Source organism: Lampris incognitus, chromosome 10 (genome assembly GCF_029633865.1).
Source record: "Lampris incognitus isolate fLamInc1 chromosome 10, fLamInc1.hap2, whole genome shotgun sequence".
NCBI lineage: Eukaryota > Metazoa > Chordata > Actinopteri > Lampriformes > Lampridae > Lampris > Lampris incognitus.
In genome coordinates this window covers 47,290,257-47,355,468 of record NC_079220.1, presented here as the reverse complement: position 1 = coordinate 47,355,468, position 65,212 = coordinate 47,290,257, and the positions used below count along the sequence as shown (strand labels likewise).

The following is a 65,212-nucleotide window of genomic DNA, read 5'->3' as shown; positions in this document are numbered from 1 at the left end:
GGAAAGCATTGTAATTTGGATGTCATTTTGATATTGCTCATAATTTCCAAACAAATTGATTTTACTCCTCACTACGGTAGTGTTGATGTTGGGAAAACTCAACTGAGCTTTGTTTTTCACTCTTTCATACTCTAGAGAAGTGTTAGAAATTCACCTCTGCTTGAAGTCACCATAGAGGATTCTGCTGGGGAAGCCCTTTCTGCAGATTCTAATACCCTCCAGCACACCATTACATCTGAGCTGGTGGATGACCAGGAAGTTCTCCATAAGACCTGAATATTTTCCAAATGTTGTTATTTAATGAGTATTTAATTAGCCATAGTGTATATTCTAAAATAAAAAACATTTAAAACCCTTGAACAAAACAAGCATACAAGAATACTAGACCTGGAGTCTTTGTCTCATTGGGAATCAGGCAACGGACAAAGTGTGGATGAGTGCTCCTTAAGTTGGTCATCAATTTGCCCAAATTTTCCTGTGTGGTGGGGTTTCATTATTTAAAAGAAACTGACTTGAACAAGTGAAACAGTCAGGCTAGGTTAAAATAGGCTGTGAAGATGCCACTAAATAGTAATAAAAACACAACATACTCTGAAAAGAGCAGACACGGTCTGGAAGGAACCTCCTTTCTTCTTTCCACCACCCTTCTTGCCACCACCTCCACTACCCTCTGTTTTCCAGAACATAGTATTTTACCATTGCTATTGCACAAATACCACAATATTCACTGGTCAGTTTTTTCTCCAAGTGAAAACTGCATTTTGACTGAACTGCATTTTGACATAAAATTAATCAGTTGCCATGCAGTATTTGGTAGTGTCTTACCCTCAGCTGAAGCATGGGTTGCATACAAGAAAGCAAGCAGTTTGTTAGAGGACTTCTGGTAGAGCTGGACGACTGAATCATTTAGGGGGTCCTTGTTCTTGTCCAGCCAGCCGGTGATGTTGTAATCCACTGTACCAGCATAGTGAACCAGGGAGAAGTGAGCCTCAGCTTTGCCCTTTGCTGGCTTTGGCTTCTCAAAGGCTTTAGTCTTGCCAAGATGCTGATCATGCAGCTTGTTCTTGAAAGAAGTGTCTGAGGCCTTGGGGAACATACACTCCTCTTCAAGGATGGAGAAGATGCCCATTGGCTGATGGAAAAAAAGGTTATATGGAAAAGAGTGAGAAACTTCACATTTTTAGGAAACACAAACTTGGATGCCAGAGTCTTTACTTACCTTCTCAATAAGCTCAATGCAGGCAGCCAAGTCCATACCAAAATCAATGAACTCCCACTGAATACCCTCTTTCTTATATTCCTCTTGCTCCAGGACAAACATGTGGTGGTTGAAGAACTGTTGCAGTTTCTCATTGGTGAAGTTAATGCAGAGCTGCTCCAAGCTGTTGAACTACATTAGTAGACATAACATGAACTAAACCAGTAAATGATCCCACTGTGCAATTCAACTCAAATGTTTCACATGTACTCACATCAAAGATCTCAAATCCAGCGATGTCCAACACACCAATGAAGAACTGTCTTGGCTGCTTGGTGTCTAACATCTCATTGATACGGACGACCATCCACAAGAACATTTTCTCATAGACAGACTTGCACAGAGCCATGACTGAATTGTTGACCTAGAGACAAGCACAATTTCAAATGTCTTCCATTTTACAGCATAAATATTTTCCATTGATCGATATTTCCTTATGCTTTCTTTTAATACCTGTGGCACAGTCTGACCCTTGGTCACATACTCATTTCCGACCTTGACTCTTGGGTAGCACAGAGCTTTGAGCATGTCAGCTGAGTTCAGGCCCATGAGGTAGGCGATTTTATCAGCCTCTGATGGTGACACAAACATTTAGCATTCTACATATTTAAAGAGAACCTGCTGTGTAATTTGGAAATATGTATATACAGTTACCCTCAGTGCCATCAGGTTCAGCCTGCTCCTCACGCTGCTTCTGCTTAAACTTCATGTTACCATGATGCATCACAGCACCAGTCAGCTTGTAGATGCCAAACTTTTCCTCAGCGGTAAAGCCCAAGATGTCAATGGCAGTCTACAATGTGCAAGAAATTAGATGTTTTAAAACAGGTTTTGTTAAATATTCTATGTATTTTGGAATATCTAAGTGAGGCTTTGTGGACTTACATCTGTTGCAATGAATTCTTCCACATCATTGATGCTTTTGACAGCAATTTCACCCTGACTGATCATATGGTAGTCATAGGGGTTGGTGGTGATCAGAAGAGCCTCTGTAAAAGATTAAAGGAAATAGATGAGATATTTGTATTACCTTCTAAACTGTGGATTAATTTCTCATGCTCTGTTTTCATACCCAGGAGCTCTGGTTTGTGACCAGTCATTAGCTGGTAAAAGATATGGTAGCTCCTTTCAGCAGACAACTGGAAGGTGACTCTGGACTTCTCCAGAAGATCTGTAGATTACATACCAAGGCCACATCATGTTTCATGAATAAATATCAAACGGTATAGCAGTGACAATGACTCGCTTACATAAATCATTCTCCAAGATCTGTAAATTATATGTTAGAGATAAAGATTGGTAGGGAGCACATAGAAGAGCATAATTATGGTGAGGTATTTCATTTTTAAAGTAGACACGGTCCCACCAACAAGTGTAATGGACAGGTGACTCTTCACACTTACAATCAAAAAGACTTACATGTTTCAATATCAGCTGAAGCCAGCTTTCCAGTAGAGCCAAAATGAATTCTAATGAATTTACCCTAAAAATTCAGAACAAAATTAGTGTGACTCGGCATCACAAAAGTAAAATAAATTTTTTTCCTGCTAACTGTAATCTTTAATTTTAGTACTTACAAATCGAGAGGAATTGTCATTCCTAACTGTCTTGGCATTACCATAGGCCTCCAGCAGAGGGTTGGCTGCAATGATTTGATCTTCCAGCGAACCCTGTTAAGAGGACATTATATAGTTTAATGTTCCATTCAAATGGGCATCCCAGTGAAAAAAAAGTAAACTTTTTTTTCCGGGGGGTCTCCCCCCCCCCTTTTCTCCCCAATTGTACCCGGCCAATTACACCACTCTTCCGAGCCATCCCGGTTGTTGCTCCACCCCCCTTTGCCGATCCTGGGAACGTTGCAGACTATCACATGCCTCCTCCGATACATGTGGAGTCCCCAGCCGCTTCTTTTCACCTGACAGTGAGGAGTAGCATGTGGGAGGATCACACTATTCCCCCCAGTTCCCCCACCCCCCTGAACAGGTGCCCCGACCGAACAGAGGAGGTGTTTGTGCAGTGACCAGGACACATACCCACATCCGGCTTCCCACCCGCTGACACAGCCAATTATGTCTGTAGGGACGCCCGACCAAGCTGAAGGTAACACGGGGATTCAAACCAGCAATCCCCATTTTGGTAGACAACGGAATAGACTGCTACACTACCCGGACACCAGACCAATAATTTTTTGCAGTTACTCTTACTTGCATCTTTCCAGAAGCCTCTGCCTTCTTGGATCCACCTGCCACTGCGATTGTCGCAAAGTACTGGATGACACGCTTGGTGTTGACAGTCTTTCCAGCACCAGATTCTCCACTGGGGATGACAAAAGAAATTCGTTTCCAATTCTTACAATCTCCATAAACACTGGTGTAGTAATTTGTATGAATACTTACGTGATGAGGATAGACTGATTCTCACGATCTGAAATAAACATACTTCCAAATTAAATGCGTCATTTAGAATTATTTTTGGTGTATGGTTACACACCCCTCCCAACAACTGCATGATCTTACCAGTGAGCATGAACTGATAGGCATTATCAGAGATGGAGAAGATGTGGGGTGGAGCCTCAATCCTCTTCTTGCCTCTGTATCCGGCTACGACCTGTGTATCATACACAGGGAGCCACTTGTAGGGGTTCACGACGACGCAGAAGAGCCCAGAGTAGGTCTGTAATAGTGGAGAGAGAATGTGTATGTTGTGATGGGCAAACAGTAAACCAATATAAAGGCACATTATATTCAAAACTGAAAACTCACGTAGATCATCCATGATGCAAAACGCTCTTTGAGGTTATACAACACAGCAGGCTCGTTGAGGTGGGTCATCATGGCCATGTCTTCAATCTTATCAAACTTTGGAGGATTCATTGGGTGGATATCATCCTCTTTAACAGTGATTGTCTGAAACACAAATCAAGGGAAAAAATGAGTTCAAGTTTAAAAGTCTATTGAATAAATCATTATAGATTCACTCACCTTTCCACAAAGAGTCTCCACAGTGGCTTTACCACCCTCTCTTTTGACGAGTTTACCCTTGAGGTACATCTCTTCAGGTTCAACCACAAAGTAGGCGGTTTTAGCATCAAATGGAGTGTTCTGAGCCTCAAGCCTCTCCTTCTCTGGTTTTCGGAGGTAGATGGCCGCGGGGCCATAGGCCTCCATCTCTGCGTCCGTGCTCATGGTGGCACTTTAGTTGGGACTGAAAACAGTAGGAAAGCGTACAAATATACATAATTCATTTAGAGAATTTTTTTTTAATGAAAGTAAATAAGAGGAGACTATTACTTTTTCACATTTTCACATTTCTTTACCTCTGTCCGTCCAGCAGAGAAGGAATGCAGGCAGGTCTACTCTTCTGAATGTGTTATGAATGCAAAAAAGAAAAAGAAAAAGCATCACGAGTTAAAAAAACAAAACAAAAAACAACCATCTTATCAACATCGAAATTAATTAAAGTTACAGCCTTTCACAGCATCTAAGTATAACATATCCAAAAATTGAGGAAGTGATAACCATAAAAACTCAAGTTCCTGATTCTAAAGGATACACAGTAGCCACCAATTAATGTCACTGTACATACCTGTGTTGGAAGCCTTTCAGTTCCTGGCACAGTGCTTAGTTGTCTCTTTTATAGAGGCCGGGTCTGCATTCTCAGTAGGAGTGTCCTGCTCGATTTGGTCATGTATTCTTGTCGTGTTGCTGTTGAGCTGGTGACATTGACATTTACAGTGTCAATAATGCCTCCTCAGTGTGATTCTATAAGGACATATGTTGTTGATTCCAGTGTGTGAGGGGACAAATAAGTGGAAATGTTAAACAATGGAAAGACTGAGAGTCGGTTAAACTACATTAAAACACAATGCATTCTTATTCATTGTGATACCTACTAAATCCTCGGCGCAGATGTGACCTGCAATTTTGTTTTTTGTTTGTTTGTTTTTTTGAAAGGTTGCTTTTTCCAGCTGATTTTGTTTTATTTGATAGGGTAGTCAAGCTAAATAGAAAAGAGAACAGATGAAATGCAACAAAGTTTATTCAAATAATGACATTGGGTTAAGGTCAAAGCCTATATGTAGCATTTCCCAATTTGATGAGCTGACACGATGCCCTAAAAAACAACACTAACCTCGAAAAACCAGACAGATTCTTTTTTCTCTCATAATCCATTCAACAAAAATAATTTTTAGTGAAAATGGTTTGGCTTCATTGTCAGTATAGCAACATGTGTAATTCACTGAAAGTGTAGAAAAGTGTCATTTGTTTGTTTGAGGAATGCATCCCCTTAATGAAAGTTGTAGACTGGACAGACAACACAGCTCTCACAATTTATCACATTGTGTTGTTGGGTCTTGTTAATTAATTTGGTGTCTGCAGAAATGAGGCTTGAGTTTTGGGGGAGCAGCCAAATGTCACTGGTGTGTAGTTGCAGGATATTCACACATATCAGATTTCCATAGTCTAACAAAACTCAGGGTCAAAGTCATTTAACTAAATGACTGATCCACATGGAATTCATGTCATATGATGATCCGCACTTCATTTTCCTTTTCACCCAACAGCACATAATACTCTGATCAATTTGTTGCATTTCATTTACAGTAGAATTGTATCACATTACATTGCATTACAGTTATATTTAACATAATACACTACATTAGTAGGTTAACACAATAAGTCAATATTTTCTTATTTGTTAAGGACACTTCAAGCATACTTTCTTTTTTTTTTTTAAACTTGCTTGTAAAGACACGGCATGTTTGATTGCCTGTAAACCCAGAATATAACATGAACTACACGCCTAACATGCACAGGCTGCTTTGTGTATCCTTCATTCACAAACTGAAGTTATGGTTTGAAAATATATTAAATCAGTACTGTTTAATTAGTCCTTCCCTTGAGGGTATCACTGGTAGGCGTAGACGCTGGTCTTGGAGAAGCAACTAAATGTCACTGGCATACAGTTGCAGAGCGACTGCACATCTCGGATATCTAAAATAAAATTGAGGCTGAGCGCCATTCCATAAAAGCTGAAGTGGTATTACATATCACCTTGGAAAAGGACTTGACGAACAGTTGCCATACCGGCTGGGATAAGACCCAAAATAAATTATGTGCCGATAAACAAGATGTTCGTGATGTTGGTGCTGCAGTGGAAGCCTTAATGTAACATGGTTCCAGAGTTATTAAGCCAATAGTTGAAACACAAATGAATGGTCAGGAAGGGCACATGCAGTTTGAGTATTTCTACTCGTTCCAGTTAACCTCCCTTATGCCGGATGAGATTTTTGAGTGACAAAAAAAACCATTTTGAGTGTCTTTTTCACCTGCCTAACAATACTTCCAACTGTAAAATAAGTAAATTATGTGTGTGTGTGGGGGGGGGGGCTTCTTTTTATAGGTAGGCCATTCATGGTTATACACAAATGATTCAACTGCATGACAATGAAGATGTCAGTGCACTTAAATGTGTTAGTTAGATGCAGAGACTTTCATTATGTTAGGTGCCATGTGAATAAAACGAAACAAAAGCAGTGGGAGAGAATGTAGGATTATTTATCAGCAGGAAGATATACTTCCATTGGCTTTATTGTATGTGTCTTGGATTTTACAGTCAGCACTTCTGCAGAAAATAGAAAGATTTTACTATGTTGGATGTTTCGTTTATTGTTCAGGAAAAAAAAAACAATGTTGGAAAGGTATAATGGGTTGACGGACTGGACTTACTTATTGCCAAGCCTGTCATTCCTCAGTTGTTACAGAATTTCAGAAGGTGTCCTTGACACAGTGTCCTTCCACAACGTCTTGAAATAGCTAGTGATCCACCACCTCCTCACATCACCACCCACCACGTCAGGTTTTTAAAGCAGGGCATGTAGAAGGAATTTTAAAGGTCAAGCAAAGATCCCTCCATCACGTTGAAATGCTTGAGTGTTAAGGAATGACTTTACATTTTTTATGTGATCTTGAAAGTAGGCTTCAGTATAAAGTTGGGCCCACAAGATGTCTATTTTTAGCTTGTATGTTCTCCATTTAAAAGTAAAATGTCTTTTAAGCGAACGAGCCTGCTTCTTTATTCTCCCTCTTGAGGTCAGGCGTACCTCACAATGGAATGAATTATCTGTTCGCAGGTATTTACTCGACTATTGGTATGTATTGCTTCTAAATGCGGGACATTCTTGGACTGTCTTTAAACGCAGTTGCTCAAGCTGTAGGTGGTCAGCTCAAGTGGTAACGTCCAAAAGTAAAGACAGAACATCTTGTTATCTTTCTTCTTCTTTATTGTCAAGTGGGTGGAATAGAAAGGGCGATACGTGTGAACATCTTGAACAACTGGGACTTGTTTCTGAAAACAAAAAGATATCTATTGTGCAGACGCTGAATCGATCACACATGCTGTTGAAAAAAAGTCTATGTCACAAAAGAACTGAAAGCCTCTACTGCGAAACTACTGCCTTACAAGTACATTTATACTTAGCAACAAAAAATGTCAGATTTCAACTCCCATTTTCAAAACCAATCTCTATTTTATTACATCTGTCCCGAGATACAGAGACTGAGAATAGGAAGACAGTTTTGCCACATGTACTGTCAGTAAGTCAAACTTTGAACCTGCTTGTGAAATTTATACTCAATTGTATCTGCTTACCATGTTTTAAATCCACTAATACACCAGAGCTTGGATTAAAATGTCTGATGCAAAATATGCAGTATGCACATTTGAAGTGATCAAATGGAAATTTAAACTTGAACTATGGAAAAATAGTAAGCTAAAGTAAAAACTCATATTTTATCGCCACTTATATTCTAATCTTACATCTCTGATTGTGAATTGCATGGACTAATGCAAACACTTGAAGTGTGTTTGTGTTGTATGTGCCAACCTGGGGTTGAGTTGGTCCGGAGGCAGACAGAAATGGGGGGCCCTGATCAAGGAAACCCGGTTCACCGCCTTCAAGTTACTCCTCCCCCTTTTTTATGTCCTTGCTTCAGTCGGTATTATTGGATGAGTGCCTGTGAACTGAAATGCACTTTGCCAAAAAAGCCTGCAGAGTAAGCAGCCTGTCATGTTGGAAGACACAGTTGGACTTTTCCACAAAAGGGCGATAATACCGAGAGAGGGACTGTGATGCACATTTGGTGTTGTGTGTGTGTGTGTAGTTTGATCAGAACAAACCACAGACAAGCCAACCGGAGGGGTATCTCCAGTTTCCCTCTCAGCAGCTGTTGAGTTATTACAATATACTTGTCGGCTACAAGTAAGTAAGCCTAATTTGTTAGGAGAAAAGAAAAAAGGGAATAAAAGGGAAATTGGAGAGGACAACATTAATGGCAGAGATTGTAAATCTCTGCATTAAATGGGACTTCAGTGGTGTTATATTGTCAAACAGGCTTTGCACTAAATTTGTAGATCAAGCCTCATTATAATTGTGACCAACTTTGAGGTGATAACTTAATTCTTGAGCTTTTCACCACAGTTTGGTTTTCATTAGCTTGTATCTGAAAAGTTTGGTATGGACTGGGATATTCTAGGCACTTGTTAACAAGTGTGGTGTTGATTTACTGTGTAGCATATGCCAGTACATCCTTTGTTAAAGCTAGGTCCGGCATAACAATGTGTAACCCAGACTTATACTATAAGTATGGCATGGAATTGGAGCCTTCCTTTCCAGATCACAGAGGAATGAAAGTTGAAAGAGGGGCTTATTTCAGTGTTAAACAGAGGCCCAGTATGCTCTGTGGGGATCATCAGCATAGCCCATGCATATTTTCTTTGCATCTGTAACCTTGATACATATTTGGATATCGCCTGGTAATTGCCCGAAATTGGATGTGTATGCTAACTGGTAAGACAATACAAATGTGACCTCTGCTTTTCGCTGACTTTTGACCTGTTATGATATTGTTCTGATTATTCCTTCTCTCGGTGATGTAGATCACGGAGGATGGACAGAGTGAGTTTTGGACTCATGATGGACAGTGCCGTCCCTCCTATTCTAAAAACGACACCAAGGCGGGAACAAAAACACTGGATAAAGAAGAGTAACCTAATCTGAGTAACGCAAAACACAGCCTCCTCATATGAAACATGAACACATTGTGAGGACCGCGGTGTGATTAGTCAACTTCCACTTATCCGAAGTCTGTAACCTACTGGTCTTCTAAGCAAAACAGAGTTGGGTAAATAAACCTGGGTTTCAAATGTTAGTGCTGAAAAGGAAGTGGTTGTTTCATGTCGAAATAAATTTAAGCCCCAAAATATGTCTGATGTAAAATTATTAATATTTGTTTATGTCATCAAACATATCCTGTTCATGCTTGATGTCACGAGTTGCTTAACTCAGTATATACTGCAGACTTGGAAAAAAAAAACCCAACCTTAAAACAACATCCCTTTTTTGACTCAAAGTATTATGTCCAATCACGTGTTGTGATGGGTGGGAGTAATAGGTAACAAAAAAGGAAAATTGACCTCGGATTCCTGTACTGATTCCTCAAGTGACGAGCTAGCGGGAATGCTTTTTGTGTTTTCAAATGTTGACAATCATTATTTTTCACATTTGGGAGGTGTCATGGTGAGAGGAAGTGCTGTGTGTCGCTTCTGCATGGAAGTCATACCATATTGCCACTATAATCTGAATTGTCTATATTGTTGCACTCCACATGGAGGCCAGCTAGCATAGCCTGTGTGAGTTCCCTTAGCCAGAAATCAGTGATTTCTTTGTTTCTGTTTTTCATTGAAAATTTTAAGTGTACTGCAAGACAGGACTCTTGGTTTTGACTCATTATGAAAAATTAAGGATACGTACAGCCAACCTGCTCAGTATGGACAACCACACAAGGAAGAGAAGTCTTAGCATTAGCATCTCTGCTAACGACAGAAATATCTGTTAAGTTTTTATTCATTAAAATATAAAATTCAAGCTTAAAAAATCTGCAAAAAGCAAATGCTATGTTTCTGGTGTGAAGGCTACTGTTATGGCCCTAGTTGATCTCATAAAGGCCTGAGGACAGAGCCTGTCGGACTCATTACATGAAACAGTATCATGAGTTCTCCTGTCCAAGCAGAATTCGCAATAGCTTTGGTGCTAACTGCCAGCTGATGTCAAGAAATAATACTGGTGAAGAATACATCAATATATTTACAAGTTTTTTCAAGAGGTAAAGTCAGTTAGTGGGGGAGGTCTGCGAACAAGCTTATGTGGCGGCAGCTCCTCAGCTGAAACATATCGTAAAAGTCATTATCACATCATCCTGACCTCTATAGCTGAATATGAAACAATAATGATAATAATAAACTTTATTTATATAGAAATTTTCTAAACAAGATTACAAAGTGCTTCACAGAACAGGATGAGATTGTTAAAAATGACACAAATAAGGTGTCCAGGTAGCATAGCGGTCTATCTCGTTGCCTACCGACACAGGGATCTCTGGTTCGAATCCCCGTGTTACCTCCAGCTTGGTCGGGCACCCCTACAGACACAATCGGCTTTGTGCATAACTGTAGTCCACTGACTTCCGGTTTCTATTGCAGCGGTCATAACAGTTTCCTGTTTGTTGGCGTGTGCCTGCAAGATTTACCATGGATAAATGTCAACGACATGCACAGAATTGGCGACAAACAATTATGAGGATCCTCATAATTATGGACGTAGTTTGATATGTGCAACTTGAAACGTTTCCCCCGTTTGCTGGTAAGGTGCAGGTGAAAGGTTGTTGACAATTCTGTTATGTCCTGCTCTACCAGTTTCTTTATCTCCTCGGAGACTGCTTCTCGTACAGAGAATGGTAACCTACGCAGTTTCTGCTGTACTGGCTTAACGTCCTGGCGTACCTTAACGCGGTGAGTGAACTCTTCAGCACACCCGTGTATTAAAAATGTTTTTTTTTTTTTTACATGTTCAACAGTAGCATCCGTCTGGCTGCACGGAGCAGAAGTGACATAACCATCTAGTAGTTGCATGTGTAACGCAGAGAACAGTCTCTCACGGCTGAACCTTGTTTCACAACGTAAAGCTCTGTGTCAGTGTAACGGTCACCAAATGCTACGTTTGCTTTTAAGCATGGGAATTGTATTTCCCCCGTAGCTAACAAGTCTAAGCTTTGGTTCAGTAAGAGAGCCGCCAGGGAAGAGTCGCGAGTAAGTCGTTCTGGGTAGGATCGATACAGCTGAGCCAGCATGAATTCAACATCTTGCCCCTCCCCCTCTTTTGTGCAAACTTGGAACTGTACACATTATCTTGTTAGCATCACGGGTAGCATCAACCTTCGTCACAGTATTGTCTACCGTCCCCACAGTATAATCAACTTGCAGCACAGTAACTTCAGGAGCAGTTATTTCACTCACATGCTTAGAGCCCCTACATACTTTTGCGAAATGTCCCTTTTTTTTGCACTTGTTGCATGACGCATCTCTTGCAGGGCACCCCTCGAAGTTGGCAGTGTGCTGAGGAGAGCCACATCTGTAGCGTGTCTGTCCTTTCGTTGACTGGGAAGGCACGGGCTGCGGGGGTGTAGCGTTACCCCGGCCTCGCTTGACCTTGTGCTGGCGCGGTCTCGTAGGCTGGACCGCTCGAACAGCACTCTCTGCTGGTCCCCGGAACTTGACGTTAGCCTCGGTCACCGCGGTTTCAATCTGGCCGGCGATCGTCATGGCTCTGGTCAGGGTCTGTTGAGATATGACACCAGTGTATTTGTATGACTATGTGTTACTGTGTACTATTATTTTGTTTACGACTTTGTCCACAAGTGGGCGGTGTTGCGCTTGCATGCGCGGATTGAGTACGTCACTGAGACGCTGTTCATTTTCTTCTCCCAAAACGACCGTATAAACGGAGGCTGCATTTTTCCCTCCAGCAGAAGTTCGGTAGTCAGTACGATTCTTTATAACGGTTTAATAATCCACTTCATCTGCGCAGAGATAGACATAAAGTATTAGTCTAGTCTTCTAACAGGTTATGGGCCCAGATAACGTTGGATTATTTAGTAGTTTGATAAAAGAAGTACACGAAGTGTGATAACCTCGGATGGCGGGATGCGCGCAGGTTAGCACGGAGTAGCAAGTTAGCAAGTGTGAAGCTAGTTAGCATCGAGAGAGGCTATCGGGAAGCTAGCGGAACGCTAAGCTAAGCTAACGCTACCTAGGGAGATGGAGCGGAAGAAGAGCAGGTGGCCCACATTCAACGGACAGGCCGATGAGTATGACTGTGGGAAGAGCGAATGCTCTGTTGCATGCATGGTGTGGGGCTGAAAACCACCATTCTTACCGAGCCCGTGGGACCTTTGACAGCGGAAGAGCAGGCCCTAGACGAGGAGCGGAACGCGGACGCCTACTGCGCATTGGCGCCTTTATTGGACAACACAAGCTTGGGACTGATCTTCAGAGAAACGAAGAACAAAGGTAGAGAGAGTCTACGGGTGTTGCGGGAACATTACATTACAACATTACATTGTAAGGGCAGACCCCGGATTGTCACTCTGTATGTAACATTGACTGGGCTAAAGAAAGCTGATAATGAGACGATAACTGAATACATTATCCGAGCTGAACAAATCATTACGGCTCTCAAAGGGGCGGGAGAAGCACCGAGTGAGGGACTAATGATGGCCATGGTGATGAGGGGGTTACCCGAGAGATATAAGCCATTCACTCTAATGGTGACACATGGCGACAGTGAGTTGACATTGGGACAATTTAAGGCCAAATTGAGAAACTTTGAGGCGGCTGAAGATGTAGCTAATGCTACAGCATCGGACGAGACGTCCGAGAGGGTGATGAAGGCCCACGCAACGCCTAAGAAAAAGCCAGTGAAACGCTGTGAGGGAGATGATGAACAAACGGTGTGCTGGCGATGCGGTGACAAAGGCCATCGGAAATCGGACTGTTCACGCAGCGTGTGGTGCAGCTTCTGCCGGGTCAAGGGTCACACGGACAAAGTGTGCAAGAAGAAGAACCGCGCTGATGGAGCCAGGTGTGCACGCGAGCAAGGTGGCGGCGGCGGTGGTGGTCACGGAGCAGGTCGAGGTCAGGGACCGGGGAATGCTGCGGAAGAAGAGGACTACATCTTCAGAGTGCAGGCTGGAGAGACCAGCTCAGCAGGACCAGGACGACGGCAACAGTTCAAACCAGGATTGATTGTGGACTGTGGGGCTTCTTCCCACATAGTCAATGATAAGAAGAATTTCAAGAGCTTTGACAGCTCGTTCGAGCCAGAGAAACACTGCATGGAGCTGGCGGACGGTAAGCGCACCTTTGGTGTGGTGCAGGGCAGGGGAGATGCTACGGTATGTCTGCTCGACAGTGAGGGGCGACGGTGTAGAGTGACACTGCGGAATGCACTATATATTCCATCGTACCCCCAAGAGCTCTTCTCTGTGAAGTCTGCGACAGCACACGGAGCCAGTGTGTTCTTCGAAGAGGGCAGAGATGCCCTGATGTCACCGGATGGTACCAGGTTTGACATTTTTGTACAGGGGAAAATGTACTATTTGCAAACTGAATGTGTTGTTGAAAAGTGCCATGTGAGCCATGATATAGAAACTTGGCATGAGATAATGGGCCACTGCAACTATGACGATATCATAAAGCTACAGGATATCACTGATGGTATGCATATAAAGGGTAAAGTGTGTAAACCTGACAAAGAGTGTGCAGTATGCATAGAAGGGAAGTTTACCCAAAACAGGAACAGGAAATCTATAGACAAAGCCAAGACACCACTGGAGTTGGTAAACACTGATTTAGCCGGTCCTGTGGCAAACGAGTCCATTAATGGTTTTTTATTTCTTAAAAACAAAGAGTGACACAGTGCAAGCGACCGAGAAATTCCTGGCAGATGTAGCTCCCTATGGGACAGTGAAATGCATAAGGTCGGATAATGGAACTGAGTTTACAGGCAAGGAGTTTCAAACCCTGTTGAGACGGGACAAAATAAGACATGAGACGTCCTGCCCATACTCTCCCCATCAAAATGGCGTTGCAGAGAGAGAAGGACGCACACTATTCGAGATGGCAAGGTGTATGCTAATAGATAGTGGTCTACCAAAGAGCCTCTGGCATTATGCTGTACAGGAGGCAGCCCACACCAGAAACAGATGCTTCAGCAAGCACACAGGCACTACGCCATACACGGCAATGACAGGAAAAAAGTGCAACATGGCTAGAATGCAAAAGTTCGGGACAGAATGCTATGCTTACCAGCAGGACAAGGGAAAGTTAGATTCTAGATGTGAGAGGGGGCGTTTTGTAGGACACGACAAGAACAGCCCGGCCTACCTAGTCTACTACCCTGACCAAGAGAAAGTACAGAAACACAGACTAGTTAAATTTGTACACAAGGCAACTAGTGAAAATGAGGCTCAGACACCAGGTCTGCACCCAGAAGACTAGGAAAGAGAGAGAAAGTCTGTTGAGACAGCTGCAACTCAGCCTAGAGTACAGAAAAATGTACAGACTGACGGTACACAGTCAGCACCCGAGGATGATGACGAGGAGCACCCAAGGGTGACGTCACAAGCCTCAGCCAGTGGGAGGTGCCCCCAAAGGGAACGCAACCCTCCGAGATACCTGATTGACTATAGTCAGGGCGACAGTGATGACAGCTCACTCACTGCTATAGATTATGCATACAGGGCAGTGTGCGGTGTCCCTCTGACCTTTAAAGAGGCCATGGAATCGCCAGAATCAGAAAAGTGGTCCAGGGCAATGGACGAGGAAATGGAGTCTCTAAGAGACAACAAAACATTCACCCTTAGGAAATTGCCAGAGGGCAAGAAAACAGTGGGAGGAAGGTGGGTGTATGCGATAAAGAATGATGTAGACGGACACGACAAGTACAAGGCTAGATTTGTAGCAAAGGGATATGGCCAGAGAGCTGGGGTGGATTATGGGGAGACATTTTCGCCGACAGCCAACCTAACAAGTGTTCGAGTGCTTCTACAGAAGGCAGCTCAGTATGACTTGATTTTACATCAGATGGATGTAAAGACGGCCTATCTTCATGCCCCCATAGACTACGACATATACATGGAACAACCTGAGGGTTATATTGAGAAGGGAGAAAAACTAGTGTGTGAACTAGAGAAGTCTATCTACGGCCTCAAGCAGTCTGGCCGCAATTGGAACTTACTGTTACACGAGTGTTTGACAGGTGATGGTTTTACACAAAACCAGTCAGACCATTGTGTGTACTCCAAGGAGTCAAAGGAAATGATGTAATTGGTGTATTGCCCTACAGACGAAATGGTTGCGGATGTAATGACAAAGCCCACATCCAAGGTAAAACTGAAGACATTTGCTAAGGCAATGTTTGGTGTGTGAAATGTGAGTGGTATGGGTTATACCAAGTTTTTTTTTGTTTTTTGTTTTGTTCTGTGAATATGAAAAGGTATACATTAAGCTCATGATTCATAAGTGGGAGTGTTGAGATATGACACCAGTGTATTTGTATGACTATGTGTTACTGTGTACTATTATTTTGTTTACGACTTTGTCCACAAGTGGGCGGTGTTGCGCTTGCATGCGCGGATTGAGTACGTCACTGAGACGCTGTTCATTTTCTTCTTCTCCCAAAACGACCGTATAAACGGAGGCTGCATTTTTCCTTCCAGCAGAAGTTCGGTAGTCAGTACGATTCTTAATAACGGTTTAATAATCCACTTCATCTGCGCAGAGATAGACATAAAGTATTAGTCTAGTCTTCTAACAGGGTCAGTGGAACTTCCAATAGTAGCCGTTCCCTGATGCGTGCCGAGTTCGTTTTCTGGACCACCTGGTCCCGAATCATCTCTTCCTCCATAGACCCGAACTCGCACGTTGCTGCAAGCTCCCTCAGACGGGCAACGTACTGGTCTGTACTCTCACCAGTACTCTGGCCACGTTGACGAAAACGATAGCGCTTGGCGACCACATTCACGTTTGGTGCGAAAAAATTCTGAACAGCTGCTAAAACCGTCTCGTATTTATCGTCTTCAACCGTCATTGTATAGAAAAGTCTTTGACCTTCTGCACCCAAGCAATGGATGAGCAGAGCGCGCTTTCTTGCATCTGGCAGCTCCTCGTCAGACATTGCTAGCAGGTAGCTTTCAAACGTACGGATCCATGTCTTGAACGGAACAGCAGGATCTCGTTTTGTAGAAACGGTGCGGGTTTGCTCAGGTTCAAAGTCGACATCATCGTCGCCAATATGTTGTATTGTGATAAGAGGACGGCTGTAGCATTCGTAGGTTTATTCACTTTCTTTTCCAAGTCTTTCCTTCTTCGAGTACTTCCGGTAAGACCCAGTATTACCGCGCAACAGCATTTTATAACATGACGCGCCACTTGGCGGTATAATCCGGAATTGTGCAGAACATTACAAACCTACAAAAAGACTCACTGACTGATTGCCAGGAAGTCGGTTCTTTTCAGTCGAGCGGTTAGCGATGTCGCCCCGTGGTGTGGTGCAGTACAACACCAGATCGAATCTCGCAGCGGGTTGAAAGTTTAACGGGTGTTTACTGTCTAATACACATACAAAAGAAAACAAACAATTGTAAGAGAATAAAATAAAAAACACGAAAAAAGATGTATTTATAAATCTCAACACAATAAGTTGATACAGAATGTTAAGACAGTCAGGGACTGCGTTAACCAAGAATTCCCCGTTCATTTGCCAAATTTTAAAAGAGTTGATGGTTAATTTTAAACACCATTTGCCATTTTGGTGGAATCTGTTGAAGGACTTGGGTGTCTGACTTTCTGTCTAGAGAATATTACATTGGGTTTGTTGGCTTTTTTGAGAAAACTGACTTATTCGTGTCAATTACAGTGTGGATACACTTGAGTGGAGCAGAGAGAATATTGGAAGACGAAGTTTATATTTACAATTCAAAAGGTTATACAAGTAGACGTCTTTGCTAAAGTATTGTAACAATCACGGAAGAATAGGATCGCTTAGCTCTTGGCTAATGAGTCGGACCCTTTAGTCGAGCAGTTAGCGATGTCGCCTGCGGTGCGGGAGATACGGGTTCGCGTCCCGGCTGCGGCAGTTCCTGTGGTTACCCCCCCGAATTTGCTATATTGGTGTCAGAAATTAGATACGCGCTTCCCGAAGGAGAGTGGGGTAGTGTAACGTGCATGGATAAGTAGACATGTTAGCCCTTGGTTAACGCGTCGGACCCTTTAGTTGACTGGTTAACGTTGTCACTCGCGGTGCGGGAGCCCCAGGTTTGCGTCCTGGCTATGGCGAATCCCGAAGGAAGGGGACAATGTAACGATCACGGGTGAATAGGCTCGCTTAGGCCTTGACTAACGGGTCAGATCCTTTAGTCGAGCGGATAGCGATGTCGCCCACGGTGCGGGAGATACTGGTTCTCGTCGCGATTGCCCCCCGAATTCGTTACAGTATTACCAAAATGTAGCTTACATGGCAGACAGTTGTTTGGCTGTCTGTAAAGTAGGCTACTAACATTAAAAAAAAAACGCTATCTGTATTGATGTGTGCATGTGTGGTTTTCAGTATGAATAAATCCCCACTAAATCAAATTCCCATCAAAAAACTGTCTTTGTCTCATTCTACGTAAAAGATGATTTTTTTTAAATTGGTGAAACAGCTCTCCTCTAGATTGCAACGTATTGTAGCGAATTCGGGGGGCAACCAAAGGAACCGCCGCAGCCGGAACGCGAACCCGTATAGCCCGCACCCCAGGAGACATCGCTAACCGCTCGACTAAAGGGTCCGACCCCTTAACCAACGTGTCTACTTATCCATGGACGTTACACTACCCCCGTCCTTCGGGAAAGCGCGTATCCCACTTCTGACACAATGTAGGGAATTCGGGGGGCAATCACGGGAACTGCCGCGAACCCGTATCTCCCGCCCCGCGGGAGACATCGCTAACCACTCAACGTGCATGGATAAGTAGACAAGTTGGCCCTTGGCTTGGACCCTTTAGTCGAGCGGTTAGCGATGTCTCCCGCGGTGCAGGACATACCGGTCCGTGTCCCAGCTGCGGCAGTTCCTGTGGTTGCCCCCCGAATTCGCTACAGTATGGTACATGTTACTGTGTGGTGAAAGAGTGTTTTGCAGGCATCTGGGTTGCGTAGCAGTCTATTCCGTTGCCTACCGGTGTCCCTACAGACACAATTGGCCGTGTCTGCGGCCAATTGTAATAATCTAGATACTTCACTAAGGAACAGTTATAGGCCCATATCAAACCTCACTTTTCTTAGTAAAATAATTGAAAAGGCTGTTTTCCAGCAGCTCAACGACTTTTTGGCTCTAAACAAGTTTCGATGTCTTCCAGTCAGGATTTTGACCACACCCCAGCACTGAGACTGCTCTTGTTAAGGTCTTTAATGACCTCTGCTTAAACACAGACAGTGGCAAAATCTCAGTCCTGGTATTATTGGATCTCAGTGCTGCATTTGACACAGTTGACGACAACATATTACTGGAAAGCTGGATGGGACTTTCTGGGTGGGACTCTCTGGCACAGCACTAAACTAGTTTGAATCCTACTTAAAGGATAGGGACTACTTGTGTTATAGGTCATTACAAATCTGAGCGTACAAAAATGACCTGTGGAATTCCCCAAGGCTCCATTCTGGGGCCACTTCTATTTAACATCTATATGCTCCCACTAGTCCAGATTGTGGAAAACAACAAAATATGTTTCTATAATTATGCAGATGACATTCAGATTTATATAACCATATTACCAGGGGACTACAATCCCATACAAGCACTGACTAAATGCATTGAACAAATCAAAGATTGGCTATCTCAGAATGTTCTTCAGTTGGCACCCAGGTAGCGTAGCGGTCTATTCTGTTGCGTACCAACACTGGGGTCACCAGTTATGGACCACATATCTGGAACACACTCCCTGAAAACTGCAGGTCTGCAACAACTCTCAGTTCTTTTAAATCTAGGCTGAAGACTTTCCTCTTTGCCACTGCCTTTTATTGAATGAAGCTTGATGCTTTTGATTTTCATCTTGCACTGCCCTGTAACTTTAACGCTCTTTTTATTGGTTTTTGGATTTTTGTTTTTTGCCTTATATTGCTTCTCTTGATGCCTTTTTGTGTGGAGCACTTTGAATTGCCTTGTTGCGGAGATGTGCTATATGGATAAATTTGTCTTGCCTTGGTGAGGGGCACAGACAGGAGTGTTGGCCCTAACATGAATGTCTTTTGATGTCTTTTTAGCTACTATGCAAAAAATAGCTGGAATAAACTTCCAGAAGATTTGAGACTTGCTCCAACACTGATTACTTTTAAGTCCATATTAAAAACATTTATGGTTACCATTGCTTTCTGCTAAACTGCAAACCTTGCACTTTGACTTTTGCAAAGTTGTAAACCTTGCATTACATTTTGATTTTATTCTTTTATTCTATCATTTAAACGTCTTTTTATGAATTATTTATTAAATCTTTTTTATTGCGTTTTTTATAATTTTCATTTTTTTATGTGAAGCGCATTGAGTTTGCCTTGTGTATAAAATGTGCTATATAAATAAAGTTTCCTTGCCTTGCCTATAAATAGAAATGTTAGATATAAATGTAAATGTGAATTGTAAACGTTAAACTTGGCTTTTCTTCCTTCCAGGGGAAAACACAGATTTACCATCAGCCCCCTGAATTGCCCCCTGAATATGGTCACATCAGAGACACCAAGACCCATGTGATGTAGGCGCCAAATGTGGGATCGAGAGCATAAGACAAATAAAATATGAGCCGAGTAGAAAGACGACGCATCAGCAAATAAACTCTCTATGTGGGCTTGTGAGCAGTTGGGTTGTGGTGCTCCACTACAGCACTACCACCTTTAGTCTAACCCACACCTCCACCATCACTGTGCTTTTGCTGTGAGTAGGTGGAGACAAGCCAAAAATGACTGCGTTCTTTTGAAGTTCTTTAGCATTCTGATGGAACAATATCAGCATACACAGATTAATTTGTTTTTTAATTTAAGTTTTTATTGAGTTTCTTTAAGGTTAATACAAATGAACAAGTACAAAAGACCAAAAAAAAATGTGAACAAGAACTAAAACAGCAATGACTTAACAAAAGCACAGTCCGTCGGTTCATCATCAGTCCTTGAACGAGTCACCAAGTGACCCATTCTGCAACTCAAAACCTGAAACGGAAAAAAAAAGTTCTTGTGGCATAAACAAAGCAAATTAGGAAATCTTGGGTAAACGTGACCTGTCAAAGATGCATTTTTTATTATTATTTTTTACTTTATAGCCATCATACATAAATGAATAATCATGGTACAAACAGCTACACATCCAGGATTGCTTTCATATTTTGATGTTTTGCTTTGGGACAACAATGCATCCACACAGAATCCACGACACACCTTCATCAAGCTGTTCTGACACATTAGAAAAATGTGAATATTATTTTCCAGGTTCATTTAGGAAAGCATTTTTGGGAATGTCTTCGCTCTATATGCAGATGCTTTTTTATCCCCTTTTTATACTTATATAAAAAAAAACAAAGGGAAAAATTATGTACAGGGAGGGAGTGATCTTTTTTTTACACCATAATCACTGATTTGTGAAAATAAAATCAGGCCTATGGGGTGCTATGTCGTTAAACAATTTTTTTTCCCAGTGTAGGGTAAATTTTACCAATTTATGATTGACAGATGCTGTTATCCTCTCCATTTTATAAATGTCCATTGTAATTTCCATCCATGCATTTAAAGTTGGGCTCTCCTGTGATAACCGTTTCCTGATAAGAGTCTTTTTACCAGCCACCAGTAGTATATTCATTAAATATTTATCTTTTTTCAACCATTCTTGAGGTATATACCCAAAATATATGGTCTTACTTTCTAGGGAAATTTCAAATTTAAAGATGTGTCACAGCCTCTCGCCCTTGACATCAAAGCGATCGCCCTTGACACCTGCTATGCCAGCTGACACCTGCTGACCCCCCCCTTCACCCCGGCAATCGCCCTCACCCTTAAAAGGCCTCCACTATGGACCAGTCTTCGCTGGAACGTCGCCATTCATGGACTTCTGCCTACCTGCCTACCTGCCACAGAGCCACCTCCTGCTCAACCCCCGAGATCGGTCACTTCAATAAAAACTGGATTCTTCCCTTACCTGGTTGTCCCGTTTGCTTTTGGGTTCTTTCCCGATACGTGACAGTACGTTCCAGCCACTATGGACCCAGCAGACCATTCCACCACAGACCTGGCCACGGTCTGCCAGGCTGTAGCCAACCAGGAATCGGTCCTCGGCTAGCACAGCCAGGTGCTACAGGGGATGGCTGACGCCCTCCGTGGGCTCAGCTCAAAGATCTCCGGAATCCAGACCCAACTTAGTGCCTCCGCTAGCCCGGGATCCGCCCCTCCAGCTCCACCACCCCCAGCGCCATCAACTTCGGCTAAGGAACCATGGTTTGCCCCGCCCGATAAGTATGATGGTGTGGTGACCCACATCTATATATCGAGAGACATTCACCTAAGAGGACAGTGTACCTTTAAGGGAAGAGGCGAGGGGTCAGATAATGCACTTCCGCTTCCGGTTCACAGTCAGTTCAGTGTCGTTGTCGAACGTATGACATGAAAAGTTGGAGCTAGTAAACTACCTCGACTACGTCTACTCTCACGTCTCCTGTCTCGTTGTTTTCTAACTCCACATTGGTGACCCCGACGTGATCTAACTACTAATACGAGTATGTCTGACAACGACGACGCCGGTGCTAACAACATGGCTATTGCTAACGCTAGCATTTACACCGCTACTGTGAAGCTACCCGACTTTTGGCAGCATAATCCACGGCCGTGGTTTCAACATGTGGAAGCCCAGTTCCAGCTGAGAGGGATAACGCAGGATGCAACGCAGTACTTCCACGTAGTGGCGGCGTTAGACGCATCGACAACGGCGCGAGCAATGACGCTGTTGGAAGCTCCGCCAGCTGCTGGCAAGTACGATGCTATAAAGACATTCCTCCTGAAACTATTTGAACTGTCGGAGCTGGAGAAGGCAGACCGTTTACTGTCCCCGAATGGCCTCGGCGACGGCAATCCGTCTGAGTTAATGGAAAAAATGCTGTCTGTGCTGGGATCGGCTGATCCGGCCTTTCTTTTCACACACATTTTTCTGAGGCAGCTCCCCGCACCTGTACGCACAGCACTGGCCAGTTCTCCTCTCGCCGCCTCCAAGGACTACCGTTCTCTGGCTGCTGAAGCAGACAGGGTTTTCCTGGCCAACCGGCAACAGTTTGTGCATGCCCTGCTACCCCACCAGACCGCCCCACCACCACCTGTGTACGACTATATGGACACCGCGGCTGCGGTGACAGCCCGCCGCCAACCTGACGACGGGTTCTGTTATTACCATGCCAGGTTTGGGGCAAAAGCAAAACGGTGTCGCAAACCCTGCAATTACAGGGTTCAGGGAAACGCCAAGGCCGGCGCTCGTTAACGGCTATGGGCGCCGGCCGTGACTGCAAGCTGTTGTTCATCAGAGACTCCTTGTCGGGCCGACGGCTGCTGGTTGACTCTGGCGCTCAACGCAGCATACTACCAGCACAAGCTGTGGACACGATGACCGACAGTCACGGCCCCCAGATGGACGCCGCCAACGGCACGTCCATTCGGACGTACGGTATCAGACATGTGGACGTGTGTTTTGGCGGCCGACGTTTCGGCTGGGACTTTGTGATGGCTGCTGTATCCACCCCGCTCCTAGGTGCGGATTTCCTCTGTGCTTTCAACCTGCTGGTGGATGTTAAAAACTGTCGCGTGATTGATGCCGTCTCTTTTGCGTCATACCCCTGCACGCTTGGGGGCGCTGGAGCGCTGTGCCTCGCTAACACACTCTCCACCGGGGATCCATACCAACACCTGCTCGCAAATTTCCCCGAGCTCACCACACCCACCTTCTCCTCGGCGGTGGCCAAGCACGGCGTGGAACATCATATCACCACAGTGGGCCCCCCAGTTTACGCCTGGGCCCGACGCCTCGACTCGGCCAAGCTCGCAATAGCCAGGGAGGAGTTTTCGACTATGGAGCGCCTCGGCATTGTCCGCCGTTCTGCCAGCCCGTGGGCTTCCCCTCTTCACATGGTTACTAAGGCCGACGGGGGTTGGCGCCCGTGCGGGGACTACCGTCGCCTAAACAATGCCACGACCCCCGACTGGTACCCCATACCGCACATACAAGATTTCTCTACCCATCTGGCGGGCGCTGCCATCTATTCCAAAATCGACTTAGTGCGGGGGTATCACCAAGTGCCGGTCCACCCACTGGATGTCCCAAAAACGGCTGTCATCACACCCTTTGGGCTCTTTGAGTTTTTACGTATGCCTTTCGGCCTTAAAGGGGCGGCGCAGACGTTTCAGCGCCTTATGGATTCTGTGCTCCGCGACATGCCATTTTTGTTTGTGTACTTAGACGACATCCTCGTGGCCAGCGCGTCGGCGGAGGAACACATGACGCACCTCACACAGCTGTTCGACAGGCTCAGCGAACACGGCCTCATCATCAACCCAGCTAAGTGTCAGTTCGGGGAGTCGTCCATCACCTTCCTCGGGCACCACATCACTCCACAGGGGGCCGTTCCCCTCCCTGCCAGGGTTGAGGCTGTCACCATGTTCCCCCGCCCCCGCACTGTACAGTCGCTGCAGGAATTCCTGGGCATGGTGAACTTTTATAACCGTTTCCTGCCCCGTGCCGCCCACATCATGCGTCCCCTGTATGAGGCCCTGCGGGGTAAGAAGTCTAAGGACGAGCTGGACTGGTCTTCGGGGATGGACGAGGCTTTTGTGGCCGCCAAGACCGCGCTGGCCAACGCTGCGCTGCTAGCTCACCCGTCGCCTGCCGCCCCCATAGCCCTTACAACGGATGCCTCCGACTACGCCGTGGGGGCCGTGTGTGAGCAGTGGGTGGAGGGGGGCTGGCAGCCGTTGGCGTTCTTCAGTAAACAACTCCGTGAGAGCGAGCGCAAATACAGCACCTTTGATAGGGAACTACTGGGTCTCTTCCTCGCAACCAGACACTTTAGGTTCCTATTGGAGGGCCGACAGTTCACCGCTTTCGTGGACCACAAACCGCTGACGTTCTGTATGGCCAAAACCTCAGAACCGTGGTCTGGGCGTCAGCAGCGCCATCTCGCGGCGGTTTCCGAGTTTACCACGGACATACAACACGTGTCGGGCAAGGATAACTTCGTCGCCGACTGCCTTTCACGGGCAGTTGTTAACGCCGTTCACTTGGGACTCGACTACGCCGCTATGGCAGCGGACCAAGCCAAGGACGCGACCGTTCAAGACTACCGGTCGACCCCTACGGCGCTACGGCTGGAGGAAGTGACGTTCGACGCGGCCAACACCACCCTCCTCTGTGACATCTCCACCGGTCAACCGCGCCCCCTGGTGCCTACTTCCTGGCGGCGCCGAGTTTTCGACACCGTCCATGGCCTTTCCCACCCGGGAGTGAAGGCCTCGACCAAGCTGGTGAGCGTCAAGTTCGTTTGGCCTGGGCTCCGTAAGGATGTTAGAGCCTGGGCCGGCTCGTGTGTGGCGTGCCAACGCGCCAAGGTGCACCGCCATACCAAGGCCCCTTTGGCGCCGTTTGTGGTTCCAGAGAGGCGGTTTGACCACGTCAATGTTGACCTGGTGGGTCCCCTGCCCCCCTCCCGTGGTTATACGTTCCTCCTCACTATTGTGGACAGGGCCACCAGGTGGCCAGAGGCTATTCCCTTGTCCTCCACGACGGCAGCAGAGGTAGCGCGGGCGTTCATCGGCTGCTGGGTGGCCCGTTTCGGCACGCCTGGTGACATCACGAGCGACCAGGGCTCCCAGTTTACCTCGGAGCTCTGGACGGCGGTCGCTGAGCACCTGGGGATGAAGATCCACCGCACTACGGCGTACAACCCGCAGAGCAACGGACTTTGTGAGCGGTTCCATCGGGACATGAAAGCCGCTCTGCGGGCAAGCCTCACTGGCTGCGACTGGATGGACCGGCTCCCGTGGGTCATGCTCGGCCTGCGTTCGGCCCCGAAGGAAGACCTCCAGACCTCCTACGCTGAGCTGGTGTATGGCCAGCCCCTGCGGGTTCCGGGGGAGTTTCTTCCGGATGCTACGGCTCCCTGGTCGGCCGCCTCTCACCTCAGTGCGTCCCGGAGCGCTGCCGGTGCCTTCGCTCCCGTTCCGATGCCCTAACACTGCCTCCCCCGGTCCTACGTCCCCAAGGATCTGCCATCAGCGAGGTATGTCTTCATTAGGCACGACAGCCATCGGTCCCCGCTGCAGCCCCCATACGACGGGCCCTTCCGCGTCCTGGAGGCGGGGGATAAGAACTTTGTGGTGGACATGGGGGGCAGGCCGGAGCGGGTCGCTATAGACCGTCTCAAGCCCGCTCACTTGGACATTGGGGAGCCAATGCAATTGGCCCTACCCCCGCGGCGGGGGCGCCCTCCTAGGTCGACCCCGGCACCTGCCTCTGTTCCTGCTTCGGCCCCGCCTATGGCCCGGGTTTCGGCCCCATCTGTTTCCCCTCCTGTGAAGCTCAGCCATTATGGCCGCAGGGTCCGCCCTCCGACTCGTCACCTGTTTTCCCTGTGACTTTGCACTATGTCATTGACTGTTCTGTTGTAGAGTCTATTTTTATGTTCATGACTTGCACTTTTGCTGTTTTGCATTGTTTTGTTTAGGTGAATTCTGGGGGGGCCTGTGTGGTGACCCACATCTATATATCGAGAGACATTCACCTAAGAGGACGGTGTACCTTTAAGGGAAGAGGCGAGGGGTCAGATAATGCACTTCCGCTTCCGGTTCACAGTCAGTTCAGTGTCGTTGTCGAACGTATGACATGAAAAGTTGGAGCTAGTAAACTACCTCGACTACGTCTACTCTCACGTCTCCTGTCTCGTTGTTTTCTAACTCCACAATGGAGATTTTGGACTTTGTCGCCCTTTTTTGATGCAGTGTGAGATTGTGTTTAACCAGCAACCCCAGTCATATTCCACGGATGGAGCCAAAGTCGCTTACATCATGGGTCTTCTCCGGGGAAGCGCCCTGGATTGGGCTACAGCGGTGTGGGAGATGCGGGCCTCCACTTCCTCATCCTACGCTGAGTTCACTACTGCTTTTCGCCAGGTTTTTGATCATCCCGTGCGGGGAAAGGATGCGTCAAAAAGACTGATCTCTCTCTCCGCCAGGGTTCCCGCAGCGTCGCTGACTACTCAGTTGAGTTCCGTACGCTATCAGCGGAGAGCGGATGGAACAACGAGTCCCTCCAGGCCGGCTTTTCCAACGGTCTCAGCGAATCTATAAAGGACGAATTGGTTTCCTACCCCGAGCCTGGAGGGTTGGAGGAATTGGTTACCCTGGCCATTCGTGTGGACAACCGTCTCCGGGAGCGGAGGCGAGAGAGGACGCGCCGCTTTCCTGGTCACAACAACTTACCACGGGCCACACCTCCAAACTCTGGGGGCCGAGCTCGCTCGACTGAGGTTGCCGTCCCCCGAGAAAGCCCGAGGCGTGACTCTTCCCCAGCTTCGGAGCCGATGCAACTCGGCGCTACCGGCTCAACCCGGAGGAGCGTCAACGCCGCATCACCGAGAACAGCTGCTTGTATTGTGGTCAGCCTGGTCACTTTCTCGCCTCCTGCCCTCACCGTCCGTCAAACTAGCAGACTCACGAGGGAGGGGGAGGATCCTCGTGAGCCCAACTGTCTGCCCTCTGTCTCCTCGTCCACGTACCCAGTTGCAAGCTACCATCAGTTTTAAAGGTCAGTCCACTAAACTTTTGGCTTTAATTGACTCTTGAGCTGATGAAAGCTTTTTGGATGCAAGTGTTATGAAGCAGCTAGGTCTTGCCACTGTGAGTCTGGACGAGCCTCTTGAAGCTAATGCCCTGGATGGACGTCTCCTGGCCCGGATAACCTCTAAGACCGAGCCTGTGCGCCTCCTGTTGTCGGGAAACCATCAAGAGGAGTTAAGTTTTTTCGTTATCAATTCTCCCTTTGTTCCCATTATACTTGGTCATCCCTGGCTGGTTAAGCATAGTCCCCATATTGATTGGTCATCAGCCAGAATTTCAAGTTGGAGTCCCGTCTGTCATGCTATAAACCTCCAGTCTGCTCTGCCTCAGTCTGTCCCCTGTCAGGTGTCAAGCTCTGAGACCTCTGACCTGTCACTGGTGCCTCCGGAGTACCATGACCTCCAAGCCGTGTTCAACAAGCAGCAAGCTCTCTCCCTGCCTCCTCATCCGCCCTATGATTGTGCTATTGACCTGCTCCCGGGCGCTCCCCTCCCCAGCAGCCGCCTATATAGCCTCTCCAAGCCTGAGCGGGAGTCCATGGAGAGGTACATCAAGGACTCCTTGGCTGCTGGTCTTATTCGCCTGTCATCATCACCCCTTGGTGCGGGGTTCTTTTTTGTGGCCAAGAAGGACAAGACCCTCCGGCCGTGTATTGACTATAGATGCCTCAATAGCATCACAGTCAAGAATAAGTACCCTCTGCCCCTCATGACTTCCGCTTTTGATTCTCTCCAGGGAGCCACAGTTTTCACTAAACTAGACCTCCGCAATGCTTACCACCTGGTCCGGGTTCGAGACGGAGATGAATGGAAGACTGCCTTCAACACCCCCCTGGGGCATTTTGAATATCTGGTGATGCCGTTTGGTCTCACTAATGCCCCAGCTGTCTTCCAGAGTCTGGTCAATGACGTCCTACGTGACATGTTGGATCGTTTCGTTTTTGTTTACCTGGATGATATCCTGATTTTTTCCAGAGACCTGTCAGAGCATGTCATGCACGTCCGCCAAGTCCTTCAACGGCTTCTGGAGAACCGCCTTTTCATAAAAGCAGAGAAGTGCGAATTCCATGCCCCTTCAGTCACCTTCCTGGGCTACATCGTGGCCGATGGGCAGGTGAGAATGGACCCCGCCAAGGTCAGAGCGGTTCTTGAGTGGCCAAGCCCGACCAGCCGTAAGCAGCTTCAGAGGTTCCTCGGGTTTGCCAACTTCTACAGACGGTTCATCCGCAACTACAGCCACGTTGCGGCCCCACTAACCACTCTTACCTCCACTTCCAGACCGTTCCTGTGGACCCCTGTAGCAGAGGCAACTTTCCAAGCCCTCAAGCACTGCTTCACCACAGCTCCTATCCTCATCCAGCCAGACCCAACCAAGCAGTTCGTTGTAGAAGTGGACGCCTCTGAGATTGGGGTGGGGGCGGTCCTTGCTCAGCGCTCCAGTGGGGATGGCAGGACACACCCCTGTGCCTTCCTGTCTCGCCGTCTCTCCCCAGCTGAAAGGAACTATGATGTGGGGAATCGTGAGCTCCTGGCGGTGAAATTGGCACTGGAGGAATTGCGACATTTTCTGGAGGGGTCTGAGCTTCCTTTTATAGTGTGGACTGACCATAAGAACCTGGAATACATCAAGTCAGCAAAGCGGCTCACCACGCGCCAAGCCAGGTGGGCGCTCTTTTTTGGTCGTTTTAATTTTTCTTTGATGTACAGACCTGGCTCCAGGAATGCCAAGCCCGATGCTCTGTCTCGTGTGCATAGGGAGGAGTCTGAGCCCAAGCTCCAGCCTGACACCATCGTTCCCTCTACCTGTGTGGTTGCGGCTGCGGCTGTCACCTGGAACATTGAAAGGGAGGTCATTGCAGCACAACAGACTCAGCCTGACCCAGGTAACGGTCCCCCTGGGTGCTTGTTTGTTCCAGACGGTGTTAGATCTAGCGTGTTGCAGTGGGCTCACTCTTCCAAACTTACCTGCCATCCTGGAGTAACCCGTACCCTAGCCTTCCTCCGCAGGCGGTTCTGGTGGCCTTCCATGACGGAGGATACTGGGTCTTTTGTTTCTGCCTGTCCTGTTTGTGCCCAGAATAAGCCCTCCACTCGGGCCAGTGCCGGTCTGCTGCGCCCCCTGCCTGTTCCACACCGTCCCTGGTCGCATCTGTCCTTGGATTTCATCTCTGGTCTGCCCGCCTCCGACGGTAACACCGTTGTACTGACTGTCGTTGATCGCTTCAGTAAATTTGCTCACTTTTTGCCCTTGTCTAAACTGCCTTCGGCCCGAGAGACTGCGGATCTGCTGGTCAGGGAGGTTTTCCAGGTCCACGGTCTTCCCCATGATATAGTGTCTGACCGTGGCCCCCAGTTCACTTCTGCTGTCTGGAAGGCTTTCTGCTCTGCCATCAGTGCCACCGTCAGCCTGTCATCGGGGTTCCATCCTCAGACCAACGGCCAGGCCGAGAGGGCCAACCAGGCATTGGCGACTGTCCTCCGCTGTCGGGTGTCTACCAACCCATCCTCTTGGTCCTCACAACTTCCCTGGGTAGAATATGCCCATAACACCTTGCCATCGTCTGCTACTGGGTTGTCCCCTTTTCAATGCCTTTACGGCTATCAGCCCCCCCTTTTTCCTTCTCAAGAGGTAGACATTCCGGTTCCGTCTGTCCAAGCCCATGTCTGTCGGTGCCGTCGGACGGCTGCGCTGCTCAGGGCCTCCGGCCATTACCAGCGCTTGGCGGATCGTCATCGCACCCCTGCTCCGGACTACTCCCCTGGTGACCAGGTATGGCTCTCTACCAAGGATCTACCCTTGAGATTGGACACTAAAAAACTGTCCCCCAGGTATATTGTCCCTTTCCCATTGTCAAAGTCATTAACCCCTCTGTGGTCCGTCTGAAGCTGCCCCGCACTCTCCGGGTTCACCCTTCCTTCCATGTGTCCTGCTTCAAACCTGTCTCTACCAGCCCTCTAGTTCCTCCGGCCCCCCCGCCCCCACCTCCTCATATGATCAACGATCATCCGGCTTACACCGTTTGTCGTCTCCTGGACTCTCGTCGCCGCGGTTGCGGCCTGCAGTATCTCATGGACTGGGAGGGATATGGCCCAGAGGAGAGGTGTTGGGTCCCTCGTCGCCTTGTCCTGGACGCGAACCTCATCCGGGACTTCCACAGGACGCACCCTGACGGGCCTGGTAGGTCGCCCGGTGGCGCTCCTCGGAGGGGGGGGTACTGTCACAGCCTCTCGCCCTTGACATCAAAGCGATCGCCCTTGACACCTGCTACCCCAGCTGAAACCTGCTACACCAGCTGACACCTGCTACGCCAGCTGACACCTGCTACACCAGCTGACACCTGCTGACCCCCCCTTCACCCCGGCAATCGCCCTCACCCTTAAAAGGCCTCCACTATGGACCAGTCTTCGCTGGAACGTCACCATTCATGGACTTCTGCCTGCCTGCCTACCTGCCACAGAGCCACCTCCTGCTCAACCCCCGAGATCGGTCACTTCAATAAAAACTGGATTCTTCCCTTACCTGGTTGTCCCGTCTGCTTTTAGGTTCTTTCCAGATACGTGACAAGATGTCTGTATGGCATTGTGTATCACGCTCCAATAGTCTTTGATAATGGGGCAATTCCAGAAAATATGGCAGTGGTTCGCATTTTGGATGCCACAGTTTCTCCAGCAAACAGGGAGGTTACTATCATAATGGGGTTTCTGAGAGGGTGTCATTAAATACTGTATCAGGTTGTTCCAACCATACTCCCTTCATTTCTGAGTACACTTCCATTGATACCGCCATATTGTTGTCCATTCTTCCTCAGATATACTTTTTTTTTAAATGTATTTCTGATTTTTCCCTTTTTTCTCCCCATTTAGTGGCCAATCGATCCCTATTTTAGTTCAAACACCCACCCTCGTACTGCATGCGTTCGCCAACTGCATCTCTCCGGCTGGCAGTCTCGAAGGAGACGCCTCCCCACTTTCGTGACAAGGCGACTCCAGGCCGAACCACTGCTTTTTCCAACACACACAGAGATGCATTCTTGTGACGAACACAAGCCAACTCCGCCCCCCTCTCAAAGACAGCATCGCCAATTGTTGCTGCTTCACCGAGTCCGGCCATAGTCGGATCTGACGAGACCGAGGCGCGAACCCCAGTCCCCAGTGGGCAACTGCATCGACACAAAGCCGATGCTTAGACCGCTATTCCTCAGATACTATACTTGTCCCTCCTTCCTTTCCCCATTCTATTTTAAAGTATGAGGTCGAATGTGTTTAAAGATTGAACAGACATGGATGAAATTATTCTACTATCCATCCATTCATCCATTGTCTTAACCGCTTATCCTGCTCTCAGGGTCGCGGGGATGCTGGAGCCTATTCCAGCAGTCATTGGGCGGCAGGCGGGGACACACCCTGGACAGGCCGCCAGGCCATCACATCTTCGTATTAACGTAATTTCACATCTGCAGATACCGATAGAAGTCTTGTTTTTCTAATAAGTGTTTCTCTTTAAGCATTTCAAAACTGAGCAGTGTTTCCTCTTTCATTATATTGCATAGAACTGTTGTGCCTTTAGCTGTCCAGTCCTTAAATCTAGTATCTAGCTTATTCGGTTTAAAATCTGAATCATATGCACACCATTGAAGCATTACAAAATCTCCCTCTAGTTTATAGATATATATATATTACAATAGTTTTCTATATTTTAAGAAGGTACAATTTTTACAGGTGATGTTTGTGATGTAGAGTGTTTCATTTGTATAACCAGTAGAGGATGAGGATATGATGATCTCCTTGGGGCCTTTCAGCATCTCAAGTCAGTGCCAAGACCTTGTTGGGAGGACCAGAAAATGGTCTTTCCCCTACAACTACTATGTTTGTGTGACTTACATTCCATTCCTTTGTGCCTCTCTACTCTTCTGAAAGAAACTTGTTCTGAAGGAAGGACAAACACACCATTAAAAATGCTTTAGTACACTCACTGTTTTAAAAAGCTTTGGCAAATGCAATTGCTAGCAAAGAAAAAATAAAAAAAGGGGGGGGCTGAGGTATATAGTGAAAACAGAATTTTATTCAATAATTGCAAAAGACAAAAGGTAAGGCAAGGCAAGTTTATTTGTATAGCACCTTATCATCACAGAGGTCATTCAAAGTGCTTTACAGGCAAAAGATAAGAAAAAAGCACAACATAAAAAGTACAGACAAATTTTACAAAGGTACAGACAAGTTTAAAATGTGAGTTATTAAAATAAATAAAAGTGCCATAAAACTGATTAACAACAATTGGAGCAGAATATATAAAATATACAAAACACACACACACACACACACAAAGAGCTTAGCTGTAGGCTGTTTTGAAAAGTAAGGTTTTTAACCTGCTTTTAAATGTGTCCAGTGTGGGGGGCCTCTCTCAGGTCCTCAGGCAGGGCGTTTATACTTGAAGCATACAATTTTAAAAAATGCAGCTTCCCCTGCTCTCGACCTAGCACGAGGGATGGTTGAAATACCACTGCCGTTGGACCTGAGAGTTTTTGCTGGTTTGTAAGTATTTAACATGTCTTTTATATAGTGTGGTGCAAGGCCATTTATCGCTTTGTATACAATTAATAGAATTTTAAAATCGATTCTAGTGGTCAGGTGGTCACTATTTTATGAACTCTGTCCAAAGTTTCAAATGGGTGTCTGTTCTCTTTGCAGCCTCCGAATCAAAGCAAGACAAACAAAATTAGCACAACCATTTTGTTGTTTCTCATCAAATTCTAACTTGCGTCCATAAGACATGTCATAGGATAAGTCACGCAAAACTGGGAAGCAACAAAGTCTACTCTGCAAACAATGATATATGTCATTGATGTCACCAATTTGTTGAGGTCAGCCAGTCAACCTTTTAATAGTTTTTTTGAATTGGCGCTCCTGGCAGGAGAGCCTAGTCTGACTTGGACTGGCTGTAAATTCAAAGCGGCATCAGAATTCCTTGGCTATTTGTCTATTCAGAGTGTCACCCTGTTGTAGCATTAAGAACACACTCCAGGCACTCGGTCCATTCTGCCCACTCTGGCAAAGAGGCAACTGCATTAGAGTATTTGGATTCTTATAGTTTGAGTGACATGGCATCAAGCTAATTGGCTCAGCATGTGAGGATACTGCAGTAGCTGTCATTCTGAATTGGTCACTACCTAATCTCAGGTGACAGCTTGCTATTGCCTTTGTTCAACACTTGAACATGATCACGGCTCAGTTGTGGTCCTGCTATTTGTTCCCATTGCTTTTCAGTCTCGTTTCTTGCCTGACACTTAAATTGTCAATAGTCTGCCCTGACGTATTTCACAACCATAATGTTTTTAAGCAGTTTGTCAGATCATTTACATTCACGCCTAAAATACTGACGGCAAAACAAGCTATTCTTGACCTCTGTACTAAATGATAAAGACCCCCTAAGTTAGTGTGGGTTATTACTTTTGACAATCCTGATGTTATTATGTCTGCTAAATGAAATTGTAAAATTATTACTAAAACCAGAGTGGTACAGGTACATTTTCAGTGTCATGGCTCTTGGCTCTCAGCTTATTGACCTGGGACTCGGCAATCTCAGCACGCTCCCGAGCTTCCTCTAACTCATGCTGCAGCTTCATGAACTTGGTGGGTATTGGCCTCTAAGATGTCAGAGTTTAACTACTGTAGTGAAAATAAAGTAGATAAAGACAATGTTGACTGATGATAGATTAATATTTTCTAAAACAATGTTTCTGGTTTACGGTCTCCTCAGCCTGTCTCTTGCAGGCCTTTTCTTTGAGATGGAAGTTGTTCATCAGATCCTACATTCTGGCTTAATTTTTCTTCTCCTCCTCAGTCTATTTTGATTTAGAGGTGCGATAGAAGTAAGAAAAAAAGGTTTGTTCGGCTGAATTAAAAAAAATAAATAAAAAATCAGTAGTTTTTCTAGTAAGATAAGAACATACAGTTTGTCATAGGTCCAGCATATCCCACAGATGCTCAATTGGATTGAGATCTGGAGAATTTGTAGGCCAGGGCAACACCTTGAACACTTCATGTTCCTCAAACCATTCCCGAACAACGTGTGCAGTGTGGCAGGGCGCATTATCCTGGTGAAAGAAGCCACCGCCATCAGGGAATACCATTGCCATGGAGCAGTGTACCTGGTCTCAATGATGTGTAAGTAGGTGGCACGTGTCAAATGTTCTACATGAATGGCCGGACCAAGGGTTTTCCAGCAGAACGTTGCCCAGAGCATCACACTCCCTCCACCGGCTTGTCGTCTTCCCACACTGCATCCTGGTGCCATCCCTTCTCCTGGTAAATGGTGCACACGTACACAGCCATCCACGTGCTCGACATTCTGACGTTCGTGTGCCCATTGTAGATGCTTTCGATGGTGGACACCCTGTCGCCGATTTGTGGTTTGTCCCTCCTTGGACCACTGTCGGTAGGTACTCACCACTGGTGACCGGGAGCACGAACACCCCACAAGCCTTGCCGTTTCAGAGATGCTCTGACCCAGTCATCTGGCCATAACAATTTGGCCCTTGTCAAAGTCGCTCGGGTCTTTACTCCTGCCCATTTCTCCTGCATCCAACACGAGAACTGATTGTTTGCTTACCATCTGATCTACCCAGACCATGATATGTGCCCCTGTTCGGAGATTATCAACATTATTCGATTCACCTGCGTGTGGTCATAATGTTTTGGCTCAGCTAAGCTGTTTTGCTACTGTGGCCTTGTTCTCCTAATGGCCTCCTCCAGCTGATCAAGAGCCTCCTCATAAGAGTCCTTCATCTTGAACTGTTCAGTGCTGAGAGCCTCATTTTGGGCTTCTTCCAGCTTTGCCTGGCCCTCCTCATGTTTCTGCTTCCATTCTGCCAGCGTTTAATATACAAAAATCATGTTATAAAAGGCATTAACAGTCATAAAACAGCCAATCAAATGTAAAATAAAATGTTACAAAAAGCAAAAGAAAATTCATGTGAGTTGTGACAAAGTGGGTGAGAACACACCATTTGTCACATCATCAATCTCAATTGTTACCAGGTGTTGGCTCTCCCTGCCACAGTAGTGCAGCCTAAACTCAGGCGATCAACTCCAAGGGAGGATTTGCTTTGGCGTTGTTAGGGGGTAGGATGTCAGGGTGTAGATGTGTGCATGTGCTGTTAATTTAAGTTCTGTTATTATGAGTTGAGTTTTGTTGAGTTATGTCAAGTTAACTGTTAATTTGTTTCCTTTGTACATATTTTTTTGTTGTTTCACATGTAGCTACACCCTGTAAATAAATCACACTGGTTAAATGGAAACAGTTCTGAGTCTGCCTCCTACATTTAGCCACTCAGGCGAGGCATCCGCCCAGTTGGTGGCAGGGGTGGGATATCCCATAGCTGAGGTAGCGATCCAGGTCGAAGGTCAATACTACCTGCTTTCAGTAGGGGTATTTGGAGAACTGCCCTGTTAGGCTGTGTTCTCCCTATCCTTGCTGAGTTGATAGTCAAGCAGTCTCGTAAGGCTAGGGCTAGCTGCATCAGTGAAAGTCTGCTAGCTGTCACAAGGTCCAGAAATAAGCAGGAACATGCTAGTTCAGTAGCGGGGTGGGAGGATTTACCTTTTGCTAATGAGGATGAGCCTAGTGTTGAGCACATCAGATAGCCTAAGAAAAGGAAAGGCGAGAGGCAGAGGAGACAGGACAGAGCAAGGGGAATAAAAGTGGTTGAGCATGTTACTAAGCCTTTAGATCCTGACCTTTTAGCCCTCTAGTGATGTTGCTACGCTTCAGAGAGAGGACCCACACTTTTGTTTTCTAAATGTGTGCCCGAGTCAACCCAAGTGACAGGTAGAGGACAGGAAGCATTTGTGGTCAAGAGAGACAGGTTGTATTGCCGTAGCCAGAATGGTTCCCCATTTCTATTCACCCCATCAGTATGCTGACACAGTGAAATATTGCCAGTCCTGTCCCCAGTGTCAGTTGCAGCTCCTGGCAAGAAAGGAGGTAGGGCTCCCCTCATTATCATGCCCATCATCGACACATCCTTTTCATGCATTTCAGTGGATATTGTAGGCCCTCTAAAAAGGAGTAGTGCAGGCAACAAGTGCATACTGTTAATTTGCGATTATGCCACAAGATATCCTGAAGTCTTACCCTTGAAGATGAAAGCCTGCCAGATTGTCAATGGCTTCATTCAGCTGAAAGAGATGCAGCTTGGTGGGAATCCAAGTTGTGAAGACCAGTCCTTACCATCCGCAAACAGATGGTCTTATTGAGCATTTTAACAAGACCCTAAAGTCCATGTTGAGGAAGTTTGTCAGTGACTCAGGATCAGACTGGGACCAATGGCTTCCATTCCTGTTGTTTGCATACAGAGAAGTCCCACAAGCATCAACTGGGTTTTCACCTTTCCAGCTGCTGTATAGACATTCAGTGAGGGGCCCAATGGACATCTTGAAGGAGGCCTGGGAGGGTCCCAAGCTGCAACAGCAGTGCAGTGAGCTCTCATATGTCCTGAAAATGAGGGACAAACTGGAGTGGTTTCAGGAGCTAGCTGATGGCAATCTGGCTCAAACACAGCTGCGACAGAAGCAGAGTTATGACAAGGCTTCTAGAAGGAGGGTTTTTCAGGAGGGCCAGAAAATCCCCCTACTGCTGCCAACGTCTGACAGTGCTCTCCTTGCCAAGTGGCAGGGGCCATATAAGATAAAAAGGAAGACCGACCCAGCCACAAATGAACTCTTTTTGCCAAACCGCCGGAAGTAGTATCAAGACTTCCATATAAATCTTCTGAAAGAATGGGTAAACCAACCAGAGCAGTCTACAACCCTGTGGGCATGCACAGTTGTTGATGAGGAAAAGCTTGAGGAGAGCATTATTTTCCCTCTTCAACTGAGACTCCAGTGTTTCCAGATCTAAGTCATCTCACAACAGGTAAACGCCTTGAGCTGGACGTCCACATGACGCCAGAGCTCTTCAGTCTTAAGCCAGGTTGTACACACCTCATTGAGCATCAGATTAATCTGCATTCATTAGAACAACAGCCAATCAGGGACATCACCTGCCGCATTCTAGCCAGACTTGTTCCTGAACTGAAGCAAGAAGTGGAGGACATGCTGGCTACAGGGATTATTGAGCCTTCTCGCAGTGAGTGGTATAGCCCTGTGGTGCTGGTTCCAAAGAAGGATGACCCTAAACTGAGATTCTGTGTCAATTTTTCAAAGTTGGATGATGTGTCTGCCTTTGATCTCTATCCAATGCCTAGGATTGATGAACTGGTCGTCCACTTGGGAAATGCCAGCTTCCTGATGACCCTTGACCTCTGCAAAGGGTATTGGCAGATGCCCTTAGCAGAATCTTCAAGAGACTTAACGACATTCAGAGTTCCAAGTGGCCTGTTCAGATTCAGTATGATGCCCTTTGGTTTGCACGGAGCACCAGCAACATTTCAGATTTTGGTGGATGAAGTCTTGAGAGGAGCAGAGGACTATGCAGCAGCATACATAGATGACATTGTAATCTTCAGCTGGACCTGGCAGGAGCATGTGCAACATCTTGCTGGTGTTTTTCAATGTATCAAGGGTGCTGGTCTGGTCATCAATGCAAAGAAGTGTCACATTGCCAAGTCTGAGGTCCAGTACCATGGCTATGTGATTGGAGGTGGAGGCATCCGACCTCAGGTAGGAAATGTAGAGGCGATTGCAGCTACACCACTACCTAACACCAATAGGAGGCTAAAGTCATTGTTGGGGTTAGTAGGTTGGTATTGCAGTTTTATCCCTAACTTTTCATCAAGATTTGCGACGATAATGAACATGATTCACAAATCCAGCTCAGTAAAGGTTAAATGGACTCAGGAAAGTGAGAGTGCTTTCAAAGACTTGAAAAGCTGTCTGTGTCAAGAACCTGTTTTGCAGTGTCCAGATTTCTCTCTCCCCTTTACCATGCAGACAGATGTCTCTGGAGTAGGTCTCGGAGCTGTGTTGCTGCAAGGGGAGGATGGAAACCAGTTCCCTGTGCAGTACATCAGCCGAAAACTCTTCCCAAGGGAAATGCGGTATTCAACAGTTGAGAAGGAAGCAAGCTCTAGCTATAAAATGGGCTTTAGATACCTTGAAATGTTACCTCACTGGCAAAGAATTTGTTCTTGAGACTGACCATCGTGCATTGAAGTGGATCCACAATATGAGAGACACTAATGCTAGAGTTACCAGATCATATTTGTCTCTCCAGCTCTATCGTTTTCAGGTCTGGTTCAGATCGGGACACGGGAATGTCATTGCTGACTTCCTGTCCCGTGAATCTGAGGAGTAATGATCTTGGGGTGGAGGGTTGACAAAGTGGGCGAGAACACACCATTTGTCACATCATCAATCTCAATTCACCCTTCGCTAAGCCACGCCCCCGAAACGCAGACTGGCCAGTCACATCGAAGCATAGGACAGGCTCCGACAGAGGTCTGACACTTTCATGGCGGCGCTCCGTTGACGCCGATGCAAAAGTTTCAGATTTTCTTCATTTTCGAGCTGGTTTTGTGGACTTTTAGCTAGTTATGGTTAAACGTTATGCCTGGAGCACTTGTAACAGTGACACTTGTTACCCGGAGAGGTTGGAAGGAGATGGACGTTTTTTTTCCCTTTCCAAAACCAAATTCAAACCCTGAAATCCCTCAAAGATCAACAAGCACAGCTTTCTCTGCTCCAAGGTAAGTAATTACTTTTATTAACCGTAAAATAACGTTAAAGCTTGACGGACTTAGCAACAGTAACTAAGGGGGGCGGGCCTTAGCGGAGGGTGAATTGTTACCAGGTGTTGGCTATCCCTGCCACAGTGGTGCAGCCTAAACTCAGGTGCTGCTGATCAACTCCAAGGGTGGAGTTAAGCAGTACTGTTTGAGTTATTAGGGGGTAGGACGTCAGGGTGTAGATGTGTGCATGTGCTGTTAATTTAAGTTCTATTATTATGAGTTGAGTTTTGTTGAGTTAAGTCGAGTTAACTGTTAAGTTGTTTCACATGTAGCTACACCCTGTAAATAAATCACGCTGGTTGAAGGGAAACAGTTCCGAGTCTGCCTCCTACATTTTAGCCACTCAGGCTAGGCTTTCCCACATTAGTCCTTATTAAATATAGGATTTAAATGATTTTACTGGTTTGAGGCCCTCAAGCAGGGTGTTCCAAAGCCCAGCTGGATGGTAATGTGAGTCTTCAGCAGGTCATTGAATTACAAATCAAACATTGACCATTATTTAGTGAAGCTCATCCAAAAATAAAAGGTAACTGACTTACAACAATGTAACACCATTCATATATAAATAGCGGAAATCTGAGCACAGATGAAATAACCCACGAGTCTTAAAAAAAAAGAAAAGTTTTCTAGTTTGACATCTCTAACACAATGTATATTTAACACAACAAACATTCATGGGCAATTAAAAAAAAGGATCATAGTTAAAATTTTCACCCATGTTTATTAGGTAAATACTGGTGATTTGGGAGAATATTAAGGAAAAAAATGAGTATACCAGCAATGTCCACACTTATGTCCATGATGATAAATCCATTCAATGGGATTTATTCAGCCAAAAAATGCATGATATGGTTTATGACCTATTGTGCCAATAAATTAAGTTTGAATTTAAGTTGGCCTGTTTAATGGTAGGTGGTTTGGTTAATTTTGATATTTCAGCCAGTGACTGGCCTCAACTTTGGAGGAGTACTCAGATGTCACTGGTGTAGATTTGCAGATCTTTGGAACATTTCAGATTTCTGAAATTAAATTCAGGTTTATGGTCTTCCCATAAAAGTTAAAAGGGTATTGGATGTCTCTGTGGAATCAAATATAAGAATTGCCAACTTGAATCCATTCCATCCATTATCCAAACCACTTATCCTGCTCTCAGTGTCATGGGGATGCTGGAGCCTATCCCAGCAGTCATTGGGCAGCAGGCAGGGAGACACCCTGGACAGTCCGCCAGGCCATCACAGGGCCGCCAACTTTTTATCTGCTCTGGCTAGTAATACCCTTAACCAGAAGGATCTTTCTGTAAATGATTTATGGGATAATTTTAATAATACCTCTCCTTGATGGCATTGCCGTATCAAAGTTAAATGTGTCAAACATAATGCCCTCCCCTGGCTTAATGACCACACAAGGGATTTAAAGAGGCAATGCAAGAAAGCTGAGAGAAAATGGAGGAAGGGCAAACTCTAGGCATCTCTTGATAGACTGAAAAGTTTGATGCTGGCTTATCAGAATGCAGTTAAGGAAGCAAGGCATTCCTACTTTTCTAATTTAATTGCTGGTAGCTGCCACAACCCCAGGGTTTTATTTAAAGCTATAAATTCAGTGGTTAGCCACCCCCAGTCAACCTTTGGATGTAGCCACTGAAAAATGTGAGCAGTTTCTTCACCACTTCATGAAGAAAATAGATGACATTACACTCCTTATTACACTGGTGACTAGCAATCACCCCACTTGCATTGAACCCCCTGCCAGTCTGACTCACTTTATGCAAATTTCTCTATTAGACTTAGAAGAGCTAATCTCCCACTTGAACTCTTCCACCTGTCAACTGGACACTGTCCCCACTAGATTTCTGAAAAAGGTATTTTACACTGTTGGCCCACAAATTTTCTTCATTATCAACTGCTTACTGTCTATTGGTTTGCTCCTATATAGATTTAAACACGCAATAGTCTGACCTCTCCTGAAAAAGCCTACTCTCAACCCTCTTTATTTTAAGCAATTTTAGACAAATTTCTAATCTACTTTTTTCTTTTAATCTAAAATCTTAGAAAAGTCTTCAACTAATCACACACATGAATAGTATTTTCGAGCAATTTCAATGAGGATTCCATACCCACCACAGCACAGAAACAGCTCTCATTAAAATTACCAATGACTAATTTCTCACCGCCGACTCTGGTGCTTTCTCAATTTTAATTCTGCTTGACCTGAGTTCCAGTTTTGATACGGTCAACCATGACATCCTTTTAAATCGCCTGGAAAACTATAGTGACATTAAGGATACTGCTCTAGCCTGGTTCCAATCCTACCTATCTGACAGATCTTTTTCTATTGTAATGGGAGAATTCTCCTCATCTCCAGCCCCCCTCGCATGTGGTGTCCCCCAGGGGTCAATTCTTGGTCCATTATTATTTTCCATTTACATGCTCCCCCTGGGTCAGATCATCTGTCATCATAATATTTATTTTCACTGTTATGCAGATGACACCCAGCTTTATGTCCCACTTACTGGTAATGACACAAATGATCTTTCTCATGTTATGGCTTGTCTCTCCGATATTAAGTGCTGGATGTCACAAAACTTCCTCCGGCTCAATGTGTCCAAATCTGAGGTCCTTTTATTCGGGCCCCTCTAACCAACCTAACTTGTGAGCTGGTAAAAGTGTAGGAAACTTGTCCTCCAATGTTATGCACTCTGCCTGCAATTTGGGTGTGTTTTTTGACTCCAAGCTCCGTTTTGACACACAAATCGCTAAGGTAGTATACAGTCTTTCTTTCTCCAAATTAGGAACATTGCAAAAGTTAAAAATTTTCTATCCCAAACAGACCTTGAAAAATTGTCCATGAATTCATCTCATCCCATCTGGATAATAGTAACTCCCTGTATTCAGGGCCAAGTCAAAAGTCCATCTCCTGCCTTCAGCTTGTCCAAAACACAGCTGCCAACCTGTTAATAAATTCCAAGAGACATGAACAGATCACTCCCATTCTTGCAGTGCTTCACTGGCTACCTGTTAGGTATAGGATTGATTTTAAACTTTTACTAATTACTTTTAAAGCCCTACAATGCCTCGCCCCTACATATATCACCGATTTACTCACACCCCATGGGCCTTGTCACTGCCTGCGCTCCTCAGGCAGGTCCCTTTTAACTGTTCCCTCAGCCAGCCTCGTTACTAAAGGTGACCAGGCATTTTCTGCAAGAGCTCACAGCTCTGGAACTCCCTACCTGAGGAAATGAGGCTAACAAACTCACTGCCTTCTTTTAAATCACTTCTTAAAACTTACGTTCACAGGAAGGCTTTTTTTTTTACAGTAAATCCATTGTTGCCCAATTATTATTATTCATTTTATTTTTTATGTTGTTTTTATCTCATACTTTTGAAATTTTACATTTTTAATTCTATATCATTTTATTTTTCTTTCATCACCTTATTTTAATTGTTTCATAATAATCATTGTTTTATGAGCTCTACTTCCCTTCATTTTAATTATACTCTTGTGACTTTATCCTGACTGTGTTTTACCTTGTTCTGTGGAGCAGATCTGGCATTATGTCCTATATTTGTATTGTATTTTCTTGACTATGTGGATTATTTTATCCTGATGTGTAAGGCACCTTGTATTGTTGTTTAGAAAGGTGCAATATAAGTAAAGTTTATTATTGTTATTCTTTTGAATGATAAATTTTGCTGCTGACGCCCTGATCCTGTTGCGTTAACTATGTATCTCTATTAGGTCTGTCCCCTTCCCATTCATTTTCAAATCTCACTTAATAGCCCACTCTATTCTCTCTCATTTGAATCTACCTGAGGTAGTCTTTATCATTTGACGAACCTTATTTGACACTTCGATGGTGTACTGCAGGTTCCCCATTTATTTTTCCCATTTGCCACAGCAGACCCCCCCCCCCAAAAAAAGAAGCTGTGTTTTGGTCACTGGGGGTTTCTGTTGATGCCCCAAAGTCAAGATAAATATAAAGTAGGAGCGTCAAGCCAGTTTGATGGGCCAATTAGCGTATTGGTGTGCATTTGTGCATTTAAAACAATTGGGGTACAAAAAAACATGCATGTCGGACACCTCCAATGGATTTCTGCCTTACAGACTCCTTGCAGACAACTGATTGTAATTTCTGCTTTTAAAGGGTTATTTTTGCTTCACTATTCACTTTGAATTATGTTCAGATGCTTGCCAGTCAGTGTGCTGGGCCCTTACATTTTTAATATTAATGTTATTTTAATAAGTATAATATTAAAAGGGAATAGAATGTCTGTATATCCAAACCTTCAAGAAATGTGAAAAAGAAAGCAGAAATCTTTATTGATTTTTTTGGCCAATTGCCACTCAAACTCATGGGTAACAACCATTTTGTGGCTGTTTTGTTTTATTTCTCCTGCTTCCAGAACTCTCTAGTAGAGGCTCAGCCCTTCTAAATACCTATGTCTTTAGTGAAACCCCTTGAGGAGAATTCAGTACGGTTTGATCTAAACCTCATAGAATGCACTGTTTTCAGTGTCTCTCCCAAATCCAGATAGTGCTAGTTCCACAAGTGCCCCACATGCATGAAATAACATACAAACCCCAATTCCAATGAAGTTGGGACGTTGTGTAAAACGTGAATAAAAACATAATATAATGATTTGCAAATCCTTTTCGACCTATATTCAATTGAATACACTACAAAGACAAGATATTTAATGTTCAAACTGATAAACTTTATTGTTTTTTGCAAATATTCACTCATTTTGAATTTGATGCATGCAACACGTTCCAAAGAAGATGATGAAGTAATACTTGGGGTAGTATTGATAGAGGATCAATGACCACACCAGGTTATAGAACTCAGGTTTAATCATGGCTCAGTAGGCAGATGTAATAACCATACATGGTAGTGGTGTAACCATAATAACAGTCCGGGTAGTACATAACACCTAGTGTAGTTCCAGTGGATATACATAACATTATATCACTACATCCCCCGTTTAGCTGGAATGTCCTGCTGGCTTCAGACAATGTAAATAAAACATCCTTGACAGAACTGCATGCAATAACATACATTTGAATAATACTTGTCAGAATTGTGCAGAATGTAAGGTCTGATCAATCAGTGTAAACATCACTATGTAGTAGTCAACTAGTGATTTAACAACACTTCTCAATTTTTTCAGTATCAAAATACTCAAGAACATTCGGTTATATAAACCAACATATCACACAGTTCCAATGTGGTACAATCATTGATCAACATTGTACAGTCATTACAGAGGTTGCCTTCTCTTTTTTAAATTTTTTTTTTAGACAACACAACTCAGAATTGTCCATCTCATAAAACAATAAACATATTCAGAGTCCTCTTTGTGTGTGATTGTCTCTACTCATAGTCCTTGTAGGAGCTGGTTTGGAAACAGCTCTTCCATATCTAGTGCGTACTCTCTTGTGTGTTTCACAGGTTTGGCTGGAAGAAGTTTCAGCTACATGAGTGTCCTGTTGAGGTTCTGTGAAGCGGGTTATTGCGCTCCTCAGTGCATGGGGGTGGTGAATTTCCAGCAGGTGGCTCCTGCCACGTCTGAGTTTGTTCCCATTTGATGTTTGCAGAATGTAGCTCCTTGGCTCATTGCACTTTTGTACGACGGTGGCTGGATACCAAGTCCCTTTTTCCTTGTTTAGGACAGATACGTGCTGTCCGGGACCGAGCGGAGGTAGTTCTCTGCCGCTGCTGCGGTAATGATGTTCCTTCATGTCTGCTGTTCTCTGCTCCAGGTGGAGTCGGTTTTCCTCCTTGCCTGGGTCCCCTCGACTCGGCAGCAGGGTGGTAACTGGCCTTCCGAAGATCAGTTCTGCTGGTGATGGTAGTTTACTGTCGATGGGTGTTGCTCTGACCTGTAGTAAGGCCACTTGTATGTTACCTCCTTGTCTCATGGTTTTCTTCACAATGAATTTGATGTGTTGCACATGCCTCTCAATGAATCCATTGCTTTTTGGATAGTGGGGTGAGCTTGTCATGTGCCTGATTCCCCAGTCAGCCGTGAATTTGTGGAACGCGTGCCCTGTGTACTGGGGTCCATTATCTTTAAGTATCTCGTCAGGCCTTCCAAAAAGAGACATGTACATTTCCATTTTTTGTGCAACTGCCCGGCTGGACACAGGCGTGGGCATTTCATCCACTAGAGGGAACTTTGAATATCTCGAACAGATCAGAAGCTAGGGATTGCCATGGTTTTGACGGTGTGTTGTGTGGGTTGAGAGGTTGCTTTGGATTTGCATCCTGATGTTCCATGCATACGCTACATGACCTGCAGACTCTTTTGATGTCATCATTCATTCTGATCCAGTAGACACTTTCTCTTGCCAGTCGCCATGTCTTTTCGATGCCCTGGTGTCCTACACACAGCTGTTCGAGTATAGAATCAGTCATGGAGTCTGGGATGAGCACCTGTCTGCCTTTGAATATGACTCCTGCTTCAACTGCGAGCTCATCTCTGAATGACCAGTACTCACGTAGTTGTCTTGGTAGATCTTTGATGTTGTCTGGCCATCCCTGGTGGATCAGCTCTTTCAGTGCATTGAGTCTGGGGTCGCTGGTGGTTTCCGTGCGGAGTGTGTCCTGTTTCTCGGGAGAGAAGTTTATCATTGCAACAGTGAGCGTCTCTGGATCCTCGGCTTCTGCCTCTATTCCGTCAATGCGTTCGTCCAGCTCGATGTTGCTGTTGTTCTCGGGGTTGGGTAGTCAGCTGAGTGTGTCTGCCAGGACCATCTGGTTTCCTGGTCGATACATGACCTCGTAGTTGTATCCTTGTGTTTTTATCAGCATTCGCTGAAGCTGTGGCGGGGCGGCATGCAGTGGCTTTTTGCATATGGTAACGAGGGGTTTGTGGTCTGTAACTACAATGAATGACTTCCCATACAGGTAGGTATGGTATCGCTGCATTCCATAGACTATGGCCAGCATTTCTCGCTCTATGTTGCTGTACCTGGATTGGCAATCGTCCAGTGTCTTTGAGCCAAAAGCTACGGGTCTGTTGTTCTGCACTAATGCCACGCCCAGTCCTTTCTGTGATGCATTGACCTCAAGTGTCCGAGCTGTGCTTGGATCATAGTACTTCAGGCAGTCATGTTCAGTGATAACCGATTTCAGGTCCTCAAAGCTCTTTTGCTCTTTTGGTGGTCAGTGTCTCATGGCCAAGGCACGTCACTTTTCAACAGCACCCTCAGTGTGTGTGCTTTGTCTGCGAACTTTGGGATGTAGGGCGACAGGTAGGTCAGCATCCCCAAGAATCTGCTCAGTTCATCTTTGTTCTGGGGTGTTGGCATTTTCTGGATGTCCCTGATTTTGGCGGGGTCAGGTTTGATACCTTTGTCTGTGTACAGGTTGCCAAAGAATGAGATGCTTGTCTGTTTGATTGTGCACTTGTCACTGTTGAACACAATATCTGTCTTGGCTGCTCTCTCCATCAGGTTGGTCAGGTTCCTATCATGCTCCTCTTCGCTCGCTCCGTAGACTGCGATATCATCGGCTATGCTGACGACACCGTCGAGCCCCTCCAGGATTTGGTCCATCTTTGCCTGGAAGAGATCTTGAGAGACACTGAGACCAAATGGCAAACGTTTCCAGCAGTATCTACCAAATGGAGTTCGGAATGTGGTTAGCAGTTGTGACTCTTCCTCTAGGTGTATTGACCAATATCCAGCTTTTGCGTCAAGTTTGCTGAATATTTTTGCATTTGCAAACTTCGGGTTCAGTTCCTCCACAGTAGGAATCTTGTGTGGGCATCTCCTAAGGCTGGCTTTAAGCTTTTGGGGGTCTAAGCATATACGAAGGCAACCGTCTTTCTTTGTGCTGTATGCCAGATTCGAGCACCAGTCTGTGTGCTGTTCTACTTTTCTTAACACTTCTTGTTCGACTAGGTTATTCAGTTCATCTTTCAGTTTGTCTTTGATGTGAATACTGCACTTACGTGGTGGGTCTATGAATAGTTCAGCATCTTTTTTCAGGAAGAGCTTGGCCTTTCCACTGAAGTTGCCAATTTTGTCAAACTGGTCTGGGTATGCTCTCTTTAGGTCTGCACTGTTAGATATGGTCATTTTGGGTTTTGTCTGTCTTGTGTTGACTTTTTCCTGGTTTGCATTTCCTTTCTCGGTCACTGCATCTACATTGACAGTCACTAGGTTTAACAGTTCACATGTTGGCAGCCCAACTATGGCTGGCCCTGGTACGTCTACAACGTAGAACTTTGCATTGATCCATTTGGATTCTTTGTACTGGCATGGAATGTCAATGGTGCCTATGCAGGGGATGGCGTGACCACTGTATGCAGATAGCCTCCTGTTGGTTTTTTTCAGTCGTTTCTGGGTGCATGCATTTTCACCGTACATCTGCTTGAAGGTACGTCATGGGAGTGTGTTGCCTGACGCACCTGTGTCTATCTTCAGACGTAGTGTGTATCCACGACCAGGTAGGTCAGGTGGTGTCACCTTCAGGACTGTGTACGCCTCCTCTCTGGCCGGCTTGCTGTCTATGCTATGCATGCACTTTTCACTGATAGTTATGGAGTGGAACTGTTTCTGGTAGGTACTTCGTTCTCACTGTCCGTTTCACTGCTACTCTCTACAGCATGTATGCGAGTCCTGCTCTGTTGCTTTTTGTCTTTATAGGTTTTGCGCTTGTGCTGTTTGTCATGTGGTGTGTGGGACTTACTTCCCCCGCTCCTGCTCTGGCTGGAGTGTTCCTGGCGCTCTTGTTTGGCCTTCCTGCAGCACCGCTCCCAGTGACCTTTTGCACCACACGCATTGCATTCATCATCATATGCAGGACATCGACGTGGTTTGTGGCTTCTCCCACAGTTACGACATATGCGGTCCCTGTCCACAGCGTGGATTCTCTCATTGTGTGACAGGCTAAGTTTGCCTAACTGTTCATTGCCTGCTGTCAGGGCTTCATATTTTCGTCCCTCGGCCAGAACCTCTGCTAAGGAATATCCTTTTGGTTTGCCGTATAGATCCTTCCTCGGAGCATCATGGGGAGTGCTTGCAATAATAAGCTTAATCATACGCTCGTTAAGCTCTTCGTCTGAAAACTGACATTAATGTGCTAGTGTTCTGGCTCTGGTGACAAAATCATCAATATTCTCATCTGGTTTCTGTCTGTGTTGCATCAGTTGCAGTCTATGGATTCTGAAATTTACGTTTAACTTTAGCTGTTTTTCAAAGAAGTCCCATAGTTTGGTGGGCTTTTTCTTTTCACCATCGGTGAGACCACTGGCATTCAGTATTTTTAATCCTTCATCTCCGATTCCACGACATATTTTCCTGGCTTGTTTAGCTGCGCCATTTATTTCTTCATCTTCTAATTATAGAGTCATTTTCTGTTTATATAGTGAAATTGCCTCACCCAGGTCCGGGTCTGACCAATTCATCGTCGGTAGATGCGATGCCATGACGTCTCCTGTTGCTAGCTAGCTAGTTAGCTTTGCGGCTAGCTCAGCTCCGGCGCACTCTTGCTTGAATGATGACAGAAATTATCCACAGACAACTTTATCAGTCTATCTTCATTCTTCATAGAGAGTACTTTACCGCTGCCACCATGAAGTAATACTTGGGGTAGTATTGGTAGAGGATCAATGACCACACCGGGTTATAGAACTCAGGTTTAATCGTGGCTCAGTAGGCAGACGTAATAACCATACATGGTAGTGGTGTAACCATAATAACAGTCCGGGTAGTACATAACACCTAGTGTAGTTCCAGTGGATATACATAGCATTATATCACTACAGCTGGGACAGGGGCAACAAAAGACTGGGAAAGTTGAGGACTGCTCAAAAAACACCTGTTTGGAACATTCCACAGGTGAACAGGTTAATTGGAAACAGGTGAGTGTCATGATTGGGTATAAAAGGATCATCCCCGGAAGGCTCAATCATTCACAAGCAAGGATGGGGCGAGGTTCACCACTTTGTGAACAACTGCGTGAGCAAATAGTCCAACAGTTTAAGAACAACAGTTCTCAACGTACAATTGCAAGGAATTTAGGGATTTCATTTTCTACAGTCCATAATATCAGCAAAAGATTCAGAGAATCCGGAGAAATCTCTGCACGTAAGCAGCAAGGCCGAAAACCAACACTGAATGCCCATGACCTTCGACCCCTCAGATGGCACTGCATTAAAAACCGACATCATTCTGTAAAGGATATTACCACATGGGCTCAGCAACACTTCGGAAAACCGTCGTCAGTTAACACAGTTCGTCGCTACATCTACAAGTGCAAGTTAAAACTTACCATGCAAAGCGAAAGCCATATATCAACAACACCCAGAAACGCCGCCAGCTTATCTGGGCCCGAGCTCATCTGAGATGGACTGACACAAAGTGGAGAAGTGCGCTGTGGTCTGACGAGTCCACATTTCAAATTGTTTTTGGAAATCATGGACGTTGTGTCCTCCGGGCTAAAGAGGAAAAGGACCATCCAGATTGTTATCAGCGTAAAGTTCAAAAGCCAGCATCTGTGATGGTATGGGGGTGTGTTAGTGCCCATGGCATCATGGGTAGCTTGCACATCTGGGAAGGCACCATTAATGCTGAAAGGTACATACAGGTTTTGGAGCAACATGTGCTGCCATCCAAGCGACGTCTTTTTCAGGGACGTCCCTGCTTATTTCAGCAAGACAATGCCAAGCCACATTCTGCACGTGTTACAACAGCGTGGCTTCGTAGTAAAAGAGTGCGGGTACTAGACTGGCCTGCCTGCAGTCCAGACCTGTCTCTCGTTGAAAATGTGTGGTGCATTATGAAGTGCAAAATACGACAACGGAGACCCCGGAGAGTTGAGCAACTGAAGTCGTACATCAAGCAAGAATGGGAAAGAATTCCACCTACAAAGCTTCAACAATTAGTGTTCTCAGTTCCCAAACGCTTATTGAGTGTTGTTAAAAGGAAAGGTGATGTAACACAGTGGTGAACATGCCCCTGTCCCAGCTTTTTTGGAACGTGTTGCAGGCATCAAATTCAAAATGAGTGAATATTTGCAAAAAACAATAAAGTTTATCAGTTTGAACATTAAATATCTTGTCTTTGTAGTGTATTCAATTGAGTATAGGTCGAAAAGGATTTGCAAATCATTGTATTCTGTTTTTATTTACGTTTTACACAACGTCCCAACTTCATTGGAATTGGGGTTTGTACAAACACCTGACGTCCAACTTCTGCATATAAGACAGGGAATGGTATTTATATATTTCTATTTGATGAATACTTAGTACCACATAACCATTAATCCACAGTACTACATAACCATTCAAATATTATTTCTATCATGTGCCCCCATGTTATTGCTATTGTCATCACTTAGGTGTCTAATTCATACTTGCATGGACTTGGATTGTTACTTGAATTCATACTTGACTGGACTTAGGGTTCGGTAGGAGCCCCCCCCTTTTCTTTCTCCCCAGTTGTATCCAGCCAATTACCCCACTCTTTCGAGCCTTCCTGGTCACTGCTCCACCCCCTCTGCCGATCCGGGGGGGGGGGGGCTGCAGACTACCACATGCCTCCTCCGATACATGTGGAGTCACCAGCCACTTCCTTTCACCTGACAGTGAGGAGTTTTGCCAGGGGGACATAACGCATGGGAGGATCACGCTATTCCCCCCAGTTCCCCCTTCCCCCCAAACAGGTGCCCTGACCAACCAGAGGAGGCAGTGACCAGGACACATACCCACATCCGGCTTCCCACCTGCAGACATGGCCAATTGTGTCTGTAGAGTCGCCCGGCCAAGCCAGAGGCAACATGGGGATTCAAACTGGGATCCCCGTGTTGGAAGACAATGGAATAGACTGCTACACTACTCAGACGCCCACGTTTGGTGTTTTTATGTGAGATGAACCATGACTACCTTCTCTTGATGGTCTTGGTAAGCCTCCAAACAACTTCTGGAGTGGTTCCTTGGAAGTGAGAATGTAATTGAACTCAATTAAATCACTATGCATTATGGGACCAGTTTGCCGTGAATTGGTAGGATATGTCATTGTAGGCATTCGTTAGAGCATGCCTTCTCCTGCAGAGGAGATAAGAGACACTTTTCCATCTCATGGAAAACAGCTGTACAACAATGTTTTGAGATGCTGCCTTGATTCACACTAAATTTACAGCTCCACATTTGGAGCTGTAAATTTGCCATATTCTTTTTGTTGCACTTCTGTCATGGTCTGCTGTTATGTCCTGTGAAAAATATAATTTCATTTGTACACCTATTTTACTGAAATGAGAAATCTATCTCAGCATGAACCTGAACTAGAAGAGGACACTGATCATTTTGCTAATCTTTAAGCAGACCTCTGTCTGAGCCTAAAAACAGTCTGAACAGAGGACAGCTGCATCAGTTATAATACTCTAATTTTGTTTTGGTGGATGGATACAGCCATGTCCTACTTTTACAGTGTTAATTGTTTTGCAATTCAACTGAAGGGCGACACTCATGAAAAGAAATAAAAAGTCATGTTCTACTGTCCTTTATTATCTTGTTTTTGGCAGAACTACTGTGATACTATGTCAAAAATACTTTCCAAACTACAAAAGTTTCTCCTCATGTTGCCATATTTGGGCTCCCAGAAGGCTACTACCAATTCACCTCTGAGCAGTTAGATGTTCTATCTTTCACTTCCTTACTGGCGAGACGCCACCTTCTTCTCCACTGGAGGTCTACCAAAGCTCCCTCCAGCACTCAGTGGCTCAGGGACACCAGGTCCTGTCTTAAGCTAGAGAAGATCAAATTCGCTGTGAGAGGTAACGCTGATAATTTCTATGGCAGATGGCAACTCCCTCCCCTCCCCCCTTTTTTTTGTTCTTTTTCTCTTGTCTTCTTTTTTTTCTCTTTTTTATGGTTGTTGAGGTTGGGTTGATTTATTAACGGATTTGCTTGCTTCATAAATATGTCTTTGTTTTTGATTTTTTGTTGATACCACGAAAAAAAAAGAAATAAAAAGTCATGACAAGTGGTTATCATGAAACAGCACCTTTTATTGACTTGTTAACAGAAGATGATTTAGTTGATGACTCATATTTTATGAACACTTAGGAGGGACGTAACCATGTATCCGCTTACTCAGCAACATCAGACTAAAGTGAAAGAAAAACGAAAAGATATAAGCATCTCATTAGTAATTAGTTTTTGCCCATCAAATATCAAAGTTAACATTTAAGTCCTAACTTAATATTAAACCCGAAAACTGCAATATTCATGCAAAATGTAGAGCAAAGTAAAACGGATTTTTGAAATTATTTGAAGGAAAGCAATCAACCCTTTTACTTTGATATTACAGTCAAACCACCACAGATTAATTTTCTGAAGTTTAAAATACATTTTTGAAGTAAGAAAAAGTCATATACACCAAATCAAAAAGATACCTTTCCAGCATCACGGCTCTTGACTCTCAGCTTGTTGACCTGGGACTCAGCGATGTCAGCACGCTCCTGAGCTTCTTCCAGTTCATGCTGCACCTTCCTGAACCGGGACAGGTGAGTGTTGGCCTGCTCCTCCTGTTAAGAGGGTGGATTTGAATTGTTTCAGTTAAATGGAAGAGTACAATGATTTTGATTCTCTTAGAAAATGTTTGATGTATTTGACTTACAGCCTCCTCAACCTGTCTCTTGTAGGCCTTCACTTTGAGCTGCAGCTTGTCCACCAGAGTCTGAAGTCTGCTCATATTCTTCTTGTCTTCTTCAGTCTAATTGGGGGTTGGTAAAGAGAGTTTGCATAAATAGCATGATAGAATAATTTAATTGTCTTATTGTAAAATAAAATACCTGGTAGGTGAGCTCCTTCACTCTCCTCTCATATTTGCGGACTCCCTTAATAGCATCGGCCCCACGTCTCTGCTCAGCATCAACTTCAGATTCCAGCTCATGTACCTATAATATATCAAAGCAAACACTGAGCTTTAGTTTCCATGTAAATATCATGAGCTTTGGTGGGCTTTGGTGGACAAATCTGTATGGTTCATACCCTAGCCTCCAGTTTCTGGAGTTGCTTCTTGCCACCCTTCATGGCCAGGCTCTCGGCCTCATCCAGACGGTGCTGCAGGTCCTTGATGTTGATCTCCAGGTTCTTCTTCATCCTCTCCAGGTGAGCACTGGTGTCCTGCTCCTTCTTCAGTTCTTCAGCCATCATGGCTGCCTGAAATTATGAGAGGTGTCCCACTAAAATGTAACCTATTAACAAATTGTTAAAGGATAGTTTCACTTTTTTCTTAACCTCGACCTCATTGAAATGTTACCGCACATCAAAGAGGGTTGAATCATGAAACGTTTCTGTCAATAAACGTATCCAGATGAACTGATTCAACCTTCTTTGATTTTCTTACCTGGATTATTGAGCATGCATAAAAACATTACTTCACATCATTGAGAATCGTGTAGACAAAAACTTCACTGAATGCTTTAGTACTGAGAAACTTAACACTTTGTTGAATCTTTTCTTTTTTTTCTTTTTGAGATACTTTATTGATCCCCATCGGGAAATGACACTCTGCATTTAACCTATCCTAGCTGTGTAGCTAGGACCAGTGGGCTGCCACCGTGCAGCACCCAGGGACCAACTCCAGTTTGTCTTGTCATGCCTCGGTCAAGGGCACAGACAGGAGTACTAACCCTAACATGCATGTCTTTTGATGGTGGGGAAAACTGGAGCACCTGGAGAAAACCCACCGCAAATACGGGGAGAACATGTAAACTCCACACAGAGGACGACCTGGGAACACCCTCAAGTTTGGACAACCCCAGTGTTCGAACCCAGGACCTTCTTGCTGTGATGTGACTCCGCTAACCACTGGGCTACCGTGCTGCCCATCATCTTGATGGGCTTCAACAAAGTCAATTGGGCCATCATTAAAGCTTTTATAAACCATGATATGTCTCCTTTTCAAAAACGAGACTAGTGTCCGACAATGGGGTGAAGGCTGAAAAAACAAACAAACAAAAAAAAACAAACCCCAGTCCCATAAGGTTATCAACGAAACAAAATCAGTTTTACTTGATTAATTTTAACTTCACCTAACCTGTAGAAAGCTTAGATCAGTGGTTCCCAAACTTTATCAGTTAGGCCCATTTTTCACAACAGAAAAATTTTCCACCCCTCTGACAAACACCAAATCCTCAATGAGTGACTTTGGGTCAATACACCAAACATAACGAATCAACAAGTATTTGAATTTTATTTTCTCAATGAGCTGCTCAACCAATTCATCTGAAATATCACTTTCCTGCCTTGAAATAGTGTTATCTGACAGCGGGATATGTTTTTTCTAAAAAGGTCGTGGCACTTGTCTCATTAAGCATAGCTGACACCATATCTATGGCAGCAAGAAGTCTTAGCTGCTCTGTTACTGTGTGTGGTTCTCTACATTTCACATTTGCGAAATAGACATATAGGCTTTGTTAATCACTAGTGTTTGATATGGGCCAGTGGTGTAGTCACTGTAGACTATCCAGGTACTGGGAATATTTGCAGATATGTAGTGTTCATGCCACTGCTAACTTATCTTACTGATTCACTCTCTCCATCAAAAGTCATTGTGTTCTGTTGTAGGCTACATGTTGGCTTGTACATTTAGTAGTGTCCTGCTAGTAACCCACTATAATTTTTTTCAGACGCAACATTCTCTCATTAAATGTTTGTACTGATCAGATTTTTACTCTTATTGTCATCCTTCATCTGCCTCAGCCCCACCCACATTATGTTAGCTCCCCCCTTATGGGAAGCACCCCACACTATGGGAATCAATGGCTTAGATAAAATGAAACAGCCAACTGCAACTCACATCAGTGATAGCCTTCTTGGCCTTCTCTTCAGCATTTCTTGCTTCTTGGATCGAATCATCCACTTCACCTTGAACCTGGACAAGGTCACCTTCCAGCTTCTTCTTCGTGTTTATTAGACTGGTGTTCTGAATGTTAAAAAGGTGAAATAATGATTATATTGATGCAATGAGGTCATCTAGTATTTGTGAGAATATTTTGATTGATGCAAATGATTAACAACATGCCTGAGAGTGAAGCAGTCCCACACGCTCACTGGCATCAATCAGCTCCTGCTCTGCCACTTTGCGACCTCTTTCTGTCTGTTCCAGAGCAGATCTCAGCTCCTCAATCTCAGCCAGCATCAGACCATTTCTACGCTCCACCATGGCAACCTGCTCCTTCATGTCTTCATGTGCTCTGACAGCATCATCAAGGTGCAGTTGGGCATCCTGAAAACAAAGAGAAATCAATGTGAATTGGCTAGTTTACACACATCAACATTTAGCTATTGTATGTATGCTGCTGTATGTAGCTACGTTACCTTGAGCTGTCCCTGGACATTCCTCAGTTGTTTCTGAGCCTCAGCAGCCTGCCTGTTGGAATGGCTCAGCTGAACCTCCATCTCATTCAGGTCTCCCTCCATCTTCTTCTTGACTCTCAGTGCATCATTCCTGCTCCTGACCTCAGAGTCCAGAGTGGTCTGCATGGAGTCAATCACCCTCTGGCTGTTCCTCTTGATCTGCTCCATCTCCTCATCCTTCTCTGCAAGCTTTCTGTCAACCTCACCTTTGATCTGGTTGAGCTCAAGCTGAACACGGAGAATCTTGGACTCCTCATGTTCCAGTGTGCCCTTAGAATAATTCCCACCAGTTGTTAATCAAAAATCATTGTATTTTCTGACAAATTAAAAGCATAAAGTTATTCTAGTTCAAAAATTAATGCATTGTTACAGACATGTACATTTTTTCAAAATACACAGGTATGATGAAATTAAATTCTTACCTCTGCTTCCTCCAGGGCTGTTTGAATTTCAGACTTCTCAGTCTCCACTGTCTTTTTGGCCTTCTCCAGCTCATGGATGCTCTTTCCAGTCTCACCAATCTGCTCAGTCAGGTCTGAAATCTCGTCTACACAAGCACATCAGACTCAATAATGTTTGATTTCACAGAATAACCTGCATATTCTAATGATCTAATTGAGGATTAGTTATCTCAGATAAAGGTATCAAGAATAAGGATCTTACACAGGCTATTAAAAGTATATAGCCAAATGTTCTTTTCATTACGAGTTTTTTCAAATGACAGTTGAGGGAGGCTTCGTATGCATAAAGTTGGGAACACAACAATTCCCTTTCAAATCCAGAGCAGACAGATCATATAGAGTATATAAGGCCAATGTTCCCTCAAAATTCATCACTATTTTGGGGATGGAGTATTAAGGGGTGTGGAAGAAATATTGCAAGGGTTATCAGTTACACCTATAAGGGCTTTCCCACATACTGTAAAGAAGAATATGAGTCATTAAAAGTGTTTAATTTCACATTTTGAAATAAGTATTGTGTATTTACGCTGCAGGTTCTTGTTCTCCCTCTTAGTGGTTTCCAGCTGATCCAGAGACTCTTCATAAGAGTTCTTGATCTTGAACAGTTCAGTGCTGAGAGAACGAGCCTCTTTCTGGGCTCCTTCCAGCTCTGCCTGACCCTCCTCATACTTCTGCTTCCACTCAGCCAGGACCTAGTGTTATATAGTTGAAGTAAAATTAGTTGTCTCTTTCTGTTTCTCATTTCATAGATCAGGATTTTTCTTCCTCCCCAATCCTTTACCTTATCAAAGTTTCTTTGTTTCTTGTCAAGGTTAGCAGCCAGTCCATTCGCTCTCTCCACATCAATCATGAGGTCCTCCACCTCACCCTGCAGCCTCTGTTTGGTCTTCTCTAAAGAGGCACACTTTGAGTTCACAGCCTCAATGGATTCCTCAGCATCCTGCAGACGCTGGGCAAGCTTTTTCCTGAAGAGAGAGAACGAAAGAGAGAGAGAGACAGATATTGTTTTTCCTCCATTTTCAGACAAATAACAACTTGTGCCTTTGAGGAGTAGAAAGTTTGTTGTTACTTGGCCTCCTCCAGTTCCTCAGTGCGCTGGATAGCATCAGTCTCATATTTGGACCTCCACTGAGCCACCTCACTGTTGGCCTTTGACATCCCCCGCTGCAGTTCTGCCTTGGCCTCCTGCTCCTCCTCAAACTGCTCCCTGAGCAGGTCACAGTCATGGCGAGCTGACTGAACACCATGGGCTAAGGCATTCTTGGCCTATAAAACACAAGTAATCAAACATTGCTAGTCAACAAATGTAAAGTGCAGTTATGATGTAGGTAAATGTAAAGATTTGGTTACTTTAAAATGAAGACTGTTTTAGATTTGCCATAAGGTATTTTAATGTTAGCATGAGGATATATTCTATTAAGGAAAAGGAAATCACTGATCATAGTTGTCACTGCCTCCCATAATCTCTTACCACTTTGACTCTGCATGGAATATCTTGCAAAAACATTTTTGAATTAAAGTAAAGAGGTGGTACATCTTAATTAACTTGGACATTTTTAAAAATGGCTTTTGCATTTTCAAAAATTTCTATCATATAAAATCCAGTTTATCAATACCCAGTGAGTTTTGTAAAATGTATTACATGTTTTTCATTTAAACGCCCCTATTCCCCAGCCTTTCTCTTTCTTACTCTGGTTCACTTTTTTTCTTTCACTCTCATTTCTACTCACTGCTTTATGTTGTGTTTTGAGATCAGTTAATTTATTATGCGGCACTTTATTTTTCACAGGGTTTCAACACCTGTGACAAGCTAAAAGAGGTTAAAACAAAAACTGGTCCATTATACCTTCACTTCCTCCTCAATGTGCCTCTTGAGCTCCTCAATCTGTTGCGTGTACGCCTGCTTGCCTCTGGTCAACTGGGAGACAAGAGCTTCTTTTTCCTCCAGCTGGCGAGAATACTCACCTGAATGGAAAAAAATTAAATGTGTTATCTATGCCATTTATTCACACCACCTTTTGTTGTTTTTATCAGTGGTTTCACTCACCGTTCTCTGTTGTGAGTCTTGCCCTCTGTGCACTCATGTCATTCAGCTGGCGAACGTTCTCATCATTTTTGGACTTCAGTTCACTCAGCTGGTCCTCAAGAGTTCTGCACATTTTCTCCAAGTTGCCCTGTGAACAGTGAAATGGATTATGATTAAAAGCTTTTTTTAAAAATGCAACAATTAATAAATGCTTATAGATTTGCTACAGTAGTATTGTAATGGTTTTAGCTGTTGTAAAGGCTTAATAATAGTTGATACATAAAAGGGGACTGAATGCTGCGTCAGTTTATTTTTCTAGAACTGCTATATACACCTGCCTTTTGTTTGTAATTTTATGTTGAAAATGGAGATAGTTTTTACTTAGACCTCTCCACTTAGAAAATAATCCACCTTTGATTTGGCAACAGCCTCCATGTTGCTAGAGAGGTCATCGATCTCCATCTTGTACTCGCTCTTTTCCTTCTCCAGCTTCTGTTTGACACGCTGGAGGTTGTCAATCTGCTCGCCCAGCTCTGCAACACTGTCAGCCTGCTTCTTGCGGAGAGCTGCTGCAGTGGCTTCATGCTGTAGGGTGGACTCCTCGAGGTCACGACGCAACTTCTGCAATTCAGCCTCACGCTTCTTGTTCATCTCAATCTGAGCAGCTGTTGCTCCTCCAGCCTCTTCAAGTCTCTCACTGATCTCCTCAAGTTCTCTGGAGAGGTCGGCTCTCTGCTTTTCCACCTTAGCCCGAGCAGCGCGCTCCGCCTCAATCTCCTCTTCAAGTTCCTCAATACGAGCCTGAGACAGAGGTTAAATCAACTTGGTCTGAACACTCAAACATATGTCTTTTATTTAAATTAGAACTGCAGATAAAATATATTACCTGGAGCTCCTTGATCTTCTTTTGAAGCTGAGCACCAAGGGACTGTTCATCCTCAATCTTACTGAGGAGCTGGCTGGTCTCAAAGTCTTTCCTATATGTGAAGAACAAAATATTAACGTGAGCTAGCAATTATAATATACTAATTTCATCTCGTGGTGGATAAAACATAGGTCAACTTTTCATGTTGTTGTCAAGTCTAAGTATGGCAGTGGGTTTAGTAATGAGCAAAGTCTAGGAACTTGTTTCATTAATTTACTTTTTGATTTTCTCTTCAGACTGCTGCTTGTCATTTTCCAGATCCATTATGGATTCCTGGGCCAGTTTCAGATCTCCCTCAAGCTTTCTCTTGGCTCTCTCAAGGTCCATACGAAGCTTCTTCTCTTGTTCCAGTGAACCCTCAAGCTATTAAAATCACAATTTATTTTAATGGTCTGTATTAGGCATTTACAATGAAACATCAATTGTCAAACTCAAGAAAGGTTTACATGATCAGAAATATGGTATTCTCACATCATCCACTTGCTGTTCCAGCTTGGTCTTGGCCTTGGTCAGAGTGTTGACTTTGTCTTCCTCTGCCTGGAGATCATCCAGTGTCTGCTGGTGAGCCTCCTGCAGGGCTTTCTTCTCCTTGGTTAACTTGGCAATAGATTCATCTTGAGAGGCCATCTCCTCTGTCAGGTTCTTCACCTGATATTGCAATGGGCAATTTATTCATATTTCTGTTACTTTATATGTGTATGAATGAAAAATATGATTAGATATGTCTTTATATATGCTCAATAATCCAGGTAAGGAAGTCACAGATAGTTGAATCAGTTCATCTGGATTAGATATAATATTGCTATCAGCAAGTTTGAGTTTAGGGGAACTGCACCTTGTTTTCTGTGGCGTGTTTCTCCTTTTCCACTTTGGCCAAAGTAAGCTCCAAGTCATCAATGTCTTTCTTCAGCTCAGAACATTCGTCCTCCAACTTCCTCTTCTTGGCAGTCAGCTCAGCATTGATTTCTTCTTCATCCTCCAGTCTCTCAGTTGTGTCTTTGAGTTTGGCCTCGAGCTGGATCTTGCTTTTAATGAGTCCTTCACATCTTTCCTCGGCATCAGAGAGGTTCTCACCTTCCTATGGTTTGAAATTACATTTAATTTTAACCAGCAGTTTTTGGATGAAATAGTTTGAAGAAGTTTTATGAGTGTCAACAGATCGTCATTAATGAGCAAATACTCAAGAAAAGAGGCATATCTTTTGTTTTCAATCCACTTACAGATGCTACTTGCAGTTGTAGGTCATTCTTCTCCTGGATCAGGGAAACCATCTTCTCTTCCAGGTCTTTTTTCTTGGCCAGGGCAGTAGCAAGGTCTGTTGTCATCTTCTCATAGTTCTCCTTCATCTGAACCAGTTCCTTCTCAGTCTCAGCACTCTTCAGAAGAGGCTTGATCTTGAAGTACAGATTCATCCATGGCCAGTTTTTCACATTCATGAATGAGCGGATGTTGTACTGGATTGAGAAGATAGCTTCTCTACAAATTGAATAAAAAATATTGTGAAATAGCTATGACGAAACAAAAAGACATATGGATGTTACTCTGATGGAAATATAAATCAGTATTCTCTGTTACAACCCTACCTCCTCTCCATCATCTTGACAAACTCTTTCCTCATGAGGAAACCTCTGCAGAGAGCCTGAGTCATGGTCACCAGCTTAGCCAGTTTGTCATCTCTCATCTCCTCCAGGGTACCCAGCAGACCAGCTTTGAAGAATACCTGCATTGTTTAAAATAAAAAAAGGAAAATTAAAACTAAACACACAACTAAATGAGGGGTTACATTCAAGTAAAATTTGCTTTTATTTCTCACAAACAGTAACCTTGGTATGTCCAAACTTGTACTGAGTGTGGTCCACATCAATGGAGCCCAAGAGCTTCTCTGAAGCCTTCTTGTTGTCAATAAACTGTCCCTCTGGGATGACACTGGCATTCAATACTTTATATCTAAAAGGGAAAGTATTGTAATTTGGATGTCATTTTGATATTGCTCATAATTTCCAAAGAAGTTGATTTCACTCCTCACTACAGTAGTGTTGGTATTGGGAAAACTCAACTGAGCTCTGTTTTTCATTCTTTCATACTCTAGAGAAGTGTTAGAATTCACCTCTGCTTGAAGTCAGCATAGAGGATTCTGCTGGGGAAGCCCTTTCTGCAGATTCTGATACCCTCCAGCACACCATTACATCTGAGCTGGTGGATGACCAGGAAGTTCTCCATAAGACCTGGATATCATTAAACATATTTAGTATTTTCATATACATAATCATTCATATTTAGCAACCATGTCGTCTTGTATATTTTACCTGGAGTCTTTGACTCATTGGGAATCAGGCAACGGACAAAATGAGGATGGGTGCTCCTTAGATTGGTCATCAGTTTGCCCAAGTTCTCCTGCAGATTGGCACTGATTATTGAGACAGTACTACACCAGAAAATGATAATATAGACTTAATTTCAAAATGTGTTTTGATTTTTGTAAGAAAGAAATGTATCAATGAAACATAACATACTCTGAAAAGAGCAGACACAGTCTGGAAGGAGCCTCCCTTCTTTTTGCCAGCTTTCTTGCTCTTAGTAGCATCTGTTTATGAAAAATGAATTTCTCTTTATCACTCAAGACAATTGCACTCAATCTTAATGATGAATATAGCTGGGCCAGTTAACCAGTCAACTGATTTGTAAATTTCTTACCATCACCCCCAGCGTGAGCGGCATACAAGAGACAAAGCAGTTTGTTAGAGGCCTTCTGGTAGAGCTGGACGACTGAATCATTCAGGGGGTCCTTGTTCTTGTCCAGCCAGCCACTGATGTTGTAGTCCACTGTACCAGCATAGTGAACCAGGGAGAAGTGAGCCTCAGCTTTGCCTTTCCCTGGCTTTGGCTTCTCAAAGGCTTTAGTCTTGCCAAGATGCTGATCATGCAGCTTATTCTTGAAGGTTGTGTCTGAGGCCTTGGGGAACATGCACTCCTCTTCAAGGATGGAGAAGATGCCCATTGGCTGGATAGACAAACAGATACGATATAGACGATAGTGACAATAGTGGACGATAGTGAGCATCTTCCCATGCTTTCAGGAACCAAGTATTTGGCTGCCAGGGAGACATCACTTACCTTCTCAATAAGCTCAATGCAGGCAGCCAAGTCCATACCAAAGTCAATGAACTCCCACTCAATGCCCTCTTTCTTATATTCCTCTTGCTCCAGGACAAACATGTGGTGGTTGAAGAACTGTTGCAGTTTCTCATTGGTGAAGTTAATGCAGAGCTGTTCCAAGCTGTTGAACTACACAAATGGGTGTGGAATGATTGGTGTGAGCAATCAGTATTGATACATATTGATGCTTACTAAGTAAATCTTTTTATTTACTTACGTCAAAGATCTCAAATCCAGCGATGTCCAACACGCCAATGAAGTACTGTCTTGGCTGCTTGGTATCCAACATCTCGTTGATTCGGACGACCATCCACAAGAACATTTTCTCATATATAGACTTACAAAGAGCCATGGTGGAATTGTGAACCTAGAAACAAGGACAAAAGACTTAAGGGGCTTGGCTTAAATATTTCAATCAGATTTACATTGCATTATTTTTGAACATCTAAAATTTTATCTACTTCATTTGTTCATTCACCTGTGGCACAGTCTGACCCTTGGTCACATACTCGTTTCCGACCTTGACTCTTGGGTAGCACAGAGCTTTGAGCATGTCAGCTGAGTTCAGGCCCAAGAGGTAGGCGATTTTATCAGCCTCTGATATAAAAACATAATTTTGCACTTAATCCTTTGGAGTTTGCCTTGAAATATCTGACATGTAAACTAAGTACATGTGATACCAAATTTTTTTAACATCATTTATACCTTCATTGCCATCAGGCTCAGCCTGCTCTTCACGCTGCTTCTGCTTGAACTTCATGTTACCATGATGCATCGCGGCACCAGTCAGCTTGTAGATTCCAATCTTTTCCTCAGCAGTGAAGCCCAAGATGTCAATGGCAGTCTGTATTGCGCATATGAAGAAATAATTGAAATCAGATGCTTTGTGATGAATAAATGCTTATACTCTAAAAAACATGAGTGTTTTGTGGACTTACATCTGTTGCAATGAACTCCTCCACGTCATCGATGCTTTTGACAGAGATTTCACCCTGACTGATCATATGGTAGTCATAGGGGTTGGTGGTGATCAGAAGAGCCTCTGGAAAAGATTAAAAGAAATAGATTAGATATTTGTATTACCTTCTACACTGTGGATTAATTTCTCATGCTCTGTTTACATACCCAGGAGCTCTGCTTTGTGACCAGTCATTAGCTGGTAAAAGATATGGTAGCTCCTCTCAGCAGACAACTGGAAGGTGACTCTGGACTTCTCCAGCAGATCTGTAGATTACATACCAAGGCCACATCATATTTCCATGAATAAACATCAAACAGTATAGCAATGATGATGACTCACATGTTCACATCAGTTCACACTTCCAAGAGTAAATAACTGACATCCGCTACAAACACAACTTACATGTTTCAATATCAGCTGAAGCCAGCTTTCCCGTGGTTCCAAAGTGGATTCTGATGAATTTACCCTAAACATTGATGCCATCGAGATTATTACTCATAGATACGATTCATAAGAAACTCACATTTTTCATTATGTTTTGTTCATCACTTACAAAACGAGAGGAGTTGTCATTCCTCACAGTTTTGGCGTTACCATAGGCCTCTAGAAGAGGGTTGGCTGCAATGATTTGATCTTCCAGCGAACCCTACACAAAGATATAAGAAATATGGTGAAGGTTTTTATCATAAATTCATCCAAAGCTGCAATGATTATTATCCAAGAAAGCCAATAAGGACCTGTATTTTGCCAGAAGTCTCTGCCTTCTTGCCTCCAGCCACTGCGATTGTCGCAAAGTACTGGATGACACGCTTGGTGTTGACAGTCTTTCCAGCACCAGATTCTCCGCTGGGGATGACAGAAGAAATTCATTTTCAATTCCATTAATTACCTTCATTTTCAATTCCGTAAACTCTGTTGTAGTAATTTGTATAAATACTTACGTGATGAGGATAGACTGATTCTCACGATCTGAAATAAACATACTTCCAAATTAAATCTTTATTAAATGCTTTACATAGAATTCTTTTCAGTGTATGGTTACACACCCCTGCCAACAACTGCATGATCTTACCAGTGAGCATGAACTGATAGGCATTATCAGAGATGGAGAAGATGTGGGGTGGAGCCTCAATCCTCTTCTTGCCTCTGTATCCATTTACGACCTGTGTATCATACACAGGGAGCCACTTGTAGGGGTTCACGACGACGCAGAAGAGCCCAGAGTAGGTCTGTAATAGTGGAGAGAGAATGTGTATGTTGTGATGGGCAAACAGTAAACCAATATAAAGGCACATTATATTCAAAACTGAAAACTCACGTAGATCATCCATGATGAAAAACGCTCTTTGAGGTTGTACAACACAGCAGGCTCGTTGAGGTGGGTCATCATGGCCATGTCCTCAATCTTATCAAACTTTGGAGGATTCATTGGGTGAATATCATCTTCTTTAACAGTGATTGTCTGAAACACAATTCAAGGGAAAAAATTAGTGTAAGTTTATAAGTGTATTGAATAAACCATTATAGATTCACTCACCTTTCCACAAAGAGTCTCCACAGTGGCTTTACCACCCTCTCTACTGGTGAGTTTACCCTTGAGGTACATCTCGTGTGGTTCAGTCACAAAGAAGGCGGTTTTAGCATCAAATGGAGTATTCTGAGCCTCAAGCCTCTCCCTCTCTGGTTTTCGGAGGTAGATGGCCGCGGGGCCATAGGCCTCCATCTCTGCGTCCGTGCTCATGGTGGCACTTTAGTGGAGACTGAAAATATTAAGAGATCAAAACCATTAAATATTTCAGAGAGATATAAAGAGGCTAGAGGTGTTGGATGTTTTTTTCCATCTCGTGGATATATTTGCAGTGGCATCTTTTACCTTACTGAATCTCGACAGTGACTGGCACAGCGTCTAGTGTTGCCTCCAAAAGGTAGGAAAAGACATTCAGATGATCAATTAATTATGAGCACAACAGCTTGTTTCCGTTTATTTTCCAAATCTAACAAAAATCCACCAAAATAATTGAAACTGAAAAATAATCTCAGTTTAACTGTGAGTCAAGGTGTCATCCATGGAAAAACTTTTCCACATTCAGTCAATGAATGACATTTCACGTAGTCACTCAGACTTCTCTGGATAGAAGGTGGTTCTTTTAGGTTCCATCCTTGGGGTACTGTCTGATAGTCTGTTCACAGTCCTCTGGTCTTACCCTAAGCTTGTCATTCCTTTTTTAAGTGATCAAATCATTCCTTCTCAAAATCTAGAACTGTTATTTGTTAACTTACATATTCGCTTGATTACTTAAAGGTGGAATGAGGGATGTTGAAAATCAGCTAATTTTCGCATCCTAGGACTTAATCTGAAACAACTACTGTTTAGAAAATGACTCAAATGAATGAAAGAAGCATGCAATTTTTAAGGTAACTGACACCTCAAGAAAATGCCCTGGCAGATTTCATAGCACTTGGATGTCTCCTAAGAATAAGGTAACTATGACAATGTAAGCAAGTTTCGAGAGCATGCATTAATAATTTTCAGCAAATCAAGATTAACTGC

The 65,212-nt window shown here is 44.4% G+C and overlaps 2 protein-coding genes across 2 annotated transcripts in view; both read right to left on the bottom strand.

The window, feature by feature from the left end:
• Positions 1–4,443, bottom strand: part of LOC130119176 (myosin heavy chain, fast skeletal muscle) — an 11,208-nt gene extending 6,765 nt beyond the window's left edge. Inside the window, exons 1-17 of the mRNA XM_056287603.1 lie at positions 4,240–4,443; positions 4,021–4,164; positions 3,775–3,931; positions 3,655–3,682; positions 3,463–3,574; positions 2,836–2,928; positions 2,678–2,741; positions 2,331–2,429; positions 2,144–2,247; positions 1,913–2,051; positions 1,712–1,830; positions 1,473–1,622; positions 1,220–1,390; positions 826–1,132; positions 591–670; positions 388–475; positions 155–272 (exon numbers count right to left, since the gene is read on the bottom strand). Of these exons, the coding sequence (XP_056143578.1) occupies positions 155–272; positions 388–475; positions 591–670; positions 826–1,132; positions 1,220–1,390; positions 1,473–1,622; positions 1,712–1,830; positions 1,913–2,051; positions 2,144–2,247; positions 2,331–2,429; positions 2,678–2,741; positions 2,836–2,928; positions 3,463–3,574; positions 3,655–3,682; positions 3,775–3,931; positions 4,021–4,164; positions 4,240–4,443 (2,177 nt within the window). The remainder of the gene's footprint in view (positions 1–154; positions 273–387; positions 476–590; positions 671–825; positions 1,133–1,219; positions 1,391–1,472; positions 1,623–1,711; positions 1,831–1,912; positions 2,052–2,143; positions 2,248–2,330; positions 2,430–2,677; positions 2,742–2,835; positions 2,929–3,462; positions 3,575–3,654; positions 3,683–3,774; positions 3,932–4,020; positions 4,165–4,239) is intronic.
• Positions 4,444–51,753: 47,310 nt separating this feature from the next.
• LOC130119177 (myosin heavy chain, fast skeletal muscle-like) lies at positions 51,754–64,417 on the bottom strand. The gene is made up of 39 exons (XM_056287604.1): positions 64,199–64,417; positions 63,980–64,123; positions 63,734–63,890; positions 63,603–63,630; positions 63,399–63,507; positions 63,215–63,307; positions 63,064–63,127; positions 62,826–62,924; positions 62,639–62,742; positions 62,406–62,544; positions 62,179–62,297; positions 61,918–62,067; positions 61,659–61,829; positions 61,239–61,545; positions 61,058–61,128; positions 60,851–60,938; positions 60,652–60,769; positions 60,368–60,491; positions 60,128–60,264; positions 59,765–60,020; positions 59,380–59,622; positions 59,016–59,192; positions 58,762–58,907; positions 58,506–58,596; positions 58,031–58,420; positions 57,641–57,767; positions 57,440–57,558; positions 56,663–56,859; positions 56,375–56,558; positions 56,120–56,285; positions 55,555–55,679; positions 55,094–55,402; positions 54,798–55,001; positions 54,573–54,698; positions 52,760–52,930; positions 52,561–52,665; positions 52,386–52,481; positions 52,162–52,293; positions 51,754–51,873 (listed from the first exon to the last, which is right to left on the bottom strand). The coding sequence occupies exons 1-39, from the start codon at positions 64,400–64,402 to the stop codon at positions 51,856–51,858; spliced, it is 5,808 nt and encodes a 1,935-aa protein (XP_056143579.1). The 5' UTR covers positions 64,403–64,417; the 3' UTR covers positions 51,754–51,855.
• Positions 64,418–65,212: the final 795 nt, after the last annotated feature.

What these genes read in the sequence shown, in the direction of transcription:
- LOC130119177 (XM_056287604.1), bottom strand. Translation starts at nt 64,402, where the DNA reads ATGAGCACGGACGCAGAGATGGAGGCCTATGGCCCCGCGGCCATCTAC. An exon ending in AATCAGTCTATCCTCATCAC is followed by an intron (nt 63,508 to 63,602) that starts GTAAGTATTTAT and finishes TGTCATCCCCAG; the next exon opens with CGGAGAATCTGGTGCTGGAA. An exon ending in CTGGATTTGAGATCTTTGAC is followed by an intron (nt 61,830 to 61,917) that starts GTAAGTAAATAA and finishes CCATTTGTGTAG; the next exon opens with TTCAACAGCTTGGAACAGCT.